Raw genomic sequence first — 72089 nt, 5'->3', positions numbered from 1 at the left:
TTGTGTTGCTGGGTCATTTTCTCTCATCTCTCTCTGAGGTTAATTAACAGCAAAATATGTCTTACATACACTAATGTGCCCACTGAGTCCCACAGTAAATGATTCTGTCTTCATCCATTAAATTACAGGGAAAGCTTGTGTTTCTCAGCCTTGAATTTTAACTGGAGCTGGTCAACCAGAAAAATGGTGCAACTTGGTGTACATGTGAGTCAAAAATATGATATTGTAGCACATGATTTTGACTGCAACTGCAAAATTCTTTATTTTAAATTCTTTAAAAGACCAAGTGTTGGATACCATAAAAAGTTGTTTCCCTGGCCCAGCCTGAAAGGGCAACAACATTTTAATTCCCAAATTCTGTAGCTTTTGTCTGTGTTATCTGCTCCATTTAATTTCCTTTGTAAATAAATTCTTGGGCTTATTCCAAGAAAATTATTTTTTTTCTGTTTTCAATTTAAGTTAAGGCATCAAGGAGGAGGCCATGGCTTTTAGTCTTAAAGAGATGTTTCTGCTGTTGACACATGTGTCAGTAAAAGCAACAGTTGTGTTGCTGCTAGATGAGCTGCTGTGCTTTGACTAGCAGATTACAAATAGTATTGGCAGAGTCAGTAAATGTGACAGCAAGAGATTCTAGCTGCAGTAGAGTACAGTTTGATAGGATGTACTGCTAAATGCCTGAGGGATGAATGAACATGTATTCAAGTTTCCCACTGAGACTGGATATTATCTAGCACACAGTCTGTAGTAGGACAAGCACTGGAAAGGAGCACTGTCTTGAATGCGGTACATAGAGTCTGGTCTCCTCTCTCTCTCCCCCCGCCCCCCAAAAGGCAGATCTTGCAGTGCTTTCTGAAAGAAGCAAATCTAATATCATTGCCATAAGTCTACCTGTACTTTGTCTCTATAAAAGAGATTCTGACTTCAGGGACTATTCGCTAGTTCGTGTTGAGAACAGTGATGGCTGTATTTGTACTCTGTCTCTTAATTCATTAAATGCTCTGGTACGTATTTGGAACAAAAGACTTTACATTAAACTTTAGTCTGTAGTTACCTGTTAACCTCGTTACTGTTTTAGTCCATTCTCGATTATATGCATGTACAGGCATATATGCGTGCTATTACCTGGGCATGTGTTTTCTGTATTTCTGGTTACCATTTGGTTTTTGATACTGAAAGAGTGCTCGTTCCTTACTCATCAACACAAGACTCACGTTAACTTTCTTCCCAGCCTCTACTTCAGCAGTAACTGGCCTTTTGAATGTAAATGTTAGGCTGTGTAAAGCAACATATTTTATCTTCATCTCTGACTGCTGCCTGCAGAATTGGGCTCTTGTTTGGTTGTATTTTGTGGCTGTGGTGTTACCTCCAGGTAATCATTCTAACCAAGGTCTGACCTGACTGACTTAGCTGTCAAAAACCACTCAATTTTCTGAAGTATTTTGTTTCTTAATAAGAAGTAAACTGCTGAATTTCAGTCTCTCAGATACTGAGAATCTGTGTTTAGAAAACAGTTTTATTCTGTTTAACATGTGACCAAATAGTGGAGAAGGCTTTCTCGCCACTCGTCTGGTGCAGAACTGTTAAGTGCAGAACTCATGCAGAACTGTTAAGGACTGGCTCATCACCTGATCCTAAAATAACCAGTCCAAAGTGTTCTTAGGATAGCTAGATATTTTCAGAAAGTGATTATTTGCCAGCACTTGCTCTATGCACTTTCCATCTCAGTGGCTGAAACAAGCAGAGATGGATAGAGAGAACTTGGTCAAGTCGATGGCACTGTGGGGCAGCGGGGAAGTCTTTGCTGTGCCATAGACTCCCTGTGTCAGGAGAAAGGTACAGCAGCAAAAGTTATAAATCTAGACTGTTGTCATATTGGAAAAGGGGGAGAAAGCCAGACAGGTTTAAATCCTGGTCACAGATCATGATTATCTTACCTTTTCAGCTGCCCATATTAATACTAACATATGACAGGCTCAGCATTGTTGCTGCTGTGCTTTTGGAGTGTAATCTATCAAAAGCTGTATCAAGGTCCCCCATATCACTTGATTTAAGCATAATGAATACCAAAGGCAGATCTTGGGTTTGTCTGACTGATTTATCTCCTAATGATGTGGCTGGGTAAAATGCAGACTAAAAGCTAGTTTTACTCTGTGCATCTGATGATTGGATTGATGTAAATTAAACAAAACTTTCCACTGGCACAGCTATTGCAATCAGGCCTACGTGCAGGGGTGATATCCTCATTTCAGTCTATCAAAGTCTCCACCCAGGTTTATTGTGCCATTATGCTTCTTATGTATTTGTGGCAACTTGAGTGTTGTCAAAGGCAAACTCTGGTATATAACAGCATTCCTTGCCTTCCCAAGGAAATCAACTCAGATAGTCCAGAGCTCTAGAAATCCTCGTGGATATTGCGTCATTCTGTGTGGGTTTGTCTCCTCTTTTATAACCAACGTGTGTTGGTAGCTGTATGATGTTGTGGTTTTAAGACTATTCCTGTATTAACTACCTATACTACAAGGAATGTTTCCCTTGGACTGCTGAATGACACCAGGTACTCAGTGGTCAGTGGACAGTGGGACATAAATCCTGCCTTACTGGTCTGGACAATTGAGCCAGAGAAGTGCCTCTGCTCCTCATACACATGTGGTGCCTTGTGGACTAATAGGCTCAACTCTGCTAATTTGAGTGTCTCTGAACTGTAACCCTTTGCAGAGTAACAAATATACTGATAGAGCTAATAGCTTCCAAACATCTCAGAAGAACTGGGCCTTAATTGCCATTCTCTAATGAGGGCAGATCTCTGGCAATGGTATATAAGTGTTCATAAAACAAGTAAATGAAAAAAAAAAAACCTGACGACCTCCCACTTCATTTGGAACTAGCTTCATTAAAGCTGGTGGACTTGAACTGGAATAAGGCTGATTCTTCTCTTGCCTGCACTTTGTCTGAAATGAATATTTTTGCTGTTCTCAGACAAAATTTCAGGTAATGTTCTTCTTTCAATGCTACTGGCTCTGAACACTTCACTTACATGTGTTCTTGTACTTCTCAGCAGCCACAAAGTGGAGAACAACATGCATGCAATGACCTCAATATAATTCTTTTGCCAAAAAAAAAAATATACTTTTTTTTTCTGATTTTCCCTTGAGTTTGGGCATACAATCAAGCAACAGGATTTCTGTCCAGTAGAGCAATTTTGCTGTTTTCTGATTTGTTCAGCAGATAGAATTGAGTGACACTGAACGGTTCTTCCTATTATAAATGTAGGTATGCTTTTTATTTTTTCTACTGAAATTGTTTAACAAGTAATAGAATGGCAGATTGAAACAACAAAACAAAACAAAAACAAAAAAATCCTCTTTAAAACAAAACCCTCTTTTACTTTAAAGGTATGAGTATGCATATCCAAACTTACAGACAATTGACCTCTAAAAGGAAATAGAAGAGGTGGGGAAAGGTTCTTTAGAGAAGAGACATTTAAGTTCTGTTTTACCTTCACATCAGGATATATTTGTTTTACATTTTGGGGGACTGTCAATAGAAATGTTTCTCTTTGCTGCAGAATTGTCTCCATCTTTGTAAATAATTTAATTGAGCTGTGAATATTCAGTGATTGAAAACTAATTACTTTGTGGCTTAATTTGAGTACTGCCTGACTGCTCCAGAGTTGCGGGCAATTTAACAATGTAGATAGTATGTGAACATGGAATGTTAAACAGTGACTGGGCAGAGTTAAAAATTAAAAAATAACTCTCCTACTGTCTAAAAATACACCACTGACTGGGCTGTTTGTTCCATCCAAGGGCTTTGTGCAGACAGCTTTATGTGCAGTGCTTTCTGAACTATCTATGGGAATATTTTTATACATCATTAAGTAATTGCTTTCCCCTCCCCACAGAATTTTGTAATCATTTTGCTCATAAAGATTAATGACGTAGCACAATGAATCACATTCACTCCTGTGAGCTTCAGCTTTCACTTTTAATAGCAGGTTAGGTATCATGCAGTTATTTTTCCTATGAGTTTCTTCAAACATTTCCACCAACAATCTCATTGTTTCTGGAGGCAATGTGAAGTCTGTGCTTCTCCTGAAGAGGCATTTCAATCATGTTAAATTGCATGGCATGTAGTGCTTCTCCAGTGTGTTGTAAAATGCAGCCATCATTGAATATTCTTCTTATAGAACTTTAATCCCTATATTCTGGGGTCATGACAAATCAAAACTGTTATTCCTCTTATATATGATTTTATGCTTCCAGTTTTCATCTGGCTTGTAATAGACTCCTAATATGAATGCCTACTGTTAAATTATATATAGAATTAATATTTAGCTGCCCATAAAATAGTATACTTCTGAAGAAGTCTGCATTTTAAATTGCATTCTCATTTTTTAGATGTGATTAGACAAAGTTCAGGAAGTGTGTGGGTGGAATTCATTTGCAAAAGAAGTCTGTACCATGTATTCTCTAGTGGAAAAAAAGGGAAATGAGAATAATAGCAAAACGGAAGTACATGAATAAAGATAATGCACAATGCTTGTACTGTTCATCTATTATTCTGTGAACCAATCATCAATAGCAATGTGGCCAACAGCTTACTAGCTCTTTACTAAGATGAATAAATTAAGTTGTTGCATTAATTTATCAGTTTATTATCTAAGTGTCTCTTCTATGTTCATATATCTCAAGGAAGACGTGTAAGAATTGTCAGAAGAATGGGTTTAAGAGCTGTCTGGGTTTCATGACAATGAGCTGAAAGGATTTCAAGGCTCTTCTCAATTAAGGGCTACCATGACAAAAATATTTCTTGAGTTTGGTTTTCTTTTCCTAAGTCCAAGTTTATATGAATAAAATGACAACTTTTCACAAGAAGTTCTCTTATTCAGTAAAATATCTAAGGGCACAAGGGGAAGCACCCTGCAGTTCAGGCAGACCTTCAAAGTCAATATACATTATATCTTGCAGTTTTTTCTGTTGTGATTTAGATACTGTGTAATGATAATGTCCAGGGGCTGAGGGTGGTTTGGTTTGGTTTGGTTTGGTTTGGTTTGGTTTGGTTTGGTTTGGTTTGGTTTGGTTTGGTTTGGTTTGGTTTGGTTTGGTTTGGTTTGGTTTAGCCAGCCTGCTATGCCACTACTAAGATAGGGGAAAGGCCATATTTTCGCCTCTACTGCAGCTTGATAGATGGAATCGATGCTTAAACTTACCTGATGCAACAAAATCTATATGATTATAGATTTGCAGGTGATGGGATCTAGCCCTGTCTAGTAGCTACTACAGGCTGTGTCCACAGAGCAAGACCTCAAAACCTCCTTCTACTGTAGATCCCTAGAGGCTTGTAATAGCTTGTGGAATGTATTTTTACCAGGAAGTTTTCCAAGGAGCCTACACAGTTCTCAGCCCACATAAGCGCTGTACTTAGACTGCCCAGCATGGAGGACAGTTGGGTGTTTGGCACCACCTCACAAGGAGTACAAAGCCCAGAGAAAGGGTCTAAACTGGGATAAAATTTCAATCGTGACTACCTTTGCTGCTGCTGAGAGGGCACATTCATAACGTGTGTCATCTTAAGCATCTAGCCTCCATGTATGGAGAGTGAAACTTGTCATACTGATTCACAACAGTCATTACATTGGACAATAGGAAATACAGAAGAGCCAGGTATTTGAAACCTATCCTCCATGGAGTTTCTGCAGCCTGTGTCTTCCAGCAAAGCTTTTTAGACTGGGGCTATTCTGTGCATAGTAAAATGCAGACAGAGCATTCAACTCACTCATAAGCAGAGAAGATAATAATTCATATCCTGAACAGTCCCCTGAGGACTAGTGTGTAAGCTCCCCAAGGAATGGTGATATTTCACTATCTTATTCAATAAAAAGTGTGTTAACTGTACCTGGATCAAGGATCTAGCAACTAATTTTGTGATATTTTCTTACTGCTCTATCTTATCAACCTTTCCAGTATGTTAGAGTACATAGTACAAAAACCTCAGACCCCTTGAATCCTAAACATAAACGTTTTCTGTCCCCTGGAAAAGTTCTCTGCACTTCAGAGGATGTGAATAGCATCTTTTTTTTTTTATTCTTCCCTCCTTCCTTCCCCCACAAAGCTCACTGTGGTGGTGTTCATAAGAAAAGTCTTTGGCACAAGGGTATCTGAACCTTTTTAGGGTGCGCTTGCAAATGTTTTAATCACTTTGTGACGTAGTTTTCAACTTCAAAGAGAACTTGAGAAGTGCCTTTAATACATTTTGTGCTTACAGTAGTGCCTCCCAGGATTGTCTTCAACACTGAGGAGATTTTTCAGACGTTGCGTATATCTAGAGGGTGGGCCCTTCAAACTCTCTAGATGCCACAAAATGCAATCGCTTGACTCTTGAAAACTCAATAAAACAACCTGCTGGCCCAGCTGGTTTTTTCCTAAAAGCACTTTCCAGTCTTTGAGGTACACAGAGACAAGATTAAATGCTTGTTTGCACTGTAAGTCTACATAGGAGCACAATAACTTTCTAAAGTCCATCAGTATAATGAACATTCTCTGGGTTTGTTTTTTAAATCTATAAATGCTCTTACAATGGATACCAGTAAAGAAGTACTCCAGAAATTCTACTTTTCTGAAAGTATTTCTTCAAGTAACCAGTAAATCCCATCCAGATGAGGTGCTATAAGTCAGCTGTAAAATTCTATTGAAAAGTAGAACATGGCCAAGGGTTTTATTCTCCCATGTCTGAGAATGTGGAAGAGGATAGCCATGAAAAAATATCACATATTTCAACTGCTTTTTGAGACAAGACATGATTAGCTTCTAGTGCTGTTATTGCTGTAATTTAACTCCACCAGCAGCAGTGGGACAGAAGCTGCAGAACAGGGAAGCACAGAGAATCCTTCGCATTCTGTGTCAGGTGGGTAAATGAGGGATGAATGTATGCCGGTGTGCTCCAAGTGATATGCCTTTTCAATTATGCAGAAAAATGCAGTTTTTCAGTGACTTAAGAAATTTCTATATTCCGAATGAAGTAAAAGCTGACAAGCAGGATTATTGTTCACTGTAGCTTGCTCTATGAAGAGCAAAGACTTAAAGTCCTAGTGGTAAATGGGAGTACCACAGTGGTTTTGCAGCTGTTGAAACACTTGTGTCCACCAAAACAGGTTCAGTGACTCACCACAGTTTGAGTCTGTATGCTGATTCTAGTGAGTAAATGAAGTGCAGGAGACTTCAGACTTTCTGCTCTTTAGCACTTGCCTCCACACAGTACTTTGTTCTTTAATTAAGCCAATGTTTTTAAATGTAGTGTTAGTAATGGTATATTTTCAAATGGAGCATATGGTGAGAAGTCCAGATGGCCATTATTTAATGGGAGCAAAACCTGTGAAAGTGACGGTGCCACAGGATTCAGTGTTAATAGTATGTGCTGAGAAGTGTCCTGAAATACGGATCTAACACTTTTACCGAGTCACAGAAAAATTAGGTTGGAAGGAACCTTGAGCCTAAGCAAGGGTAACTTTTAAGTTACATCAGACTGCTCATTCCGAACACAATTCAAAGTACATCCTGGCAAGACAGTGAAGAATATTCACATAAGGATATATTTTTTTCTCTCCCATGGTCCAGAGGATTCAGTCCATTGCATTCACAAGGTCCTTGAGGGTTTCGATCAACTGCTGCTTTAAAATACAGGACTGAAATGCAGGACAGAGCTCCAAAATGTTACATGCTGTGTTTCTGCTCTCACTCTCCCCTGGCACTTCCTTCCTTGATGTGCTTCTGCATAACACAGGGTAGGTCACCAGAAAAGGTAGCAGTATTTACATAAAGAAACTACAGGTATCTGAAGTTAACCTGAGCTATTATGTTTTCCATGAAGAGAGAAGCTTATGCAGGGTGCCAGAGTTGAAATCCTGGCCTGAGTTGTCCTCCGGAACTGTCTGCCTCTACGGAGTAGAAGACTAATTTCCAAATCTAGGCCACTGTCAAAGGTGTGAATGCCTCCCAGGGTACAAGCTCGTGTCGAATCAGAATCCCAAAAAGCCCAGGTGGCCTTACCATCTAGGAGGTCATATATTCATAGCCAACTTTTTGCATGCTGTCAGTGTCTATTTGCTTGTGTCTTACCTGGGTAATGAAAAAATTATTCAGGTGAATATAAGCAATCTGGCCTAGCGATACAAAACCTATACAATCCCTTTACATAGAGTGACTGTTGACTTGAATTTAGTGGAAGGAATGTTTTTTCTCCCACAAAATCACCATTACTTTCTTCATTATTTTTTTCTGATGCTTCTAATTGTTAAAATATTTAGTCATTCTAACATGCTTCCCTCCTCTATGCACTTCTCAGCACCTGAGTAAGTGATAAGTGGAAATATCCAATTAACAAATCCTTTTTAGCTGTATTTTCCTCATTTTAGGAAAACATTCTTTTAGTCAATTTTGAAAGAAATACTGCAGCTCCTAATATGAATTGGTTCTTGTACATACTTGTCCCTCATGCAAGAAGTTAAGCCCAAACTGGCTGCAAACTGAGAGCTTCACATCTAGGGGGAACAGCAAACGCTTCTTTGGAAAGATCAAGACCTTATTGTGTGATCCCCTCTGTGATTGTACTTAATACTCACTTTGTGCATTGTATTTCACCCAACGCTCCTCAAAGCTTTTGTTAATGCTTGAATGGAACAACAGAATGTGCTCTTCAGTTTTGCACTGGCAGGTTTGCCAGAGCCAGGGCAGTCCAGGCTGCCTTGAAAGTCCACTGAAGTTGATGGGCCTTGGTTGGTCAGTCTCTATCTCCAACAGAAATCCAAGTTTCAGATTATAACATTGATTCAGTTCATTATGTTCACTGTTTATTAATAATCCACAAACGTATGCCAAAGGATATTTTAATAAAAAACCTATTTTTCCTTATCACTGCTTTAGCATTACAACTAAATTTAAACTCTTGATATAACTTTTACCAATGGATAATAGAGGATAATAGCTGGCATTTATAGTCACATTTATGCAACGGTAAATGCAATAATATTGCTTGATTAGTCCAAACTTTGTGAAGTAACTGAAAAAAGCTTATTAACATACAGCTTGGTTTAAGGTAAAATCACTTAAGGAATCTTAAAGTATAAATGGTTTTCTTCATATTAGCTCTTTTAATAGCATTCAATGCTAAAACACAGTTTTAGAACATTAGGCAAATTCAGAAACAAGGAATGTTATTTATAGTGTTCTTCAGTGCAGCTATTTCTGTTCTCAGGGTGTTGGTTTTTTTCTTTTCTCATTTGCCAGTCTGCAGTTAATCTATAAAACACTGCTGTATTATAGTCGTTTTCTCTCTTTCAAGACATAGATACAATCGTTTAGGTTCTGCTCACAATGCCAGGGGAAAGAAATTTGATACTTTATCCTTCTGAGTGCCATAAATAAATAGCGACAGATAGTGAAAAAGAGGACACCAATACTTTCAGGCATAGAAAAGAATTGAGAAAGCACATGCTATTCCTTTCATTTTTAATGTGTTCCCTGGTCTTTCCTTTTAACCCGATTATGCCTGGGATTGTTACAGGAAGCTAAGCATCTCACTGTTTGGCTCTTGCCAGTAGTCTCTGTAAAGGCCTGCAAACAGTAACAGTACTCTGAAGCACTGCAGTGATTCTGAAGCTGGAATTTCTCTTTCTACCTTCATACATATTCCAAAGGACTGTGCAGAGCCTCTTCGCAAGGTTTTTCAGGACATATCTGCAAAGACCTTTGTGTCAGCTTTCCAGAACAGTCAACACAGCCAGCAAAAGAATGCTATACAGCATTAACAGCAGAGTGTACTACTCTGACATACTATTTGACAATACATAAGTTTAACATTTTTTTGCTTAACTCCTTTGAGATTGAATCTAGTATTTCTTACCAACCAGGACAGGAAGCAGTCAGAAACATTTATATTTAGGTAAGAGCTTTTTTAAAAGGAAAGGCACACATGCAATTTTCTACTCGATTATTTAGCAAGTATGTTTGGGTGGTTTTACAATGCTTTATAAGTAAACATTCTTATAGTACAGTGAGCCCTCTAACCAAGTATAGTGGAAATGTTTTTACAGAACCAGTATGACTGGCCAGCCTATTCAAATGATGTTTGATAGGAACATAGATTTTATTTGAAGGTAAGTGTTGGATATGTCACTGAAGACCTCAGATAGATAGACTCCTATTAGGAATCTTGGTCACAAGAACATGTAGAGAAAGCTTGTAATTATTTTTTTCCCCTCAGTGGTCATTATGAGGATGTCAATAAGTCAAAAATGTAGTATGGCTGCTTTTGAGAAATTATTGAACTTTTTTTCAGAGATGTCTTACAAATGTCATATTTCTCTTTATTTATAGCTATGCCTTTGGTACCTTAAGTCGCAAGTACCTCAGAAGAGGTAATGATGCAGAGTTCAGATATTTCTGTTTTTTCCAACTTCTAGTCTGTAGAGTTGTCAAAACAGCTTATTTTTAACAAAGACAAGCCTGCAGTAGCAATTTTATCAGTTCCACCTTGTTTGTATTAGGTTGCTGGTGAAAACATATTTATTGAAACAAATTTTATAATTGCAGAATAATTAGGTTGGAAGGGATCTCTGAAGGCCATCTGTTCCAGCCCCTGCTCAAAGCCAGTCAGATCAGGTCAGGTTGCTTAGGTTGGTGTCCAGTTGCACTTTAAATATCTCTAGGATTCCCAGACTCTCTGGGCACCCTCATGTTTGACCACCCTTATGAGTTGGGTGGGGTTTGTATGTTTTTAATAATTACAATAAAAAATAGTATTACCCGTTTTCCAAGTTGTGTCCATTGCATCTTGTTTTATCACTGTGCACCTCCAATAAAAGTCTGAAGGTATCTTCTCTGTATCCTCTGATGAGGTAATTATAATATCTTTTCTTAGAACTCCATGAAGAAAGGCAGCCATGAAAATTGCCAATGATAATAAGAACACGTACTGCTCATTGTTGATCAATTTTTAAATGAATTGATCATTCCTGAAAACAATACTGTTTAGGCAAAGATATATAGGCTTCTTAAGTTCCAATTATTTCATCACTTGATTTATTCACTCTCTACTTTGCAAAAAAATATTAAAAAGTAAGAAATCAGCTAGAATTCATAAAGCTTTCAAAGCTTCATGAAATATAAATTCATCAGATGATTTATTCCTAGGAAATAATTTAGCCATGTTGACTTATAATGGAGCTTGAAGTGAGGAAAACAAAAATCAGACAGATTGGTTCCTAATTACAATGTTATATGTTCCAGAGCCGTGTAGTCTTTTGGGTTTTGTCTGTATTTTTCTCTGAGAAGAGACATCCATATAAAACAGCTGCAGCTCCAAAAGGACTTTCAGTGGTAAATTGATTTGATTGATTCAAATTTGATTACATACTGGAAACACATTTAGTTCAAGTTAAGCACATTATCACACATCAGCTAGAATAAAATTCCAATTGCTTTTTTGTTATTCATTAATGGAACTTAATGACTCCAACAAAACATTAATGAAGAAAAAATATTGGCTTGCATAATTCATTTCGAAAAATTAATTAATTGTTGTATTAAGGGCAGCGTACTTCATATCGTAATTACTGAAGCTTTGGTGGGGAATTACTTCATGATATTTATTTTGCAAGCTGTTGTTTACTGTTTTCATTTCACATTGATTTCGTTATGCAGATAGTATATTTTTCTTGCAGAAGGAAATTAAACATGCTTTGAAATGATGATTGTAACTAAGTATTTACAATTGATAGGGTGACCGCATTTTTACACTCAGGCTGTTAACATGATGTTTACTACATTCAACATCTATTGGAAAGAGGAGAAAATGTGTCTAGACATAATACATGAAGTCAGGAACGACATTTGCAAGATCTAATTTACCAGTTCCACTGGATGACAGAAATAGTCACTTTTGCTCAGTTGTACCTTTCTAATGAGTAGAGAATAACTTCTGGGCCTGTATTTTCTTCTTGCTAAGTTCCATTCAGAAATATGGGAGAATTTCCCATAAAATCCTAACATTAAAACAATGAAGGTGTCTTCTAGAAACCAAAGCTTGACCTAAACCCCAGAAGAGGGAAGTGTGATATTCTCATCCATCCGTCCGCCCACGGGTGGGTCCAGCATCCATCTCAACCATTGTGGTATGTAAAAGAAATACCCCATAAGGAGGTCCAAAAATGCAAGCTAGAGCAAGCCACCAAGAAAAATGCTGTACAGAATTTTTTTCTCTCCTTTTTGCTCCAGGTTCATGTTTAGGCATGCAGCTGCTTTTACTTTATGTTCATGGCACTTTCAGTGAAAGGAAAGTACAAGCCAAGAAACCATTCAGTAGGGCAGCAGGAGATGTGGACAGAACCAATGAGGGCACTCCTGTTCCCCAGGTGAGCATTCTGTACTGTTTCTTCATGCAACAGCTAGGTTTCTGGAAAAGACACTTACGCAGGGAGCATAAGTGCTCATCTCAGGATCTTGGCCTTATTCTGTAAATAAGGCTAAGAGATGCTTAGTATATAATTCCTATTTTTCAAGGAGTCTTAGTTCTTTACTGGACCTAACACTTGGCTGATAAAATTAATTTTAACTGAAACCTGACATGAAAGTGGTTTTAGGTTAAATAGCAGCCAGTATCATTCAGTGATTTTGTCAAAAGCAGAAACAAAGTTTGCCTGGAGCAATACAGTTGACTGGAGACAAGTGTCATTTACCTAGTAATGGGCAGCCAAGAAGACAAAAAAAATTTAAAAAAACCCAACAGAACACTTCCTTTAAGTGTTTCCCCAAGGGCAGTAGGATTTTTAGTTGGGGTTGGGTTTTCTCCTTCCCTGGAAAAGAAATGTTCTTTTATCAGTGTTAGGTGAAAGGGAAATGTGTGAGTGAAAATTTTACAGACTTCTAACCAGACTCCCAAAAGAGCTAGTTCTCTGAGCACTTGGAAGACCCTGCAGGCTCTAGATGTAAAGTGGAACCATATGCCATCATATTGATAAAACTATACAAAATAAATCAGAATTTTGTTTTGTAGTTGGCTTCTCATTGCTGATTAGGAATGTGGGGGTTTTAGTGAACAGTGCTTAGCTATTTATTTTTGCTTTAAGAGAAAAGCAAAAGCCGCTTATATGACTTTTGGCATTTTGATCACAGCCCATGCACCATGTATGGTTTGGGTTTTCTTTTTTTTTCCACTTAAAAAATTAATTATAACACCTCCTGTTATCTAACCAGCAAGGAAACTGCCTGGCCACAGGAGATATGATCCAAATCTTACTGTAATTTATCTGATCTTCTCACTGCATTTAGTAGGATTTGCATTAAATTTTGTACTTAGCAATATGCATGGAGTATAGTGGGATAGAAAACATACTGGAGATGCATTAGTTTAGGTGGTCACAGTTGGAATTTATTGTTAAAATCCTCTAGAAACTATTTTCTTAGGTGGCTGTTTTTCTACAGATATGAGGTCCTCCCATTTTACTACTGAGGCATGAGACAAAACAATGTAGACAATTCTCTTTTGTGGTTTTTGGGGGGAGCATCAAAAGAGAAATTTTTTCCTATTTCTTGTCATTTCTTCTGTGATAACAGTGTAAAGGACATATTGTTTATATAAACTGAGGTAGAAAGTGAAACTCAACTACCAAATAAAGACAGAAGTTTCCTTCATCATAGGTGAAAAAGAGATTATTAGTAGAAGACTTAAACTTTCTTTTCATTACCTTCTGGCCCCTAGTATGTAAGACTTTGCAGCGAAGCTGAGAATGACCCACAATATTAAAGGCTTGGCAACTTCTGTGACTTTTATCGGTTAGCAAGCACTGTCCTGCATGGCAAGCTAGATTTTCTGTTGCTTTTGCAAGCGAAGGAGAAAACCAGGAAAGAATCTGAGAAAAACTCCAAGGCACTACAGGGGAGTCAAGTCTTCAGTCTCTCTCCTGACAATGCCAGGGCAGCAGCAAATGGAATGGGAGGAAAGAAATGGCGGAAAACAAACGTGTGGGGTTTGTTGTTTTTTTCATTTTCAATGAATGAACACCTAACGTGCCACATGATGGCAGCACAGGCTGCAAAATGCGAAGGAGCCGCTGCACACACAACCCCGAGGAACAAAGACAAATGAATGTTGCATCTCCTGTCTTGCAAATGTTTCTGAGGGGTAGGGTATCACTGATTGCAACCGGCTGCTAAGTGCAGACCTGAGCAATTCTGTACACCACTCATGTCTACGGAGAGCACTTTTCTAGTAAAGACCCTGTTCTTGAGATTGTACAGGTATTTCTGCTCAGAAGTATAAGGAGTTACCATCTCTAGTGACCTTCTTTCACTTTCCCGCTGCCCCAGATTTTCTGTGCTTTCTTTAAACAGAAATACCTTCAGCTCAAGCTGTGCTTGCTGCACTCTGGAACTGCTCAAGCCTAAGGTTACAGCTTAGCAAGGCAGGGCATGCTTGAAGGCAGAGACTGGTTCTGACAGAAATCTTTGCTTTCCACATACAGCTGCCTCTGGTACCATTTCAGAAATGTCAGGTTTCAAAAGGAAAGGTAAAATGAACCACAGGAAGGAAAACAGGCTGTAATTATCTTGCCTGATTGAAGGTGGGCTTGGGAGCTGTGATAAATGACTTTGAAAGCTGAGCAAGATGCCCTTCTCTGCTGCCTTTTTAACCTCCGTTTTGGTTTTTTGGCTTCTTTTTCGTCCAAACTTAATCCTGACCATCTCACTTTGTGCTCCTTTTTCATTTATCGACGATTAAGAAGTATATAGTAGACAAACATGCAGTAAATGAAAAGATAAAAACCATAATGCTTACATACTGAAATAGCAGTCTAGAAACAAAAATGGATAAATTGTTTTATCTGGATGTGGGATAGTGGTGCCATCTAATTCCATGTCAACCTAAAATGATTTGTGCAAGATTTTTGCAGTTAAAGTGTTACTGCAGTGTTTAGTCTGCATTTCGCTTGTTTGCAGTAGCCAAGGATGCAGGTTTGGGTTGGAACAGGTATTTGAAACTCTCGCTTTACTGCCATCGTATGCTGCCATCCTGAGGCCAATTTCTGCAGCGCTTGTTAACTGTGCGAACTGTGGAGTTAGTTAACTCTCGCGAACTGTGGACCGGCTGTGCCGGACTGCGCAAACGCTGCGTTTCACTCTTAGTGAACTCCAGATCACCATTTGCGTCTTTTTAAAATCATTGCAATTTCAGAGGTAGCTCAAGATAATTTTTTTTTTTCGTTCCAACAACTTAAATTAAATTTCATTTTTAATAAGCACACAAGTGTACTTTCAGTTTGCGTTTTTGGTTTGAAATCTTGCTACTTACTGTTTTTACAACTGAAGCCTAATTTGATGTACTCCCTCACTAGATGTGTATAATTCTGCTTGATACAATTACCCTTTGCCTTTTGTGGAGCATAGCTTATGTGTCTGTAAGAGGTGTATAACCTATAACCTGTTTTCTTTGAGTCCTAAATGCTGTCCTAGAATTTGAGGGATAAGTATGTTATCTTCATAGCCGCACACTATTTCTAATGTATGTTTTGGTCATAAGAAAAAACTCTGAAATTAAATTTATCATTAAAGCTAAGCAAGGAAATATGGAGGGAGGGAAACTGGGAGGTATATTTTATGATTACTCAAAAAGCTTAAAACCTGAACTAGTAAGAACTTTTGTAGGTTCTTTCCTTTGTGAACCCACATGCAGTATCTTCCTCATTTTCTTTCATTAACTGAATTATGAAGTGTCGAAGCTATTTTATCACATCCTTTTCATGAAAATGTTCATCTAGGTACTTGTTTTTAAACCTGCTCTTCTTTCTTTTTTTAACCCACTTTTTTCTGAAAGGAGGCAATTAGGAATTTCCCTGGGCAGAAACAGAGTTCCACGAGTTTCTGTTACAACTCACCATGGCAGAACAGGTGAAAGATTGGATGTAAAGTGAGATTTCCTCCTCTGTTCAACTGTGGATTCCTGTATGCCAGGGAGATCTTCTGCTTTGGCCCGATAGGCAGAATGGGATTCAAAATGTCAACAGAGTCATATTATAGACTGGACTAGTAGTTAATGTAGTCATGTATTGTGTTTCTAAAATTGACTGCAAACATTTTAAATTATGAAGCATAAACCCCCTCATTATTAGCAGTGAAACTGCTTGTTTTCGACTAGCCTTGGTTTTATAATCTGAAACATGATAGCTTTAGCTGTTGTCGCTGCCATCCTCCCTAACGTAACTAGTGTTTTATTCTTTGTGTACAACATTAAATGCTTTAGAAATAACTGTGTAAGAAATAACCTGTCTTCATGTGGCCTACTGCAATATTTAATATGAGTAGATATGTTCAGGATGGATGTCTACTGACAAGAAGCACAGGATGGAGCTTCGGGACGTGCACTTTCTGCAGGAGTATCCAAGTTTCTCAGGTTCTCTTTCAATCATTTTGAAATAGCTGCTACTGGATCTTCAAGAAAGACTGAAAAAGCTCAGCTAAACTTCTTGCCAGGAGTTTGACAGCTGGAGAGAGGGAAATATAGGACTAGAAAGGTGTGGGACAGGAGAAAAATAACTTCCAAGCTCTCTGTACTTACTGTTGTGGACTACATTGAGAAGTAAAATTCATTCAGTATCTTTATGCTGTGATTTTAAGTTAAACCAAGAATATATACAGCCTGTAGCTAGATGCCTTTTTCAGTGCTTTCACAAACACAAATACATTAAATATGAAATTCTAATGGTTTTCTGCAGGTGTTTCTTGGGAAAACTTCAAGGGCTAGATCCAGTGGAAGTCAGTTCTGGAAATGCTACATCCTCTTTAAGCATGAATTCGTATAAAACTTTTTTTACCTCTGTAAGTACATGCAGATAGATTTGCATTAATACCTTTTTTATTTTTTTTTTAAAACGAATTTGTGATTTGATCCAATTCTTGCCTATAGAAGATTTCTGAGGTAAGCAATTGAGAAATGAGCTTGGAGAAAAATAGCTTGTAATAGATTTGTAAGAAAATTATTAAAATTAAAATATTAACGGCTTGTTGAAACTTGTATAATTATGAAAATCAATGCAGTAAAGACACTCGGTTATCATATATGACTATTAGGAAAACAGAAGTACAGATTAACTCAACCAAAATACAGAAAAACTCCATCTCTTTACAGTAACATGAAATAAAGAAACATTAAGTTTGTGAATAAGTGTTTTACAAAAACTCTATCATTTTGACCAAAAAAAAGTCATGTTTTCCATTGTAAGACGAATACATGTATTTATACTTCTATAAGCACACAAGAGAAACAGTGTAAAAAATAACACCATATGATAAGTCAGGCGGAATACTGCCGTGCTGCTACATCTGTTGACTGGAGACACAGTCAACTGTGTTAGGCAGCGTTGTACATCTGATAATGCTGTCCTTCATCTTTCAATCAAACGCTTCTTTCATTCACTTCTGTCATGGTTTAACCCCAGCAGGCAACTAACCCAGCCTCTTGCTTAATCCCCCCTGGATGGGCTGGGGGAGAGAATCAGAAGAGTAAAAGTGAGAAAACTCGAGTATTGGTATAAGGACAATTTAATAGGGAAAGCAAAAGCTGCACACACAAGCAAAGCAAACAAGGAGAATTCATTCACCCTTACCCATTGGCAGGCGGTTGTTCAGCCACCTCCAGGAAAGCAGGGCTCCATCATGCGTAACGTTTACTTGGGAAGACAGACTCCATAACTCCAAATGTCCCTCCTTCCTCTTTCTGCTGGCTTTATATGTTGAGCATGAAGTCATATGGTATTGAATAACCCTTTGATCAGTTGGGATCAGCTGTCCTGGCTGTGTCCCCTCCCAACTTCTGGTGGACCTCCAGCCAACCTGCTGGCAGGGTGGTGTGACAAGGAGAAAAGACCTTGACTCTGTAAGCACTGCTCAGTAATAACTAAAACATTCCTACCTTATCAACAATGTTTTTGTCACAAATCCTAACCATAGCACCATACAAGCTGCTACGTTCCAGCCAAAACCAGTACAGCTCCTTTAGAATACATAGTCTGTAGTGTAGGCTCTTCTTGTTTGCTGTCTGCTTGTATAGATCAGGCACAGTGAACATCTGACCTGTGAGTCTTACTATTAACTGGAGTAACTTAAGACACTGAAGCCTTTGGCTATAAGGATGGTACTGGGCCTCTTACAGGAATAAAGGATTGAGGTAAAGAAAAATATCTGCTGCAATCTAAAGAGCATAAACACTGTTTCTCCAGCATGTAGCACCATTATAATTTTTTACTCCCAACCTTCATTTCATTGGTGGGAGTTCCTATCCTAATGTTTTTCATGCCACTGGAATAGTTTAGACTAATACCTTGGCAAAAAAGGTTGTCTCAGCCAGAAAAAAATAAATAATCCAGTTATTGAGTAGACTGTAGAAATGATACACTATGTTAAAATGGGGAATTGGACAAAGGCTTCCTTCTGTCTGTCTTTAAAGTACTTTACTGTGTTATCAGCCACATATTTAGCTAAAGATGAGCAACTTAGGTGGCTGAAGGAATATAGAACTAAATCAGCATTTGTTGCCAGCTAACAGGCATTTGCTTAGCAAATAGGTTTAAAAGTAAGGAGCAGAATATAAGAGCTACCCAAATTATTATAAGAAATCAACTCCAAAATCCCAAACCATCCAAGGAGAACAATCTGCCCAGAGGTACTACTGACTGATTATACCAAGATGACCATGATAGTGTTTCTCCACTGTGAGTCCCTGAGTTTCTCCCCATGTAAGTTCTCTCTCTGGGCAGAAAAGCTACCAACTGGTTCATCCCTGACAGTGAAATGAGAATTTGAATATTGAGGGTGTCAATGGAGATAGACAACCTGATATGTCAGGTTCTCCTGTTTACAACATTAATTCTGTTTCCTATAGAGTCAGTGCACTGGGCTGAAATGACACCAAATACAAAGCTGTCTTTAGCTTTAGCTAAAATCTCACTCCCTTTCCACAATGTAGATGTTTTTTTGTGCCTTTGCAAAGTGTTTCCATTTCTTCCTTTCAGAAGATTTAACTGTTCATATCCCAGTAAAAAATCTGCTCCTGAGACAGATTTTTCATGTGTTCATACCACAAAGCCACAAGTGGGTTTTCTGTTTAAGATGGGCATGTATCTCTGTAAAGGTGACTGGCTGTTGTAAAACTGAACATCACTTACCATTAAATCCATGAAGCAGGTGACATTCCAGCAATTTCAGGGCAAAGCAGCCCATGACATTTTGTCCCTGCAAAAAGGTCTTCGCTCACAGCCAAGAGCAGAACTGATACCTGCTTAGTCTGTGACAGGGTGTGTACTCTGCACTTGGTGAAGTAGCTCCTGGTGCTTTACCCTACTGTTCTTACTGATGCAGATTCACAAGGAATCAGCCCTTTGGCAGATGAATACTGCACTGATATAAAACTGTCCAAATATATAAACTGATATATTAACTGTCCAAATATATATAACTGATATAAAAGTGTCCAAAAACAGGACAATGAAAAAGAAGATACAAAGGAAGAACAAGGAACATTCACAAGCAAGAAGTAATGATTTGCAGATGAATACTGCAAGTCTGAAAGGGCACAACACTTAAAGAAGTAGTGCCAGCTTGCCCTTCCCTGCGTTTGTGTCTTAGCAGTGAAGTCTACGCACTCCATCCTGGTTCACTTACCCTGTGAATCTCAAGAGTTACTACTTATCCCCAAGATGCATTTTTGCCACTGTTCCTTTTGCTTCTAGTCTACATTTCCTCTGATAGCTACTACAATATGATACTATTATTTTACATATGAGCATCATAAAGCATTTAGGAATGCATTTGATATGAATAGCAATGGATAAAAAGTAATATAGCAATTCCATCTACACAGCACAGCACAGACGAATAGGAACAGATCCGTAGAGCAAACCAACTGATGCTGAGTTGCACAGTGTGCAAAATTTATTAAAAAATAAATTTTAGGGGAGTTTATACTCAACTATGGCTATTCTGATCCCATGGGCTGTGTGTTTTACTCTTCAAGGTGAGGGCCAAAAACAGGACAATGAAAAAGAAGATACAAAGGAAGAACAAGGAACATTCACAAGCAAGAAGTAACGATTATGTTGGTGATGTGTACCTAAGCAAGTTAAAATAAAGATCCACCCTTCCAGCTTCTGAACTCCTGCTTCCAGGCATTCACTGATCGCATTTGTAGTTTGGTGTTCTGTAATAGGTTATTCACTTTGAAGAGTTTAATATTCCTTATAGTTTAATCTTCCTTTCACATATGATTTTCTGATGATTGTGTTGTCCCAGTTGCCTCATAGGGCATTCTATTTTAATGTTACTTTCCAGGAGAGTAAACTAAAGAGTCTTGTGTCTTTTGGCAAAATTAGCGTTACTGGGTGTCTCATGTGGCAGGAGTCAGCTTTAGTTGCTCAACAGCTCTCTTCTTCTATTGCATTTATGTTTGATCTTGTCCATGACTGAGTCATTGTTGCAGGGAATTTTGTAATCTTTGTTCTTTGAGAATTTTTATTATCATAGTAATTTTGTTGAGAGCCAATTAAATCATGTTGGTAAGACATGTTTGGACAGCAAGAAGACACTGCCTTGTAGCAGCAGAACAATACTGGCTAACAATGTCAAATCAAGTAGCAAACCTCATGAACAGATATATGAATTTCAGCTTGCTTTTTAAAGCAGGTTGCATGACCAAAATAGAGACTAAGAAGCAAGTTGATGTCAATGGGATATTTGTACATCTGCTGATGAATGCATATATGGAAGCAATACTTTTAAATATTTTTCTTTCCTCTCTCTCTTATCTTTTTGCTCTTCTTTCTTCCCTTCAGAAATTTTATTCATTGAACAACTAGGAATTTTATCATTTAAAGGGATTGCTGGAATACATATTGTCTCTGCTTATTTCCTCTCATAGACTTTCTCTATCCTTTGTTTGCCTGGAAGGGAAAGGAGTATTTGATGTAATTCTCAAAGACAAATAAATCAGAAATACCATTTTTAGAAATGGAAAATGTTCATTTCAGAACACCAGAAGATGAAGATGGTATTCCTTCTGTAAATGTATGTGAAGAATTACTTTCTCAGTGCATTGAAATTGTAACAATTTTTTATATAAGCTCAAAGATGTAGTTGGTGCAATAGTTCAACGTTGTTTTTTTTTAACTTGGCTTGAAAATTGTTTTGAACTCATATACACACAGCCATTATCTACATTTAAGCTAACTAGTTTTGATATGTGCCTTGTGCCTTGATCTTAACTACTTTTAATATTCTCTTCATTCTTAGTATGATGCTATCTGTTTTCCCAGATTCTGCACCTACTATGTCATCAAAAGTTTTCAGTGCTTCACTGGCAAGATGTTCACCAGTTCCTGCACAGCTACAGGCATACAAGTTGATCCAGACAAACAAATCCTGTTTTCCTTGTGCATTTGAGTTTCACAGCCTGCGGTGCATATGACCTTGACTTAGATGATATCAACAAATTTGTCACTTGATGTTTTTATAGTATTAAACCTGTCTCATTTCTGCTTTTATTGCAATGAACCTGTCTTTCCATGTAAAGTGCCACAGATAAATATGGTAGCTATTACTGAAGGCAACTAGAAAAGTATTATATCCCCATGTATTTCTGAATTTAGTGAAATTTAATAAGAAGTCAGTGAAGAACCTCATGTAATATTAATGTAGGGATGGCTTCTTACTGTGTCACGCAGAAAAGAGATTTATGTTAGGTCCCAGATCTCACATTCCTTTGACTGCCTGCTGGGTCATAAAGTCCCTGCATTGAGCAAGAGTGCCCCAGTCATCAGAGCAGTGTCTATGCTGACATTTTGCTCTAGAGCATTTTGAAGTTAATGTTCCAGTCATCCCTACTTACTGCATGCCACTGCAGTTCTCAGACCAGTTTTGGTACCAGCAAACTGGATTTGTTTAGGAGGAATCTGAATCAAAAACTCTGCTATGTGTGTTCATCAAACACACTCATCACCCCTAACTAAGATGTAAAGCTTCAGCCAGTGAACAGCCCTTTAAACTGCCTCTAATCACAGGAAGGGGACACTCAGGTCAGGGAACCAGGCTAAATCTTGACTGAGGCCACCTGAAATTGCCCTAACCATCTTCAGTGCATAAGCAGAGGTCTCGACACTAGGCACTTTAACCTCCTGAGGCACTGTTGGTGTGCCGGATTGTTTGCTAATGTAAAAGTAGCCAGAGACTCATATAGCCCCTGCTGGATTAGCCTTTGGGGTTCTGGTTACCTTGTCATGGAGTGTGCAGGGACATTCTGGAAAACGCATCTATGGTAGCAATTTCCAGCACTATCTTGCAATGGCCTAGCTGCTGGATTTTAAATGCTATTTAAAAAGGGAGTGATTGCTCTCTTGTAACCAAACAGATCTATGCAGATGACAAATCATTGCCAAACTCCGTTTTTACTCCAGTTTTGTCTTGCAGTAATTGACTTATTCCACATTTACTCTCAGTAAAAGAGTAAACCATGGTTTCAGAGTTAGGTCTGTTATCATGATACTTATTGATCAATGTTCTAACTCCTTCTGGCTAAAACAGATTGCATGTAGGTGTTTATTAATGCATAAATGTTGGATGATTTGCCTATTTTTTGTTGCAACATCCATCGCAGTGCAGGCCACAGAGAGGAAATACATACTCTGCATAGCCTGGGATGGATGTGCTAACTATTGGTCTGTCATACTAATGTTGTAGAGTCAGTTAATACTCCCACTTTTTATCTGAATTTACATGCATCACAGTACATTAATGTTCTATCATACCAATAGCTAAAAAATGTTCTTTTCCCATTCTTATTGACTGCCTTTTGCTGTTTCTGACCCTACCCTACTCATGTTCCTATCAATGAAACCAACTTTCAGTCATAGCTGTGGTCCTTGTTCACAGTGACAGTGCAGTAGTAGCAGCTTCATGCACAAATAGCAGGGAAGGGAGTATTTTCTCTGTTAGGTCTGTCAGTCTCTGTACTCACAGATCTGTATGTACATAAATGTGTGTGAAACTGATAGCCACTGTCCAACACCTTGCTACAAGTCTGCAGTCAAAAATATAACTGCTGCTTCCAGGACCAGCTGATTACACAGGCTATCTCCTGTTTAAATCAGTGCTTTTCAGCTGCGATAATAACTAATCAAACTGTAGTTTATTTTACTACAATACCTACCTGGCTTTGACCAATTAAACCATCTCTTATCATTCAAGCAGAAGTAACTGCCTTGGAAGTGCTTAACTGTCCAACAGCTTGCAAGGTTCATCATCCCTGTTAGAATCATGTCAAACAGATCTTCATCTTGTCTACGTATTTTTCTCTTCTTTTACATATATATGATTGCATGCATGCGTATCTCCCAAAAAATTATAGAAAGCATGTAAAGGTTTAGAAAATGAGTTCCAAAATTTGTAATTGTCAGAAAAGCGGCAGTGCAGTTTACTCCAGCAGACTCTTACAGGAGACATCAGGGTCAAATGCTATTCAGAAGTGAGTTCCAGCCTTTCTGTAACTGTACCAAATTTCAGAGAATTTATAGCGGTGTATATCTGGGAGGCACATATTGCATTGCTGGCTGGACTCTGCTCTTCCCTGCAAACCCATTTCCAGAAACAAGATGCAGAGCAAAGCAGGCCTGGCATGTCCTCTCAGGACTGGCACCTCTCAACACCTGCCCGTGGCTCAGCAGCAAGGGCTGCCTCACCAGGACACAGAGCTGGGAATGATGTAGAGACGTGCACCCTAGCTACAGGGAAGGATGCAAGAAATGAGGCAGATATTGCTGTCAGAAACCCTAATTCCTACCAACAAGTCATATTTAAGTAAGAGTTTCTGTTGGCCTGTCCTCTCACACGCTTTCTATTTGAACACTTCCTACCACAGAAGGAGTACTGAGAGCACAGGTCACTTTTTTTAAGCGCTCTGTAAGACAATTAGAAAGAAATCCATAATCCTCCAAAAGCAGTTGCTCAAAGATCTTTCACTTTGTGTATTACACCTTACTCTAGTACATGAAAATGCAGAACCAAAAGAGGTTGTCAATGCAAACATCTAACAGAAATCAGAACAGACTTTGACAAAATGAAAAAAATCTTCTAATTATCGTGAGGGAGATGACAGACTTTCATCAGTTAGTATCTACACCTGACTTGACTGAAAGATAACTGAGCCTTACGGTGAACAAAGAGGACACAACTATTTCTAACGTCTTCCTGTCACCATTTTTTTGGTAAGAATGAAGCAGGTTATGTTTTTTCCTGATGATCACATTACAGACATCAATCACAGTGTGATCCATGCTATACCATCATCAGTACAGAAACAAATGAGACAGTTATCCTAGGAAACAATCTCATTATATAAAAAATCACTAATGAGTGAAAAAGTTTTGTGGTTCTTTTCCTGAATCTATACTGCACGCTAGGCTTAATATTTTATCAAATCTTTTTTTTTTTCTCCCATGTAAGTCAGATAAAATCTAATAAAGCTAACACTGCAGAAGCTATAAATCTCTGTAGTGCTACCTCACATAATAGTATGACCTTGGAATTTTCATTTTGATATTGTTATTTCCTTCATCATTTTTAAGTGTAAAAGATTTTATGCTTTATTTATGTCATTTATTTATGTAAATGCTTGCTGGCTGTTAAAAGCACCCTGGACTTCTAGCTATCATCTGGTTAATTCAAGTTGCAAAGAAACAACTAAAATTTTACTTTCAGTTACATATATAGCCATTGATCATCAGCAAAGGCTCTTTGTGTTACTACAGAATTCACCAGTAGCATTAGAAAATCATGTATCCTTCGATTATTATCTAAAGGCTTCCTGTATTTGCTTTTTGTTAGTGTTACCTGTTGAACTTCTTCCTTTTAGTTTTGCTATTTATGCAGTGACTGCTTGAGCTGTGTACAAAACAAAACCCAAGTTACAATGTAATCTTAAAGCTGTGTGTCAAGGTGGCAAGGAAAATGTGCCAGCTCCTTTTGTGTTCTGGAGCACAGGTGGAGCACAAAACTTCATCATATACTCTTTGATCTGGTCAAATTATAGCCTCCTTAAAGTGGGAGGAAAGAGATGGGTCTTTATGGTCCTATTTGATCTGTTTAAACATTTATGTGATAAGTTTGTAGTGGTTTGGTTGTAGTTATAGAATGGCTTAATTATAGGTTAATCCAGCAAAGCTACCTGTATTTAAAGAGTTGCATAACACTTCCTTGTTTGCCCAAGACTACTTTCAGTCACTCGTAATGATTTTCCACCGATAAAGATCATTTGCATTGAAAATCTAAGTTGTTCAGGATCAGGTGGAAGCTGCCCTTTTTTTTTTTTTTTTTTCTCCCTCAACAGCGTATTTAGCTCAAAAATATAATTCTTTCTTAAAAGTTAAAAGCACCAAAACAAAAATCCATTACATACACACACACTTCCTACTTGTTCAAAATTTTCGGTGTCTCTAGCTTTTGAAAAAAAAGCTTGATGATTATTTCCCAGGAATTACTCTACTGTCATGTACACGTGTATTGGTATCACACCTGTCACACGACCAAATTGTGAGTCTGATTTGCACTTTGCAGATAACTCATTAGTGTCTGTTGGCTCATATGTAAAGAGTGACTTTTCTACAGCATGTTTTATCTAAGAATTTTTTAGGTTGACCAAGGCTTTCCTTTCAGTTGTCACTATAACTGTAGGCCTCGGAACTGAAATTAGACACACGGGTGATATTTGACCAAGCAGAGACCTTTATCTTCAGATTAAATGAATCATGATCCAAAACTACATTGTCTCAATCTTTGGTAACTACAAATTCACTGCAGGATGATTACCTCATTTGTAGATGTTGACGTTTTTGGATGTTTATGCTAAGTTATTTGCTTTTTCTTCACATACCCTGCAGTGCCTCTCCTGGTGCATAGACAGCCCACTCAGATTCAGATGACACAGGAGCTGAACTGGAAGAAGAGACAGGGGAAAGAAAAGAGGGAGAAAAAAAAAAAGTTCTTTTAGGAGGTAAGAGATAATACTAGCATTTACATGGAGACCTCCTGAGACCAGGGCTGAGAACAAAGAATGCAAAGGGGAAGAGAATGCTAGGGTAAGAGAGGAATCTGGAGGCTACAGCTAAAGATGACAAGTCCTAAAATAGAAAGAGGAAGTTGGTCTCAGAGAACAGAACAAATTGCTTTCAGAGTTGCTTGAACATAAACAATGTTGGTTCTCCAAAGCATATGAAGCTAGTACTTTGGGGTTGCTGATTTCTTCAAGGTACTTGCTGATGGGAAGCATTGCAATGTACTCCAGCCAAAACAAGACTCAATATTTGAAAACGGTGCAAAACAACGTATTGCTTCTGTAGACCTCCTTGCTTAGGTTTGCTGATCATCAGTATTACCTGGGCAACTTTTAATCTAGCAAATCTGATTTTCATATATTACCTTTTTTTTTAATGTCACAGATTTATCTGAAGATATTACAGAGGTTTGAATGAATATTGTTCCACTTGAATATATGCTGAAGGATAATAATGAATATTTGGGCAGAAATCAACAATACTTCATGGGAACACACATACTGTCCTCTAAGAAAGATAAATCTACTGATGTTTTAAGGTCATATATTGGGTCTGGTTGAGCCCCACAGCAGCCCTCCTAGTGCTCTGCTTGTACCGGTAGCTAGAAAGGTGGTGATAACGCACCAGTGCTCTGGCCATGCGGAGGAGCAGCTCTGGCACAGCACCCGGGCTGTCTGCCCAGCCTCCCCCCTGCCCTCACCAGCAGGCTGGGGAAGGGCAAGATCTTGGGAGGGGACATCGCCAGGACAGCTGACCCAAACTGACCAAAGGGATATTCTATACCATGTGGCATCTGCTCAGATATAAAAGCTAAGAGAAAGGAGGAGGAAAGGGGGCCGTTCATTGATTACAGTGTTTGTCTTCTGGAGCAACCACTACGCATACTGAAGCCCTGCTTCCCAGGGAAGCAGCCAAACATCGCCTGCTGGTGGGAAGTAGAGAATCTTTCGTTTTCCTTCACTTCTGTGCAGGTGACTTTTGCTATTGCTTCATTAAACTGCCTGTATCTTGACCCGCAAGTGGATTATTTTTTTCCCCCCTGTTCTGCTGAGGAGGGGAGTGACAAAGCAGCTTGGTGGGCACCTGGCATCCAGTCAGGGTCAACTCAGCACAGGCCAAAACAAAATCCATGGCAAACAATAACAGGTTTCATGGCAGTCCATTTTCAGTGTAAGTTGCTTTATTAGACAAGTCAGTGCCCTTTTCATCTCAGGTACATTTCTCTTCCAATAACATGGTCCTTTTAATCTAAAACACTTGCCTTAGATGCATTCAGAAGGTTCTGAGGAGGATCAAAAGAGCAAGAGCAGCATCTTGTGTAATAGCCTTCCAATTAAACAATGCTTTGCCCCCTTAGCCTTAACCTGGGGAAACACTTAAAACCAGGGAAAAGGCAAGGTCAGTGGGAGACTTCGAATCCCATTTTCCACGTGGTGCTTAAGTATAGGCTCAGCTGAGGCTGACTGAGGTTGAGGTGACTCAGCTCAGTTTCAGGCCTTTTTTCCCCTCCTCTCCCCTCCCCTCCTGCCAGTTTCTTCCCAGCTCAGTTGCCCCAGCACTCAGCGCTGCTGGTGTAACAACCCTCCATCTCCTGAGTATGGCCAGCACACAAATTCTGCCCTCAGCCATCTGACGCCTGCGGCTCGATGAGGCAGCACGGAGCGCCAGGCACGTGGACCCCCGCCACGCTGCCTGTGTGCCCACACTCCCCCTCCCCTCACAGGCCCCACAGCATCAGGGCAGTGCCGAAAGGAGTGGCACCCTTTGTACCAGCTACAGCTGAAACACATCAACTGCCCGAATATTGACGGCAGGTGAATAATGAGGCAGGTTCACTGCCCTCAAAGCTGAGGAGGACCCAGGTGTGTTTCAAGAGAAGCATCTGGGCCGACCGCCCCTGAGCCATGCAGAAGCAGCAGGAGGAAGCAGCGAGTGACACAGCAGCGGCGACTCCTGCTGCCAGCAAGAGACGTACCCACCTGCCAGCCCAGCTGGTTGCCCAGAGAAGTTTGCTGCTTGCCTCTGAGAGATCGTGGGTAAGGATGAAAGAGCAGGCCAATATGGGTGACAGTTGTGAGTGTCTACTATGGGCCCCCTGGCCAGGAAGAACAAGTGGATGAGGCCTTCTAGGGGCAGCTAGAAGCAGCCTCCCTTTACAGGCCCTGGTCTTCATGGGGCATTTTAACACCCTGATATCTGCTGGAGGGGCAACAGAGAATGGCATAAGCAATCCAGGAGGTTTATGGAAAGCATCGATGACAATGTCCTGACACAAGTAATTGAAGAGCAAGGGAAGTGCTCTGCTGGATTCATACTCACCAACAAGGAGCGGGCTTATCAGGGATGTGAAGGTCAGAGGCAGCCTTGGCTGCACTGACCATAAAACAGATGAGCTCAGCATTCTGCGTGGATGGAGCAGGGCAAAAAGCAAGATCACATCCTGGGATTTCAGGAGAGCAGACTTTGGCCTCGTCAAATATCTGTTTGGTGGAGTCTCATGGGAGAAGGACCTGAAGGGAAGAGAATCCTAGAAACCTAAGTAATTGTTCAAAGGTCACCTCCTCCAAGCTCAAGAGAGCTTCATCCCAACAAATATGAAGTCAGGCAAAAATGCCAAGAGGCCTGCATGGATGAACAAGGACCTTCTGGAAAAAAATCAAACACAAAAGCATACCAAAGGTGGAAACAAGTACAGATAATGTGGAAGGAATAGAAAAACACTGTCTGAGCATCCAGGAGTGCAGTTTGGAAAACTAAAGCCCAAACGGAATTGAATCTGGCCAGGGATTTCAAAGACAACCAGAAGGGTTTCTATAAGTGTACAATTGACAAAAAGACGACTAGGGAAGATGCAGACCCATTGTCCAATGAGACAGAGGACCTGGGTGCACAGGACATGGAAGAAACTGCAGTACTGAATGCCATCTTTGCCTCAGTCTTTACCAGCAAGACCAGCCTTCAGGAATCCCAGAGACCAGAGGGAAAGGCTGCAGTAAGATGTAGCCTTGGTAGAAGATGATCAGGTCAGGGAATATTTAAGCAAACTGGACATAAGTTAAGTCCATGGGCCCTGATGGGATACACCACAAGTGCTGAGGGAGCTGGCAGATGTTGTAAGGCCATTCTTAACATCCTTTGATCAGTCATGGTAACTGGGAGAAGTGCCCCAGGACTGCTAGGGCAGTCATTTCTATCTTCAGGAAGGGCAAGAAGGAGAACTCGGGGAACTACAGCTGACAAGCCTCAACTTAATCCCTGGAAAGGTGATGGAGCAGCTAAACCAGGAAACCATTTCTCAGGCCCATGAACAACAAGAAAATCATCAAGAGTATACAGCATGTCTCCACCAAGAGGAAGTTATACTTGACCAACCTGATATATTTCTATGATGAAATGACTGGCCTCAGGTGAGGAGAGAGCATTAGACATTGACTGCCTGGACTTCAGTAAGACCTTTGACTTTGTCTTCCATAAGATACTTGTAGAGAAGCTGTTGATGTACAGGCTGGATGAGCTAACAGTGAGGTTGATCAAACACTGGCTGAAAGGCCAGGCCCAGAGGGTGGTGATCAGCAGCACAAAGTCTGGTTGGAGGCCACTGACTAGTAGTGTACTCCAAGGGTCAATATTGGTTCTAGTACTGTTTAACATAATTATCTGGATGATGAGGCAGAGTATACCCTCTGCAAGTCTGCTGATGGCACAAAACCTGGGTAAGTAGCTGATGTGCCAGAGGGCCATGCTACCATCCAGAAGGATCTCAATAGGCTGGAGAAATGGGCCAACAGGAGCCTCATGAAGCTCAGCAAGGGAAGTGCAAAGCCCTGCAGCTGCAGAAGAACCCCCCCATGCCAGGGGTTACCCACCTGAACAGCAGTTTGGCAGAAAAGGACATGGGGGTCCTGGTGGTGACCAGGTAGCAAATGAGTCAACAAACCCACCAAGGAGGCTAAGGGCATCCTGGGCTGCGTTTGAAGTACTGCCAGCAAGCCAAGGGAGGTGATCCTTCCCTTCTACTCAGCACCGGAGTGGCCACACCGGGTGTACCATGTCCAGTGTTGGTTATCAGTACAAGAGAGACATTGACATACGGGAGAGATTCCAATGAAGGGTAACAAAAACAATGAAGGGACTGGAGCATCTCTCCCATGAGGCAATGCTGAGGCACATGGGACTGTTCAGCCTGGAGAAGAAAAGGTTCAGGGGAGATCTTATTAGCATATATAAATATCTGAAGGAAGGGTGCATAGATGACAGAGCCAGACTCTTCAGTGGTACCCAGTGCCAGGACAAAATGCAATGGGCGCAAACCGAAACATGGGAGGCGCCACCTGAATACCAGGTAACACATTTTTACTGTGAAGGTGAGCGAGCACTGGAACAGGCTTCCCCAAGAGGTTGTAGAATCTCCATCCTTGGAGATACTTAAAAGTCATCTGGTCCTGGACAACCAGCCGTAGGTGATTTGGCTTGAGCAGGGAGGTCAGATCAATGACTTCCAAAGGTTCCTTCCAGTCTCAGCCATTCAGTAAATTTACCTCTTCCCTTGAAGCCAGACAACCAAAACTCATGTTCCACTGGTCCCTTGATCATTTAATCATAGGCATCATACAATCCCTACGATATTAATATCCAGCTGCTTTATGACTGCCAAACATGAAAGTTTGGGTTGTCTGCTGCCATGGGTTTTCTTTCAGAGGTTTTGAAAATAGGCACTTACTTATCAGTAAGATGACAGAGCAACACTTTGCACTTTTAAGATCCTGAATTCACCATGTGTTCCGTGATTGTGTTCGAAGCACTAAAAAAGCCTCCCAGACAACTGGCCAGCTTGCACTATAGAACTTCAGGTAGAACTCATCACATCTCATGCTGCAAGGACAAGTACTACTAGCATTATGGCAGTATAACATAACAAAACCACTTCAATTAAAATTTAAAAATCCAATTCACTCTAGGAATAGGCATGCTTACCTTCATAAATTACTTCACCTACAAGAAATGAACAGGTTTTGTCGAAGTTTTTTATTTTGCAAAAAATTTATTACTCACTGTTGTACAAAATATACCTAAAACATGATGTTAAGATAATGTTGACACAACTAGTTCACAAATTACCTAGCTGAAGAGAACAAATCTTCACAATTTTTAGGTGATTCAAGATGGTAACGACGAGTGAATTATACATTTTGAAATATTTCATTTGTAAGCTTTACACAGATGTTATTTGGTACTTACTATTTGTAAACCTTAATCATTAATACAAAGGTTTCATTCACATGATCAGAAGAGACAATGAAAATAATGTTTTGCAGTTCATTTTTTGAAGCACCTCAGTTACCTTTCTACTTTTGGTTTTACAGAAATTGCTGGTTCAGTTCAGAACAGAGACAAACAAGTAGAAGTGATTCCAAGTTTGTGCTTTGTTTAAAAAATGCAAGTAACTAATTATTTGTTTGTTGAAATGTAAAATAAATAAATGGTAACATTTTTAAGGCAAATTAGACTGAAAAATATGATTTCAATAAGTCATCATTTTAACTCCAGGGTGGTAAGTTGGCAACCATCTACTTAAAATAGCCAAGACCAACTCAATTAAAGCTCAAATAAATTCAGTCTATTATTTTAGAACAGTACTCCTATTTCATGAGGAAAGAAACTGTTATTTCCAGAGGTTTCACTAGACCACCCCCCAAGTAATCTTCAAAGAGTGCATTTTGTTATTTATCCTAGGTTCTGCTGAACTATAGGATTTTTATATAATTTAAAAAAACCCACAAAAATCCACAAACAACCAAATGGGGGGGTGGAAGACAGTAACATTACCTTAAAAAGCGTATAGTGAGTAACTAAAAGATGCAAGACAGCAAGACACAAAGCAGCAAGGGAATCACTAGGGGAGAGATCTTCACCTGGCATTAAGTCAGCATAGCTCCACGGGTGCCAGCCGAGTTAGCCTGACTTACATCAGCTACACGCCTATCCATGTACAGCAAAACTCATTTATGTTAGTAATAAAGAAGAGTAGTGTTCAGAAGAGCAGTGTTAGCATGCATTTTTAAAATAAAGTATGTCCGTAACACCTTGGTTCTCATCTAGTATTTTGCTACCGGTGACTGTTGCTCTTACCACTGGCAGTGGATCTAGTTCAGGATGAATTCACCACCACTTTCAAATGTTAAAATACATTTAACATTGGTCTATAGAGTTATTAACCACAGCTAGTTCTTACCAAGAAATATTCTGAAGCTCATTTACAGTGTGAAAAAGAAGGGTTTAAAAGTACTGTAACTTTGCTGAATTTTTATACTGTTACAGATTTTCACTGACCATAATTTGCGTGGGATGAACTGCAACCAGTGGAAGCCAGCAGCAACTGAAACTTAGAGCAGTGACCCTGTTGTTACCAGTAATTCCTTTTACTGATCATTAGCTATAGTAAATTTAAAAAGAAATCTCCCTAAAGCATATGTTTACAGAGCAAATCCTAAAAGCAGACTTATAGTAACAGAAATAAGTAATTGCACATATTTCTTATAGGCAGGAAGACTTTTTTAAGGCACAAGAAAATTCCCAGAAGACAGATTACTTAACCACTAGTGCAAATATCAAAAAAAGCATAAACAGGGGAAGCAGAGGCTGAAGTCCAGAAATAGGTTATGGCAGCATCCAGGTCTCACTACTGTCATCTGCCAAAGGTATTTCAGACTTTCAGATATACATATATATATATATACACACACATATATATATATAGTGTATATATGTATGCTTAATCTAGTAAAGTAACAAATAGGATTCAGATGATTTCTGCCAGAGATCTGTGTAAATGCTTACCTCTGCAACCACCACATAATACACTCAAAACAATTAGTTTATCCCAGTGTAATTTTGCATCTCAAATAAAGCTGTATTTAAAACACTTTACTAATGCAGTGTACGAACAATCCATTTGAGCTGTGCCTTCTGTCAAGTTCTACTTACAGAAAGAAACAGTTTAATGAAGTCCATAACGAGGCAAGTAAAAAAGAGTGATAGCTACACTGGACAAAACTCTTGGCAATGTTCATCATTTCTGCAATGATACTATGTTAAAACTCACAAGAAACTGAGGTACAAACTTATGTCAAGTAAACATGAGATTTGTCTTGCACTCATTTGGACTACGACAGTCACCTCTATTATCTGATTGTTATTTTTTTTCATCTTTTATTTCCTTAAAATAAAAACATATACTTGCATACAATGCTGATACCCTATGTGGTGATGCCATAAATCCCTTAGGATAGCAAGTTTGATGGGTGGTAACCCATGAGGAGAAAAATATATTTTTTGAATATTATTTTACATATATACAATATATATATTTAATTTTCAATCAAAATATAAAGTTTTCTAATGTATTCATAGTATTTTTATGTGAAAATGAAAAAGTATTTTGTATCTCAGTTCATATAAGTTAAAAATTAACAAGGTATTTGATATCCATCAGTAATCTTTTGTGATTTATTTCTACAGATTTAAAAGAAAACAAAGAAACAGTGAGTTAAAAACTTTCCTTCTCCAAAGCCAAATACATTAAAATTTTGAAGCTGAATTAATTAAAGGAAACACCAACTTCTGCATTTTAAGTAATCACAAGGAATAGGAAATAATCTAAGTAGAAACTAGCATTACTATATTAACACAGTCTAAAGAAAAAAAAAATTCTTATTTTTGATGGAATGTGTATAGCAGAGATAAAAGTTGTAAGTTTAAAGTAAGAGTTACACTCTCATCAGTCTATATTAATCTTGATAAAACTCTGCCCCCCTCATTTCCAAAATACTTAATATCACAGAAGTATGAAAGCCACTTATTTACAGGTTTTTTCAGCACTGTGAAAGGCACATTTATCTTTTTATGCATGTTTCTGCTAATGTCCTAAACTTGGGTTCCAGCTGATCTAAGAAGTCAAGTGCCTCTTCTTCATGCTGATCACTGCAGCAGCCTACAGAGCCAGCCAAGGATCCTTTTCCTTCATAGTTATACGAAAGAAGATAATCTTCAGAATGCTTCTGTTCTTCATCCTGTCTGCATAGGTGCACCTTCTGCATAGGAAGAGAACACATCTTATTACTTTCTTAAATTGTTATCCTAAACATATTGCATAAAAATATTTTTTTTTGATTTACCTTTCATTGATTAATTTTTAATCAGAGTGTGTCCTCTAATGGATTCCTATATACAAAAAATGCACATGATTGGTCTATATCATTAAGACTACAAAATATAAGTATTTAATAAATAAATCATTTCTACTAATCATGTATGTAACAATGAAAGAGGAAGAACCTGTTTAAATAACCTGTCAAGCAACTAAAATCCATTCAAAATGAAGAGACTGATTAACACATAACTAGTTAGGCAAGTAGTGAAGTTTTTGATCTCCAAAACATGGACCACTATGTTTCTAATGCTATACATTCATTCCTGCACCATTGCTAGGTTAAGTCTCAGGTTTAAATTAGTACAAAGCAAGCAGTTACAATGAAAGCAGACAGACAGACATTCTCAGAAGAATGCACAAAAGCTTGCTTAATTCTTCTGAGTGAGTAAATGTTCTCAGTTAAAAATAGCATACTGACTATTGTTTAAGCCAGGAACAGCAAGTCATTTACACTTACATCTAAAATATGTGAAGGATGACTTTTTGAAAGGGCAATACTCCTAAGGGGATGCAGGGGAGCAAAGGAGAGGAAAGATGAAAGAAAACCAAAATAAAACAAGCCACCTTTCTAGCACAAATACATGTCTTCCTTGACAAGTCTGTATATATTGACCACAACCTACACTCAAAAAAAGAAACAAACCACCCACAAAAAAACAGTTTCAGAATACTTACTTCACCTAAACGAGGATGTGTGAAATTATGCCATTCTGAGTAGGAGTATCTACACGTATCCACCATAGGCTGTCCTCCTCCTTCTTTGACTGATCCCAGAGTCTGATGTCCACCTCCCTTGACTGATTCCAAGGTATGTCCTCTTCCTTTTACCATTTCAAATGTTTGTTGATCTCCTGTTTTTATTCCATATCCTCCTTGATCACTTGTATTTTGTAGAGGAATTATATTGTGATCCTAAAAAAGATGCAGTAGTGGAGATAACTTTACTGTCGGTTTTTTTCCCCCCTCCCCCTTTTTTTTTTTTTTTAAATTCAGAAGATTAAACAACAATCAGGAACTGTCAATACTGAAAAATCTCCAGCTTTGCACTGTGATATTTTGAACAAAAAGCTATCCTTAGTACTTAGTATATAAAGATCAGGAAGTGGTCTTTGGAAAGGGAACTATGACAAGGGGGAAAAAAAATAAAACTGCATTTAAATATGATATGAGATCCAAAAGCTGATTCTTTATCCCAATGAAAGCTGTACTATAATCCATATGCTAGTTTCTTAAATTATCACATAAAAATGACGTTTAGTTTTCAAAGTCAACCTGTAACCCATTAAGCCAGATATACAGTCTTAAGCATAAGTTTCATTCTGTTTGTTCATACATTAAGTCTGTATACTGAGTAGAATATGGAAAAATAGTATAGGACCACAAATTAAAAACTACATTATCAGTTTATAATAGCACTAAATTATGTTTCATAGGCAACAAGAAATGTAACGCTTGTCACCATTAGGATTTCTTGGTTTTCAAGGTGAAGTAATGGTTCAATGTTTTTTAATTTAACTCAGTGGTTTGTAAATTAATCTCTTTCTTAGGGACAGCAAAGTCAGGGGGTGAGGGACAGAGGAGGAGGGGAAGATTCTGAAGAGCTAAATCCTCGTGCATGAACACAGTCCTGGAATGGACTATGTTCATGGTAGACTGAGTCTTTAAAAAGTTTAGATGCCAGAAACAAGAATATATTTCATAAACATGGACTGTTCAATTAAGTTTTTCCCACTGTCTCAAAAGTCAGCTGTATTTGGGGTCATTTTTCAGGGGAAGGGCAGAAATTGCACCTGCAATTTACAATGACTGCTAAGTTTAAAAACCGTTCTCCAAGGAAAAGCAATGTTTTGCCACACACACACATTGAACCTAGGCAAAATAGTAAATTTCCACCTAATCTTGTTGTTGAAAATGACTTAAGTGATTAAAATGTTCACCTGGAAGTTCCAATCAAACAGTTAAAAGTCTGGCAGCTTTAGAGGCAGTCAGGCTAACAACTACAAAATACATCTAAATATATATGGTACTACCAACTCTGCCTAAAGTAAGAATTTTAAAATTCTTTTTAAATAGCAAAGCACATCTAATGATCCCTGTGTTTATTACTTATTTCTTTTACTAAATCATTTACTTGCAGGTGGTCCTGTTCTCAAGCTGAAATGCTATGGATATCTTAATTGCAAGTTTTTACACTGAAGTAAACAGACAACTTACCATCACTTCTTCTCCTGGAGCTTCTGTATTTGAAATGATTAAATTGTGATTGGCGCAATCATCAGTCACATGCCTGTGCATTACCCCTGAGCCACAGCAGCCACAAATTGTGATCAGGATTACTATGGAAAGGAAATAAGTGAGGAAGATACTATGAACTTTACCTCATAACAGTATCTACTTCCGTTTGAGAATGAATTTTGTTGTATTAGCCTTTTTAAATGCCTTAAGCATCAAGTACAGTTTAGAAATAATAGTTTATTTACAAAAATGCCCATACTCAAAACTGTACATACACACTATAAGGAGTTTTCATTACATTGTTTAAATAGTTCATTCTTCTAAAAAACATCTAAAACACATGAAAACACTGGGACTGCAAAATTTTACAGTAGTAAGAAATTTAGACTAAATCCAACTGAAAAATCGTATCTTATGCCTACAACAAGCTTGTACATGACATTTTTCATGTATGAACACATGGATGTCAAATTATACCATAAGGAACTAAAATGCAAGCAAAGGTCCCAATACCAGAAACTTCCGTTTCACAGAAAAAGACAGTGAAACCCTGGAGGACTTCAAGCCTTATGTTACAGAACAGTCTTACTTAATTCCTTGTGTTCAGCTTATTCCTCCTATAATACTGCTTTGTGTTGTCACTGGAGACTCAGTCAGAAATGGCTTTGTACAAAAGAATCAGGAGCAATTAATACCTCTCCTAAACAAAGGACTAAACATTTCATTCAGAAAACCAACTCCTTCCTTCCTTCTCTTTTCAAGTTGACAGTTTAGAAGTACAGAAGCCCACAAGGAACAGAACAGTTCTGCCTAACTGGCCACTGAGCAATCTGGTCTCTGAACACACAAACTTCTGTAAAAATTGGCCAAGAGCTACCTTCAAGCTCATTTAGCTTCTGCAGCTATCAGCTGTCAGTGCGATCTGCATCAGTGGTTCCAGCAGGTTGCCTCCTGATGCTGACAGATGGAAAGACATTCATGACAGCACTGAGTAGAGGATACACAGGGTAAAATCTAGCCATAATAAAATAGTGGGTCTCTTCAGCATGCATTAAGTCAAAGGGTAGTGGCAAAAAGCTAGCTGACATTTCACACAGTCCCCCTACTGAGCATCCCCACATCTGAAAGTTCCACCTCTGGACTGTATCATGAATTTGGGTACCTGCTGCGTATAAACAAAGCATGGATCTATCTCATCTTCAAAACATGTGCACGTCCCAGTTTTCCATCTACCTGACTAAGGACAGCTAGCTGAGACTCAACAGGAGCAACACAGATTGATCGTTACCAGAAAAAAATGGAAAAGAAAGGAAATAAAACCCTAATTCTGAAGTATTTGTTACTGTAGTGTGTCGTCTGGTGATTTTTAAAGACATTCTTGGTCAGACTATGTCTTGATTCTGGTAAAAAAAATGACCTGGCTTTGCTATTACGTACCACTATCACCACCTCATTGGTTAACAGCAATATTAACCTGCTAAGAATCTCTTAAGGCTTTGGGCAACGCCAGTAACACATGTATTCAAGAGTTTGGTCTGTTGTGGAAGTATCCAACCTGTGCTTCAACATTATACTGGCTCTTATAATACCCCTTCTGAAATCCAGTATCTCTGATACTCCATGTTTTAATCCATGACACAAGAAAAGCCACAAAAAAGCTCTAGGAAACTGATTTCAGCATTCCCACACACTGAAATGTGCATCCCAAAGCCAGCACTAAACTCACAAACTTCACTATACTCACCTCAAGGCAAGATCTGATAAGCACTACAAATCCTCTTTCAGTTCAACAACTCAGTGCAGGTTTTTTGGCCTCGCTAACATGAACACACAGAGTATCTTACATAAAATGTACTTAAAAGAATAAACAAAAATCCATACACAGTAACTACAGGACAAGATGAGAATAAGAAACCTGTGATACTGATACAAATAGAGCAGGTATATTGAAGACAGTGACAAGGGCTGTATAACTGCCTAAATAAAAAAAGAAATGTTTGAATCTAGTTTGAATCAGGTTCTCTCAGCTAACTAAGTGGTTTGTACTTTGTCTTAAAAAAACAAGTGTACTTACACAGCAGTAATAGCGATCCTAAAATCATTGCAAGGATAGCCCATATGCCAAGGGTAACGCTCCCGCCAGAAAGACCACGGCCCTGGATATTGCATTCCGTTGGAGTGACGCAGTCGCAGAGGTTAACTCTCACTTGGTTCTCTCCTACCTTTCCTCCATTATCAATCACACTTACAGGAATATCATATGTTCCAAATGGAATATCACCCTTTGGTGAAAGATACACGGAATTATCTGTAAAAAAAGACAAAACCATATCCCACGTTAACAATACTTGAAACTCTATTGTCACGAACATGATCACAATCACAATCTTCCAATCTGTTACAGCTACACTGCTACCAGATCTGCATTAGCTAGTTTAAAGATATCCTAAATGTGCTGACACAAAACTACACTTTGGAAGGATTTCTACTTTCAGCACCTTTTAAATGTTAGGGTTGCTTTTTCAATTCTTATACAGCCTTCTGACAACATATGATTTGAAACTCTGAAGTGGATTCAGTTCATTACAGTAGATGACATTAGTTGGGCTTACTGGTAAAGATCATCAACCGAACTGACATTTATAATAAGGAGTTCTGGTAGTGTGACTGGAATAATTAATCCTAAACTTAATTTATACCTCTTCTACTCTTTGCTCTACTGCTATGTTCAGTGGGAATGGCTATATCCAGTGGGAAGAAAAATCCATTTAGTCTGCTGCCTTGCTTAGTGGCAATGATTAGCGACCATGGGTTTTAAAGGATGAAAGAAATAATTTGTAAAAAATACACACAAGATAGACACTGATGCATATAATGGCTGCTGAGGTATATGAAACTACAGGTACCATCTATTTTTTCAGTTTGACTAATATAAACCTTGAAACTCTTCAATGTCTTCACTTTCAGACTTTGCTGTCTTTTGCCTTTCATTAGTGAATGTTGGATAGAACATTTCAGAATCAGACTCTTTTCAGGCTAATTCATGACAACATAGTAGTAAATGTAAGTGCTGCTCTTGTTGCCATCATCTGGCACCCACCAGGAAACCACCGTTGGCGACAACTTTTTGTATCAGCAAATTTTAGGAAACAGTGATTCCTTTGGTAATAACTTCTCTCCTTCTATCAAAATTATAAAAAAATAACATAAATATATTAAGGGAGACAGTAATGTTTTCTTTCACCCAGCTCAGCTTTACCGAAAATGTGCTGGCTGACAGCAGTACTAAGAAAAAGAACTGCCAGGATATTTTTAGTCAGCTTCTAGTAATTTAGGTAGTTTCAGTTTTCCAGTTCTCCACCATAACAGCAGCCTAAAGAGAGTTGTATTTTTCTTTGATGTATTAGACATTTCACTCCTAAATTCCTTATGAATTATGAATGTATACTTCCTTTCCAGAGGTGCTGATGCAATGCATTACACTGGTTTTTGTTCTCCCACCTAATCTTCTTACATCATAATTTCAGACAGCAGCTGATTGCTGACCCAAGGATGCTGGGAACAGATTCTTGTTTATGCTTTAAGCAGCAGACTACAATATCCTTCCCTTGGCTTTCGTGATGCCAACAATGCCACCTTCTTAACTCCTGCAAACTGTTTCAAACGCAGGCCAGTTAAGATAAAGAATACTTCAGCTGTTCCCTTTTATTTCTGGCAGGCTCTTGATCCCCTGTACAGCACATGAAAGGAGCCACTGGAGATCATCAGGGCTACCCTGTTAGCCCCACCGGCTACACCAATTCCAAACATACATTCATCCAACCTTTTCTTACAGTCCACCCAAGGGAGAGCCAGCAAGACATCCCCTGGCAACCTGCAGGTAAGTGAGGAGGAGGAAGTCTTAACATACCATTGTGTCGAGTTATCTTCCACATGGAAGCCAAGCTACGGTCTGTTATGCGATATACAAAAGGTGTGCTGTAAGGAGACTCATCACCATCCTGTGCAGTAAGGCAGATCGGTTTTCTGTCTCTGCACATTATATAGTCAGTTTTAGTGATTCGTGGGTAATTCTTGTTCCCAGGCATGATGAAAACCTGAATTGTTCCAGTGCCTGTTTTGCCATCTATGAGACAAAAATAACTACTTTTAGCACTTACTTCTAACATTCACATATTTATTTCTAGTCCAAACTTTCATAATGAAATATCATCAACTGTAATATTCAAGTTTAGAAGTAAGGTGGAAAGCAGCTGCTGATCTGGCCAAAAAGAAAGAAGGATTTCTCATAGCTTTCTCTTAGCTGCTTCTCTTTGCTTGGCTGGTTGTAGAATGGATCAACAGCTGCCAAAGCTCCACATTCTGCAAGTGCAGACAATGTATTTTGTTAAGCATGTGTATCTGTGCAGGTACAGATACTGTTCCAACAGGAGGATGAGAGGAGCAAGAGCCCATAAATCAGGGGTAAAGGACACTGAATCACACAGAGTCAAAAGCAGAAAGTGAAGGTCTCCAGCCTTTTTACTTCTGGAAGGAGAAAATAAATTACACTTTCCCCACCCTCACTTCCCCTAGGAACAAAAACAACTCTCAGAAACAGTGGGCTGCTTTCTGTCCTTTTCCCACTGAGTCACCATGTGGCAGCAGGATTCATCAGAGACACATACTACATCACCAAAGTCTACATGCAAGGAGTGAATGGGCTCTGCCTCCTAATTATATTTTTTCCAATACAGGAATGGTCAATTCTTGTAATTCCAGTGAAATTACATCAAGGCTACTTTTTAAAACTTTCTCCAGAGATACCTGATTGCACATGTATACATCACGTTTATTTTACATGCAACAATTCTAAACACTTTAAATTCATATTATTTACATTTATTTTTAATACGCAAGCTTTGGACAGAGAATTTTTAGCTGCAAAGCAACTTCCAAAGCTCTGCTCTTTATTCCCACTGATGTTTAAGCACATAAGGGCTCAAACTAAATCCTGCTATTGGATTTATAAAGGCAGTCCGCTTTTCCTTTTTAAGGCAAGATACATATTTCAGAATAAAAAGTGTGATCTATAAGCTTAACATTCTTTGATAATCCATTTGCTACATTTAGTATTTGGGAAGTGAAAGGTGTATTTCATCTTATTGGCTAGACGATGTTGTTGAGGCAAAACTATGTCTTTTCCTACAATAAATGCATATACCCAAATTAATCAGAAAGAACAGATGATCACATTAACTCAGAACCAAAACCTGTTTTAGAATGAGAATCTGGATGTACAACTATTCCTTTACAATCAGAGTAATTTGTAAGAGCTCAACACCTGAGCAACACATTGTGTGAACACCATTACACAACTTCAGTGACTAAGAATAAGAGCGTAATAACATAACAGCAATCAATACATCTTTTCTTGGAGGTCCTTTTAAATTAAGGGTTTCCAAAAGCAAGACAACAAGAAGTCAAACAGAGGAGGAAATGGTAAGTGTTGCAAGGTCAATCAAGAAGTTCTCTCTGCTTTCTTTGTTGTGAACTTCACAGCTGCCAGGTGCTACCACTGTAGAGAAAAGAGTCAGGAAATAAAAGGAATACAATCCACAGGCAATCTCTCAATTTAAACTTACCAAGGGCTTTTAAATGGCAGCAGACAACTTTTGAAAGCATTGAGAATTTGCCCCAATTACTTAAATGCTTTCCCTGCTCCCTAAGTATTTGATATAATACTCCCAAATATTTTTGATATTTTGATCAATTTGATATAATACTCCCTAAGTATTTGATAGAACTATTGCAAAGACAAGACAATGGACTATGTGGGCCTCCGGTCTGAGCCAGTATAGCTGTCCCCACACTGAATTTGCACACAAACATCTGTTATAGACCTCAAAGAACACTGACAACTTTTAGTACTCACTTCTGTCTATCGCAAGGACTGTGATATTGCATTGGCCTCGTCTCATTTCTCCTACATCTCGGTCCAAGACTTTAATGGTTCTGACTTCACCCGAATTTTCATCTATGCTGATCCAATTGCATTGGCCAGGTGGTATCCGGTACCTGTCAAGAATAATTTGTTTAGATCTCACACATACACACACATTCATATACATACATGCACATACATAGATAACATGCATTCATACATGTGTGCACGCACGCACACACACACAAAGCATCAACAACTGATCCTCCTGAAACTAAATGAGTTTCTCCCTTCCAGTATGCCACCTATGCTGTGGTCCAAATAAAACTAGTAGATAACATTGTTTCATACCGTATGCCTTCACTATTTCCAGTTTCTGGATCTTCTGCTATGTATCTCCCAATATTTGTCCCAATATCCTCACATTCTTTAACATCTAGGCGTAAGTGACAGGGTTTAAACACTGGCCCCTCATCCACATCCAGGACATGCACTGTAACGGAGCTGGTGCTCTGGGAAAGTTGTTGTGAATGTGGTGCCAGCATGTAGGGTGCCTCATTGTTGACTGCAATCACAAGGATCCTTTGCTTGGCGCTTTCATAGTCCAATCCCTGTAACAAAGGTGAGGTGTTTTTCCTTCAAACCAATGCAAAACTTGGTATTGTTTTCACTGCCCAGTTGTTAAATAGATAAAACTGTACCACATTATTTATAAAAGAAGTCAGCTACCCTTGTGGAATATCCAGCTTGAGACACAGTAAAGGGACACAACTTAAAAAAATAATTATGTTAAGTTCTAAGTCAGTGGAAGAAAAGAACCTGAGGAACTACCCCAAATAAGGTGAGTAGCACCACTGTAAAATTTTAGATGAACAATTTGAACTGCGACAAGAATTAAATGCGGCGGTCAATTTTCTCCTCCCATATTTAGTTGGCCATTATTTTAGGTTACATAGATTTCCTTTCCAGCACAATTCAATCACACTTCTTGGTAGCGCCTATGTTTATTTCCTAGCAAGACTTCACCCATTGCAAACACATGCAAACTTGTGGGGTTGATCAGGAAGTATCTACCATTTACGCTTCAGACAACTTCTCCAAGATCATTGTATACCTTTAATAGAGGTATTTATATCATCAAGTCATAATAGTCTCTAGTCTACTACAGCATTACACTAAATACAAGAAATTTCAACTGGGGTCAGAGCTTTAGAAAAAGCTCTAATGATTACCAGCAACAAAGAACATAATAAATAAAAAAAATTTACTGGCATCTCTTCCCTTACAATTTGTATCTTCAAATTTTAATACTACTCTTTGCTCCTTACAAGTTACCTGTTATTGCACTTTCAACAGGTAACAAAGAAAGAGGGATGAAGAGGCAAAGGGACATGCTGGAGTACATGTACAGCGGTCCTTTAACTTCACTTCTGTGAAGTTCTGGGTACGACAAGTAACTAAACTAACACACAGTCTTATGTGTATGCAGACTCCCCCGCACCCCAGAAAAGCAAACCTGAAGTCACTATCCCGCAAAATAAAACCTGGAGAGTTTTATGCTGAGTTATTAAGTTTAATCAGCTCCCAGAGAGAACAAGACTGGAAGAGATGCTCACACACACTCCTCCTTTGCCATACTCCCATTTCCGTTAAAAACCCAGCCATGAAGGATTCCTCAGTTACATCCCTAAGTCTAAACAACTCCAACTGCAAAACCAGGCAAAAGCACAAAGCTCTTCTGGAATAACAAACCAAATGGAATTCCTTGAATTCTGCACACCCAAAACTGAGGAGTAGTCTGGAAGATGAGTTTTGTAGGTTATGTACCACACATGAGCCCCAATTGCAGTGCATTATGCAATCTGCTCTAGAAGAGAGTTCAGGTGGACAAGAAAGCATGATTTGCCTGGTATTTTTATTCAAAAAATATCTGAGTTGTAGATTATTGGGTTTAGAAGCAACACCTGAAGACAAGCAAATTTTCCTCTACCAGTTCCATTTTTACTTACCTTAACAACACACAGTATTCCTTCATTTGTGTTTTTGTCTGTTGTAATTTCAAAGGACCGATCATCATTTCCTCTTATAATTTCATACACTGCTCCTGAGCCAGGTGAACCAGGTTCATCAAGATCAACAACAGAGACTCTCAGTATTTCTACATTCACTCTGTTTTCTTCTACTCGCGTTTCATACTTGGAATATGAAAAAAAAAAAATCCATTTAAATCAGAGAGTACTATTCCATGATGCAGAAATGGAGAACACTATTTAAGTAAGTCTACTTAAGCCCAAGGGGTCAATTTACCAAGCTGCTGTAATGACTTATTTTGTTTTCATGAATTACCATATTTCCCCCACTCCTCCCTTACGTCCTAAGTGAAACAGTAAACCTTTCCCGCCAGCACAGTTGCAATCTCAGCTCCTTCATACACTAAAACTACCACTGACATAATTAAGCCTGGAATTCACCTTCCAGGGAAGATATATTAACAACAGTTTGCCTCTGTTACATCAGCTATAGATGCTAATTTCTGTATAACATGATCAAGCTGAGCATTTCAAAAGGCATTGGGGTAAATTAAACATATATATATATATATATATATATAAAAACAAACCACAAGAACGTGAAGAAAAGCCAAGAAGGGTGAAATACAACTCTACTTAGATGGCAAAGGATGAAAGGATTTTTTCTTATTTTACCATTTTAAACAGCTGCGTTATTCTGTACAAGCTCAAGAAGCACAGATAAGAGTGACTCTGAATTAGTATTAGTGATGATATTCTACAGCAGTGAGCAGAAAGGACACATATTCCTCATGGATAATGAATTACTTTTCATATATTTCACATCAAAAAATCTCCTGTGGTACTTGAGCTGTATAAGACAATCTGTCATGAATCATACAGATGGCTGCAATAAACAATGACCTTAGGCTAAGTTATAGCTATTGGTGAACAAGAAGTGGTTTAAATAATATTTTTGCAGAACAAAAACATTGGAAAAGCACAGAAAAATCTCAGTGAAAATCCCTGCATCTATTTCACTGATACTAACATTTTCATTTGCAACACAGAAGTATCAAAAGCTGGGCAAATGATAATAAGGTCACGACAATGCTTAGGAGTGAATCTGTCCCCTCCCTGAAAAATGGTTAAATCATTCTAACCATTTCTAAGACTATACACTGCAGCAGAAGTGAATGAATAAGTCAAGTCAACTTACATGCCCAGTGGACATAAGGCAAATGACTTAAAACAACTAATACACCAGGAAGTCTAATTACCAAACAGCAGAACAACCAACAGGGCATTTTCAAATGTCCGTACTGGCATTAACCATCTGAGGGCTTTAGGCTTCATATCTGAGGGACAGCCCATCAGGAAATTAGTAAGGGGGGCAAACATAATTACTATTTTTTTTAATGTTTTTACAGACATTTTATTTGTGAAGACTTACTTGTGTCTGTTTAAAGGATGGTGCGTTGTCATTTGTATCTTCAATTCTAATGACAGCTGTTCCTGTAGTGCACAAACCAAAAGGCTGACCTGCCATATCTCTCACTTCAACTAACAAAGTGTAACTGGGTACCAGCTGAAAAGATGAATAAAAGCATACAGAAGTTTGACATACTGACTTTTTTAATCCCATAGTTACACACAAGAACAGAACTAAATAAACTCCCCTACAAAATGAGGCAAAATACTTCTCAGTGGCTAAGCAGCACTGAGTTCAGCACCAGTTAGCAATGTGTACATTATACCCTGTATCAAATAAAGCTCCTCACAATGTCAGCATTATTTTCCAACATCTGAAGTTTTGTAAGATATAAATGATGCACCTTCATCTGCTATCTATGTTTCCCCTTTGGAGCGGCAGGGTATTCCCTTGGGTTTCCAGCTGATAAAGTGTTTCAGTGCATGCCTCTTATTTCAGTGAGGATGACCAGAAATGGTGCTGCAATCAGCCTTTGCCTGGGCTGTAAGTGAGAAGGCAGTGCCTGCCATTCCATACAGTCTGGCACCGAAGGAGTCAGTGCCCTTATCAGTTCCAAAGGGATCACGGCAGCCCATTTAAACCCCTGACTTGAGTTAAGCAGCAGAAGGCTTCTTTTAGCCTTATTAATACCTGAACAACCCAAGAGGTGGGGACCAGGGGTACCAGACAGAAAACAAGGGAGTTTGTCAATCAAGACAGTAACTCCAGTTCCGAATGCCTGGAAGTAGCATTTAGGTTTCACAGGTGGAGGAAAGAAATCTGATCCACTGCTTAAGTTTATCTTTAAAAGACAGGCGGTGGACTCGTTTTTCAGGCTTTCCTTCCTTCAATAGCCACTGTGATTCTTTCATTAGTAGTCATGGTAATTCTCACAGTTGCTGCATTCTTCTCTTGCTAAAAAAGTTGAGCAGCATACCTGTAAGTGCACAATTTTGCAACACACTGCTAATGTAGATTTTCAGCCATGAAGCAACAGAATATACGCCAAAATATAATTATTTTTATCTTCAAAAAAGATATGCCTGTAGCAGTGTTTTTTTTCTAGAACGACTGTCTTATGCTAGCAATATTATTTTGAATTACACATGCCAATCAGTTTTTTCTAGCATAAACAATCTCTCACATGACATTGTAACTAAAAAAGCCCTCCAAATAAAATAAAAACTAAAACCTCCTGTATCTGATTTACTTGAAAGCTAGATGATAAATGGTTTGCACTTTAACTTTACGAAATGTTATATTACTGTTTAGGTTTCAGATATTGAAGATATTTCTGTTGAGTACAGGATGACTGACTACTTCCAGAAAAGCTGGTTCTTCTTCCTTATAAAGAAGCAAGAAGCACCGCCAATGGATCTTGATTAGGAGAAAACAGTGGCTCATGGGATTCGTGAAAAAATAAAAATCCCTAGGATTTTCAATCCACAGGTTAAACAGGAGAGCAGTGGAAGGTCCCCTGCCAAGATTAGCTAGAATACGGTGGACCTATGCAGAAACTCTTTGGACCCATTACAGGCCTCTGGAAAGCTTCAGAAGCTCCTTAGAGAGGGGAAAAAAAAAAAGGGTAACAGAAATTATTTAACTGGTGATTCCTGTGCCAGCAATTCACAGTTAAGAAGCTATCTGTGTGCACTACATGACAGCTAAAGATGCTTCAGGAAACATCACCTCTCTGTCGAGCTGCGGCAGTAAAACAGCAATGACACCTGTGTCACCATGTAAAGAAAATGCTGGGGTTACAGGTGGATTTTGTGACACGATGCGGTATTTCAGTGTAGTATGCAGAGTATACGGCTCGTCTCTGTCCTCTGCAGTCAATTTTCCAACAACTACACCTGTTAACACAATACATCAATTTTTAGTTTCAGCAAAATCTGTAAATAATCAAAAGTTATTTGAACAGGTATTTCTATTTTAGATACATGATAATAGTTATTTGGTCATTTAGTTCTAAAAGAAAATAATATTAAAAACACAGTAAATATAGTAAAATATTTCTATAATTGCAAAAATACAGTAATAGCATAAAATTGTCTATTTTAATCCTCTGGCTATTTTTTCCCTTAGACAATGTTGTAATTATTGCAGCTGTCATAAAGCATAATAAAAATAAATACTAAAAGTTTAGTTTTCAGGTAGTGTTTTTGACAGTGACTTCTAATTGAGCATCCCAAACACACCTGAAAAGGAGCTGCAGTGGGATGGAGGGGGAGGTTCAGTGCTTCCTGACATGGTTCAAACTGCAGTACTGCCTTTGGGGAGGGCTGCTGTACCTCATGCCTATAGCCCCAGTGGTTTTGAAACTTCACTTTAAATCAGTAACTCACCTGGTAAGAAGCAGAGCAGCTCAGAGAATGAAATGCAACTAGTGTTTTGGGGTAGAAGGGAAGACATTTGGCTTCCCTTTTTGTGAAGCAAGTTAGACTTTCCCCACTTTATACCCCAGCCAAGGAGATGAGCGAGGAATGGCAAACCATGGCTTCTGCATTCCTTACTCTCTAGGGCCCACCTTTCTCCCTGCTTTTGTCCTCTTCTGCTACACAGACACAGGAAGTCAGTAACAGGCAAATCCATGCCTTTTACAGGTACGGACTTTCTACACACTCCCCCACCCTCTCTCAGAAAAAGTCCTACCTTAGCTCATCAGCTCAGACAAACACTGTAAGCTTAATCAAAGGCATTTTACACCACCACCAATTTAGTTGATTAGGAAACTAATCTGTTCAAAACTGCTTTTCTGTCAATCAATACATTTTATGGAAAGAGGCAATTTTGGGTAAAATGAAAACAATAATGTTTTGAAGCTCTTACACCGTTTTACGAACACTGAATCATCTCAGTATTTAAAAGCTTTTTAAACAATACTTTTCACTATGATGGAGATGGCATTTGGAAATTTCTAACCATTAAGAAATCTTGAGCTGCTCTGCTAACTCAGCCTTTGGCGTTAAGAAATACTGCTTAGGAAATCCCACCGAAACTGATTAAAGGGCAGGATTACACCTAGTCATACCGGTACATACTCTGAGCTGAGGAGCGGTAACTGTGTTCACTGACCTAAACCAATTCTTACCAGGTTTGGAATTTTCAGGGACAGAAAACTCAAAAAGGTCCTGTGTAAAATATGGTGCATTATCATTATCATCCTCTATCCTGATTGTATGAACAAGTGGTACCTCTGGTGAATAACCATCTGGAGTGGTTGCAAAGCAAATGATCTGTAAGACATAAATTCAGTAACTCACTTCATACCTAAGCAATACTCAGTATTATTACACTCCAAGTTCAATGGAGGAGTCAATAAAATGAAATACAGCTTGCAAAGCATGCCATTCTCAAGACCAGGCTCTTCAGCCACATGGAAGGGGAAGTGCCTGATAGCTTACAATGATGGCAACACAAAACTTTTAAATGCTTTCTAATCTTACCACTTTCCGTTCTGTGCACTACATGTATTTGAATCACTTTTTTTTTCCCCCCCAACATGACCAAACACTTTTTCCAAAGCTCTTAAACACATCTTTTCCAGGTGTCTATGAGGCAATCCCAGCCTTACCAAAAATTTAGGGGTAAATGTTGCCATTTAGAACAAAATCAAGAGCAGCAGCAAAACTATTTGTCCGTTACAACATGATCTAATGAAATGCAGTAATAGGTACTACAAATTACCTGTTTGTTTCTAACTGCCGCCTTATACTTCTCAGCCAGTAGAGAGAGCAGTGTACCTTGTTAACGAAATACCAAAACTGAACAGCTTAAGAGAGGCTCAAAAAGCCACAGCCTTCTAGAGTTTCTCATTATTTTGTTTTTACACAGACCCTTTCAGTTTTCCCCCAAAAAAAAATCTGGGATAACTTCAAACTCTGCCCAAAAGTGATGCAAATCAAATAGCTCACTACATTTATGCTGTAACTAGAATCAAAGCAGTGAAAAGCAAAACTACTCTCAAGATCTAAATGACCACCTATTTATTTATTTGTCATTGATTTCATCTCTACAACACCAAAAGTATTACTCAGACCACGTAGCTGATTCCAGATCTTGTCTGCTCCCAGTTACCCCTGTAACTCAGCTTTCAAATATATGCATAACAGGAAAAAAAAAAAAAAGGATTTAATTATATTTACACAATTTAGGCTTGTACCTGAAAGCTTGGATATTGTTCACGGTCTACTGCACGAGTAGCAAAGATATTTCCAGTTTCTCTTTCTATGTAAAACAAACCCTTTGGATCTTGATCAATTCCCGGTCCACTTGCAGAATAATAAATAGTGTAGTTCTGAGCTGTGTCTGACTGGACCTATAAAGAACATGTTTTTACACCCAAGGAAAAACAGCATCAGCATTTTAATATATTTCTCCCCTTTTCATGATCTTATTTAGCACAAGCAGGAACTCTTAAAAGCACAAGCAGGAACTCTTAAAAAAAACAAAACAAAACAAAACTTGATTTACTTCTACTTCTTTAACAGCTTAAACCTCACAGTAGAACTGCCTTCCTTTATACTGTGAGTACATGAGAAGGGTTAGTTAATTCAAACTCTGAAATGTTTAGGGCTATCGAACAACTAAAGAAATTATGGTGTGCAGAAAATAATTTATTTTGAAATCTAATCTCTCTGGAATAGTGCACATACGAGGCACATTCACGGTTTATTATTTCTGTCCCTGTTCAAGAGAATTTGTTTGTAGTGCACTCATCGAGAATGCGGTTTCCAACTAGAAAAGGAAAAGTAAAGCAAAGGAAGAAGGACAGAAAGTACAGAAAAAATACCACCTAGAGTATACTCCATAGACATGCCAATTCAGATAGCCTCTCTGCGTATCATTACAAGCACCAAGGAGGTAACATTAGCAGTTACCTATTTATAAACCCAAGTACTTTCTTTCCCTACTGAATGCCAGAAGTTAGGAAGGCAAGATTAGTAGAAGAATGATTGCTCTGCACAGACTCTGTTATTACACTTGTCTCTACACATGTGCCACCAGCCACCCTGTAATCTAGTGAAGGCTAGATGGATCTATGATAACTTTAGTTCTTGCATTTCTCTTTGACGCCTACTTGTTTTCTTACAATAAGTACTTTTCCTAGTAACATAGGCCACATTCAGTCCTCAATGCTACAAGTATACACCTTGAGCTCCAGAAAGGATGTAGACATGCAGGTAAGATTTCTCTCACTCTGTGTCTACAAAACCTCTTTCTAGACAATGTTCTGTGGGGAGTTTTTGGTTAGTTTTTTTAATTATGCACTTCACTGATTTCCGGGCCAAAGAGGTCTCTTCTCATAGTATGCCTCTCTCTTTTTTACAACTTTTGCACATTTCTAGTTCATCCCAACAACTACAATCACAATTTATTTCATCTACAAGATCACAAGACACAAAATGAACAGGACAGAACAAGACAGAGGAATAACAGCAGGAATGGCATCAGTAGGGAATACGAGAGAGATCATGTTTGTTCTTCTTTTATGATAAAAGACACACAAAATACCAGCTTGTGTCATAAAATTAGGATTCATATAAAATATACCTGCTGTATTTGTAATGGAAAAGGTCCCAGCGAGTTCTCTATCATAACGGATGGAATAGGGCCCCACCTTCTTTTGGTTCGCTTGAGGACTGTATCTCTAGCATGCCTGGTCTTCTGTGTCTGGGTCTAGGAGACAGAGAGACAGCTAAGAATATATGCATACATTCTTAACTGTGTATATTTTTCCTTAACTACTGTCCCACATTTCCACCTTTTTTTCCCTCCCTTCATTTTCCTACTGAGCATTTTGTTTTTTCCACAGTCTTAATTTCTGATTATACCTGTGATACTATTCCAAGAGTTTTTTCATTCATTGTAATACTTCACACAAATAAAATCTGCTTTAATTCCTCGAACATAGCTTTTAAGATTCTTGACATTCCTGGTGAAGCTCCTTGCTAGCATCTCCCATTTCAGAAAGGAATTCTGCTGACCTTAAGCAGCAGTAATCAACAACTGCTAAATAAAATTATATTCTACAGAGTGCTTTGCCCTATGACTTGAATTCCAAAATTCAACTACAGTTACCCAGCATGAAACTGTACTCTATGAAACAGTACCTTTAAGTAAGTAAGGTATCTTGAAATTACAAGCTCACCTTTTTATCTTCTTCCACCAAACTAACATGTATTTCTTTTTGTAGTTGTTCTTCAACGTCTTTAAGCAATATGGTAAAAGTCTTTTTCTCAGCAGACAAGGAAACAGCAGATGTTGTGTACACAGAACCATCCTCCAGAATTTTGAAGTTCCCATCACTGGAACTGACAAACTCTGCAGACTGAAGGCATTCTTTCAAATCAACTGTAAGAAAAAAAATATTCAGACAACAACTCACACAGCCTAACAGTAATAACCTTCACAAAACAAAACTAAAAAAACATTCCCTAAGTAAAAACTGTATTTACTGACTCATAGAGTCTTCAAAAATTTGGTCATTCAGTATTTAAGCATCACAAATATCAATTCTAGAAGCCATTTATGCACTGAGATTTAACTGGGTTTACACTAATTTCTGTTCTTCTGTTCATAAGCATTTCCCAAAGGACATGCATGCTTCATGGATATCTTTTATCAAGAAGCTTATTACACTGGTAAAAATACTGAAGCATCAGAGATGAACTAATACATTCAAATGCAAAAAACACTGCAGACACGGTCATTATTGTATCAGCAGCTATTACGTTTGCCTTGTGCTCTATGACCCACAAAATCAGTGAAGATGATTAAGTGTAAATGCCCAATGGAGATATTACATCTTGGAAGTTTTGCCCTCAGGAGGAAAGCACTGACTGGTAGTATGTGATTTAACAGTCTTGGGAGGACAAAGGCCTCTAAATTATGAGGCAGACAGATGGGACAGATAAAGACTAACTCTAGAACAAATAACAATTTTTTAGATGTACATGATAGAGTTCTGTGCAGTTCATAGGAAGTGCCAGGCAATTTCAGCATATTACTCAGGTATTTTTTAGTGCATTTGCTATCACTTATGGCTAAAATAAACTTCAATGCACTTCAATAAACTTGGTTCATCAGCAAGTAATTCAGCACTACAGCTGGAGAAAAAGCAAAATCAGGATACTCAGAATGAACTGCAGTAGGACCACAGCACTAAGTAAGAACGACTTGGCACTGGCATCCTAAAAAAAAGATGAAGGCCAGAGACCTAAACTGTAGACAAATGAACATTACAGAGTACAATAGGTGTCAGTGTCACATTCTCAAAATCAAAACTTTTCAATATTCCTTCGATGATGTCATAGTAGATGGGACCTTGATCTATAAAAGCTGATTGCAAAATTCCCAGAATAAATTCCAAATTTCACCCCATAAGTAGATGATATTTTCAATAAACTATATTTCATTTTGCTTTCAGGAATGCAAGATAGGAAGCATCATTTTGGATATGATGCGATTTCTTCCTTCTTAAGTCTTTAACTACTCAGTTAAACATTTCCTAGAATTTTTATAGTACTGCAGCAGTGATTCCTCTCCCTCGCCAATCTGTGCAACGAAAATTGAGTATTGAAGAGAGTATCACTGCCTCACTTAAAGGCATCTCATACTGATGCACATTACAGCACTGCATTTCCAAAAATACCAGACCAGACTAGAAACTTTGTTTCTGATGGCTATGTGAGTCAACATAATGTTCAGTTAGCCCTGTATTTGTGGGATCCTTTTTCTTTACAACCTCTTGTACACATTGCATGTCAGAAATACAGAAAATCTCAGAGCAAGCAGGAAAATCCCTACTCTACTTTATTGTCAAGGTAGGACCCGTGTATCAATGCAAAATATATTACACTTTCTCAATAAATGTTCAAGCAATGCCATTTGAGCTATAAAGGTTTTGTTAAATGTTTTGGGGGAAAAAAGTTTAAGTTCCATGTTATGCAATTTCTTTCATAGCACCGTAATAACATGAAGTTTTGTTTTTATATAAATCAAGTTTATTTACACAGACAAATGCTGAAGTCTCTGAGAACACGCTAAATACTTAAAACAGCTATAGCAACCTTTTTAATTTTAAAATTTAACATTAAGGTCAATGAACCTTTATTTTTAAAGCTAGATTTTCTAAGCACTTGTACTGTGATGAACTACCAATCCACTTTATTTATTCTTCCTAGGAACGTAGACTAGGATTGCAAATTTGGAGCATATTCCTCTGTTGTCCTAGGACTCACACAGGGCACCTCAGAATCCTCAAACTCAGTCTCAGGCAGCACCGAACCCTGTAGCAGCTCTTATGCCACACCTTTTAAAAGCTGCCTTTTAAAGACTGGTCTGGAGAAAAAGGAAAAAAAAACACGAAGAAATAAGAAAAAAAAAAAAAAAAAAAAAGGGGGGAGTGGGGTGTTTTCCAGTCTCCTCTATTCCTCTCAGTTACCTGGGCACTGCCCTAAAACAAGACCAATTGTCCAGCCAGACAGGAGCACTCTCTGAACCGAGTATGTATGCAGGACACCTTTGCAACACATCCCCTTGCATGCCCTGAATGCCCCAGCACTGCCGAACAGTCACATCCGAACAGTCACATCCGTGTTTCACAGAGCAGCAGCTTCTGGGTAGTTGGTTGTGTGGGTTTTGTCTTCTTTTTTTTCATTCCCATTATTCAAATGAGTTACTGCCTTCTTCATATGATTATGTGGGTTATGGGTGCACTTTGGAATATCAAGCCAATTACTTAAATACTAAGCCCTAGATTCCAAATTTTGAAAACACCAAACTCTGCCATTCTAGTTTTAAAATAATTACCACAACTTGACAACAGCTGCTTACACGTAAGTTAATTGTAAGCACAGAGTCAGTGCTCAAATCCGTAACAAACATAGGGCGTATCCTTCATAAAAAGGCTGATCCAGTTCTTTAACTGGCTATCTGGTCATCCATTCATTCCATTGGAGAAAAAAAAAAAAAAAAAAAGAAAAAAAGAAAATTCTCCTTCACTGTGAACAGCATCTCCAGCAAAGGTGCAATGTTGTATCATTAAGATAGGCATCTCACAGTTTCTCACCTCTGCCAACTAATGCGTCGGCCTCTAGTTCAGAAGGAACATGAAAAATTACTTTCTTGCAAGCTTCACAGCACAAACTCAGTACCTAGAAAACAAATTAAGAAATCAGGAAAAAAAATAATTACATAGTCCTTTGAATAATTACTACAGACAGTGAAGCTGCTTTTGGATTGTTTTTTTAAGACAAGCCAGTGAAAAGCACAGAAAGCACTCTTCAGCTAAAAATTCAGGTAGCATAGCATGTAAAGCTTCAAACTGGAAACCAGATCTGACTGCTGCTCCTGGATCTGCCCATAGCTTGTAGGGTTTTTTTTCCTAAAATCACGGCAGTACTGACATTAACAGCAGAAGTGTCCTTCAACTAGAAGATTTCACCTACGCTATTACTTTAGAAGTGGAAAGATAAAACGTAGGTTTGCCACACACTCCCTCCAGTAGCATTCTTGGACAATTTAGATCCAAGGTCTCCAAGTATTAAGGTTCAGTCCATCAACACTCAGATTGGCAGAACTGTAGTGATGCTTAACATTAAAGGGACAAGTGTCTTATTAAAACCACATGACGACACTTGTACTTACATATCACTTTGCATCTTCAAAGTACATTCTCAACAAACTAATTAAATCTAGCTTCAGCAATTAGATATGACATAAATAAAACATTGTGTATCACAGCAGTCCACTCCCATATAACTACTTTCAAAACGGGGTCCTCCTCAAAATTCAGATGAGTAGTAGATAACCAGACATTTTTATACAAAGAATCATATGGACCTACAAAGATTTTCCTCAGCACAGAACAATCCAGTCCTGACCTCAGATGATATATACGTGTGTGTTTATTTAACTATCTTGCCTAGTTTCTATCCAGGTGTTTAAAACTGTACCTCAAAAATCACACAACCAATTTAACAAAGAAATAGAGAAATGTAAATAAATGTATTCACCCTTTTAAGTACATTTATTCTTTCAGGATGAAAGTCTAGCAAAAATGAAAGTAATTTTTATTTTGCACATACCTTTAGTTCCAAAGGTATAAAGTAGTAAATAGTTAATGGGAACTCTGAAAATTACTTGTGATTCTTATTAAGAAAATATTTAAATAAAAATACTTTCAAATTTTTAAGACATTAGGAACCTTTAGAAAAACTGATCAGAGCAAAAAAAAAAAGTTGAAATCTAGAATTTTACCACTGCATTAATTTAAACACTCTGCATCGTAAAAGCTCTTCACACTGCTCCTTGCATGTACACATAGATATAAAAATATATATAAAAAAACAATTTAAACACCCCTCCTTATGAATTAGCAGACACTTTCCTTATTAACAGATACTTAATAAAACACTTTCCTGTTAGACACTGTATTAAAGTTATTAAAATCCCACCTTCTTATTACATTGTTCGAAGATATTTTAAGAATCAATGACATCTAATTTTGAAATAGTAATGCCAAGCAAGTCTGATGTCAGCACAAAGAACTACTGAGGAGCTAAACACATGTAAGTGGGAGTTATTATTGGATATCAAGATATAAGGAAACACCAGGAAAAAATAAGCTAAGATGTCCTTTCACTTTGTACAAAGAAGAGACTTCAGCAGCTTTCTGGCTGCTGGCAGGTTGTTAGTTTTTGGGGTTTTTTCTACTGGACAGGAGAATTCCTTTTACTTTTTTTTTTTTTTTTTTTTAAGTTAGATGTATGAATAAACTCGCTTGGGTTTCTTTGGCTTTTATTATTAATATCCTAGCAAAGGCAGACACGTATAGTGTCTGGAATAGTAACAACCTTCATCAAAACGTACACATATAATTAATACAAAAATAATAAATTCAGTGCTTCAACACTACCGAGTATTTTTCTTTGAGGCTCAAAGGATGATCTGCTCCCTTTTTGTAAACGCAATGGTAACAGGGAATACAAGGGGTAGAAAAAAGAAGTCAAATCACTTTCACTCATCCACTTGAAAAGAAACAGACAGAGAGAGAGCGAGCTCCCGAACGGCCTCTCCGCGGCCGATAGCCACGCACACGGTAAATCGAAGGTAAAGGAAACCGCTGGAGCTGGTCCACGCACAGCCAGCTCCTCCAGAGCCGCTCCACAGCACACGCACATCCCTTCCCCACGGAAAACGGACAGCCGTCGGGGGGCAGAGGGGCAGGATTTCAGCACAATGTACCGCGGCTTCACTTTTCCAATGGACAACCAGAACCGGCTTTACCGACCCGAGCTCGCCTCCACCGCGGCACCCCGCGGCCGCCAGCCCAGCCGCCGACCCCCCCTGCCCCCTGTCCCCCGGGATGCGCCCCGGGGCCGCGCAGCCACCGCGCTCCCCACGCGCGGTACGGGCTGCCGGCCGCTCCTGCGCCCGCCCCCGAGCGCGCTCCTCGCCGGGGGAAAGCCCACCGGGAACGGGGAGCCGGCGAGCGGCTCCCGCAAAGTTCCTCCTCCGCGCTCTGCGACCGCGGCAAAGCCAGCAACGGCGCTGCGGCACGGCCGGGTGCGTGAGCGGGCTGCGCGGCCGCGCACCGCCGCCCCCCCGGCGCCCCCCCACTCACTCCCCCCCGTCCCTCACTCACCAGGAGGCCGAGGACGAGGCGGGGGGCTGCGGGGGCCATGGCGCGCGGGGGTGCGCGGGAAGGGGGGAGCCGCCGCCGTCGGTGCTGCCACGGCGAGCGAGCGAGTGCGCGGCGGTGGCGTGTCTCCGCGGCAGGCCGTCTCCCTCTGTCCCCTCCTGTCTGCCAGAGCAGCCGGCCGGTGGGGAGGGTGGGACCGCGTGCAGCAGCGCGGCGACTTTAATTACTTTTTCTTTTTTTTTCCCCCCCTCGCTTTTGGGTAATGCCCGTCCCGGGCACGGCGCTGGGACAGCCCCCCGCCCTGCCTTGCCCGCCCACCTGCGCGGCGATGCGCTGCCCGCCCCCCCCGCCCCGCCCCGCCGCGGCGCCGGCCGTGCGAGGGGACCCGCCCGGGAGGCCCAGCCCAGCGCCGCCCGCGCCCGGCCTGCCCCGGCCTGCAGCTCCGGGCGCCGCCCCGCCGCCGCCTCCCGCGCTCCGCGGGGCAGGACGCGCGCAGCGGCCGCGCAGGGACCGCGCAGGGGGGGCCCGGGCCGGCGGGCGGTGGCGGCCCGGGGAGCGGGGAACGCGGCGGGCCGGCGGGGGGGGCGCGGGCGGCACTTGTGCCACTCGGCCGGGCCCGTGTCGCGGGAGGGTCGCGCGGGTTTGTTGCGGGCCGCACGTGCGCACCCGTCTCCGCTGGGTTTCGGAGCGCTGTCAGGTGAATGAGAGCAGAAATAATAAATCCGGAGACGAGGTTGCTTTCCAAGGAAATGCCCTGCACTGGAAGACCTTTCGGCCTCAGCAGGGAGCGGTGTTTCTGTCCCAAGGGATTTTTATTTCATGCTTTGGTTCAGAAACAATTATTACCGTCTTGTGACTTTTTCTATCTGCCATTCATAAAGACCAGAAAAGGGAGATCAAGTGGATTGGTAGATACGTTTCCAATATTTGTTTACATTCGAATGCAAGAATTCTTTTTCAGAAACCCTTCCAGTTTCTCACCAATTCAAACTAATCAGGGCATTTGATGACCTTGTTGCATCCAAAAGGGTAAGGCATTCACTTCTTGAGGTCACCGACAGATACCATAGGTGGCAAGCGGGTAGGGAGAGTTGTAACCATCGGGCAGTTGCAGTGGGACACTTGCACATTCGTCTGGGCTTAAGAAATGCTGGAATGGCTGCGACCACAGCCATGCCCGCCTCTAGTCGTGTGAGCAACCCATGGTGGTTTGTCCCCTATGGATTTATTACAAACAACTGCATCCCAGGCCCGGTGTGCTGGGACAGCAAGAGGTGGGTTGAAAGAGTTGCTTGGGCAAAGGGCACAGTGTGGTAACCTGTGATAGCCGGTGATAACGTTCTCAGCTGCGTGCTGCAGCGCCCCGTGGCACGTTGGTGTTGCAGGCTGGCTCAGCTGATAGTTGCACCACAAACACACGGCACTGCACCAAACTCCATCACACAGACTCGGTGGGGGCAGAGGGAAAATGGCTGCAGCGCTTCATTTTTTTGTTTGAACCGGTAAAGCCTGATTCGCCTTAAGAAACAGCCTCATATATATCCCTGGCCTTCAGTTAGCTTCACCTGGCGTGTCCCACCTCACGTGTTCACACGGGCGCACAGCAAGAGCCTGCAGCCCCTGCAGTCCCCAGCAGCTGTACCTAACCCTTCGCTTTGCCATAGTGGGTTTGCTGGCTAGGTGGGAAGCACGGGGCCTAATTTCTAAATATTTTAATTCATTATGCCCTATTCAAGTAATTACAGATGTAGAAAGGGAATGAATTTGTCTGGACCTGCAATATTTTCCAAACGTAATAACCCAGAATACTAACCTTGTGGTCAGAACTTCGTTTTTTGAGCTTTTTAATTCATTGTTCAGTGTCAGTGTGGGACAAACCCACATCTGTCAGAGTAAGTGCCTGGAGTTGGTTGACCCAGACTGTCTATTCCAAAGCACTAATTAACAGTCTTTACGCTCTAGCCTGGCTTCGTACCACTCGTGATTTCCTCCTCCTGCGTGCCATTCAGCACTTGCAGTAGCACACTGGACCCCTACACTGAATGTAAAGCTGCTTCTGTGGTTGCAAGAAGTCTACAGGAGTTCAAGGGGAGACTGGCCAAATACTGGCAGGAGAGATATTGGCAGGAATAACAACAAGATGGGGTCATGGTACCCTCAGCCCAAGGCTGTTGGAAGTATCATAGCTGGCAGCCGTGTTCTTACTTTTCCTGGCCATCGTCTTACGGTCACAGCTGGAGAAAGCACACTGAGCAGGACAGGCTGTTGGGTCTGACATAACATGGCTGGTTGCTCATGTGCTCCTGTGCTTCCATGAGGTTCTTCCAGAAAACCTGGAGCCTCCCTTAGTGTTAGTAGAGTCAAAGTTGCTCTGCTCTTCTAAAATCCAGTTGGAAATGCCACTTGAGTGAGTAATTGCCTTTTTGTTGCAGCACTTTTTAGAGTCATTCACGCCGCCTTCATCGCCAGGAAGCATTTGTGCAGCAGAGGGTTATTTGGAAATGGGCTAGCCTGCCCAGCGGAAGAGTTATGTTGTGTAACTGCATTAAATCCCTGCCCTATTTTCTATGTATCCGTGAGCTTATGGACACATTTCAAAGCTTTTGTTTGAACGTGAGGGATCTCTCATAGCTGGCGCTCTGAATTAACTTTCTTCCTTTGCAGTGCTTTTGACCATGGGTGTGCATGGGTGTGCTTATATTTGAAGTTACTGTGATTGCATTCTTAGGGCTAGAGTCAAGGAACGAGGATGGGAGGGGAAAAGCAGTCCTTTGTTTCATGCTACTTTGGGCACAGAGACCCTATAAATGTCCACAACAGAGTCACATTATTGCAGAATGAATCTTCCAACAGTATTAAGTCAAACTTTGATAGCATTATGCTTGATAGACTTGGGAGAGGGGGGGCGGGGAGGGGAAATTACAAAAGTTACTTGTAATTTGGGTATCATGGAGCCCTAAACTGTCGGCTCTGTGAGCCCAAGAATACATATGAATTATTGGAGAAGAATTAGCAAGACTTTTGTAGAAGGAAGTTACATGTCACAAATCAGCCGCAGTGTAATGCTGGACTCAATAAGCATATTGCTGAGTTTCACCTAATCAGTGCAGGAGAATTCAGAAAGTTTGACAAAGCCCATCACCAAAAAAAATCTTAGTGAAAACTGCAGTAGGAGGAGAGGCTTTGCTGTGATCATAGGTGTTTTTAAATGTGGAAAAGACTAATTATGTAATTTCTGCTGTAGGGGAGGTTGACAGCTGGAACCTGTCCACGTATTCATAAAAGATGTGGGAAAGGAGATTAACAGTAAAGAACTAGTCATATTCATGACAGCTAAATCTAAGGCTGACTATCCAAAGTTACACAAGAGTATTGCCATATTGAGTGAACAGGTGAGAAATTGATAACTGAAATTTTAAATTAATAAAATAACGGAAAGTTTAACTAAAGTGGTAAGAACAGAATGACAAGATCTAGCTTTGCAATTACCTCACTGAGAATAGGTTTGGGATAGTTCTCTGGGAATATCATGAGCTCAATGACCAATGTCAATCAAAGGGAAATAAAAAAGCAATAATTACTTGGAAAGAAACAACACAAACCTCTTTATGTTTAATTTTATATATGCTCTGTAACCACAGGTACCTTCCATATATTAAAACCAGTTTGCAATCGTATTAAGCCATTTCATAAAAGGAGTAGTAGGAGCAAAAACAGTACAAAAAAGTAACAAGAAAATATTGTGGTTATGAAGGCTAAGTGGAGCTGGATACTCAAGTTTGGAAAAAAGAAGTGGTATGGTAGAAGTCTACACAATTTTTAATGGTACAGAGATGAGATGGGAAGGACAGCTTACTGTTTCTCATAATCCAAGTACCAGAGTAATTAGACCAAGAATATTAAAAGCAGTGCCACCTTTGGTTCAGAAAGTTGTAAAATGCTTATTTTTGGAAGCTGACAGGATATACGACAGGAAGGAGCATTCAGTATTTTCTGATTTCTACTCTTTTTTTCTCTAAACATCAGCAGCTTTCCACGGCAGAGGGTAGCAGACTATTGAGCTAGAAGACCAAGCCAGTTCTTACTGCTTCCTTAGGTAGTTCAGGGTACTTTCCTGGCTGGCTGTGCTCAACTCCTCACAACATGTGGAGCAATGTAACACCAACAAAGGACTGGGAAAACATGAAGGCCACTTTTCCCTGTGCAGCAGGATGCAACTTTTGCTAGTCAAGTAACCAAGAACCTGCAGTTTATGGTGGAAGCATCCTTGGATGTGAAATTTGCTTGCTTGGTAGGCCACCTCAGAAGACAGAGGCCCAGCATATATTTTGGTCAGGGGGTTCTGTTACTGTGCATTGTTAATAAAATGTGCTAAATGTTCTTAATTTAGGTCAGGCATACTAATTACCTTAAGAATGCCTGAACAATAAACAACAATGACCCTAATGTAGAAACTAATTAGCTTTGAAAATCTGGCTTTCTTAATCATCAAAGAAGATGGGATAAAGCTCATCTTTAATTTAGAGGATAATTATTATCAGTGGTCTGAAGCTTTACACATTACTCATTCCCACATGAGGGCTGGATTGACCAAGACTCTGGAGCCTGTAGCCTCATGCTTTTGCGTTTTTTTCTCATAATAAAATGCAAACGTACTCTGAAATTTAAGATGAAATCTCTGATTTTGAAACTGATTTCATTTAAATGTTTGTCTATATTTTACATTACATCAGTTTAACATCAGTATAATAGAATACACCTTTTGTACTTAAGCTAGCTTTTCTTGTTTGTGCTTACTAATTCTCATTATTATTCTTATATGAAAACCACTATTTGCCTAGCAAAAGGTGCACTCTTCATGATTTGAGTGTACCTGTTGTCACAGCAGATCTTAATTTTCACATGCTTTTTTGGAACTGGGAAATAATCAGTTATTTCATTGTGCTATTTCAAACAAATGCTAGATAATTTGTTTTCCATTTAAGTATATACACCTCCAGATCTTTATATAAAAAGATCTTTTTAAAAATTGATACATTTTATTAAATAGTTTTAATTTTAATATAATCAGTTTAAGTACAGATAATGAATGTTTAAATTAAATTGAAATAATGTATTTAATATTTCACAGGCATATTTAACACTCGGATGAAAGATAAAAAGTCTTTTTAGGTGAAATGCCAGAAAAATAGTGGCTGCTGTGTCAGTTTATTTGGAAGTGAGGAACCAGAATATTCTACGTCTGTGTGACAATGAAGGAAATATTAAAGATTTTCTTGCCATGTTCAGGTCATAACCAGGAACAAAAGGAGGCAAAGAGCTCATGTTGCAAGTAGGTTCCTCAAAATCAGATCAAAATCTTGGTCCAAAACAAAAGAATTTAAAAGGAGGTGGTTGGTGATGAAGTGTCATAAACTAATACAAAAAATTCACCAGTAGGAGTCAAAATATGTCTTGCAAATTAGAAAATCAGCTTTTTTGTGTGTTTAGTAAGCTCCTTTAAATGCTGCTGCTTCCTCTTTCCTTTAGATATGAGAAATGGCAGAGAAAGATCTACCATAGGTGATATGATGTAGACAGTCAAGTGACAGCTGTGCTAAGAGCTAATGGTATTTACAACCAACTGATCTTCACTATTACCAAAGTACAAATATTTTGTTTTCTAGAAGTGTACAGACTCAGTCCTGAATTGCAGGAGAAAGCATAAACAGCTTTCAATGCAGAAACCCATCACAGCAAAGGTTACTGTTGTTTCTCAGAAAATCTTGAGTCATTACTCAGGGTCATTTGAAAAGCCAGGGGAATCATAAAAATTATTAGGAAAGGAAATGCTGATGCAAAATAGAAAACACAGTCATGCCGCTGTGTAAATCCACAGGTTTACACTTCAAATGCTGCATGCTGGTCCAGTCATTTCAGAAAACATCTACAGAGGTAGAGAAGCTGTCAAGAATGGAAATAAAAATGGGTGGTTTTATAATGAAACCAAATATAGTATCAGTAATGGCAGACAGTGGGAGGAAAGTCAGATGAAAATGACTATGGCAGAGATTTGCAATATAACAAGTGACATATAGAGTAAAATAGGGACTGCTTAGTCACAGTTTCTTGCAAGCTGAGAATTTAGAAGGTATCAAATAAAATAAACAGGTAATAAAGATAAAACAACTCAAAGCAGGCACTTTTATTTGTACAGTAAATAGCCAAATGGTGCCACTCAGTGCTGTCATATTAAGGAGGACGGAAGCATAAATATGCCAGAAAAAGAATAAGAAAAAAATAACACAGGGTGTGCTCATCAGTGGTGGCTAGAGATATGGGTCTAACCCTTTGACTTTCGATGTCCCTAAGTACTGATTGGCAGAGTAGGAGAGTGTACAGGGAAAAGACCATGCCTTGCTTCCTACGCTTCCCCCCTAAACACCATTTACTGCATGCTGTGAGGGACAGGATGAATATAATGGACCTTCAATAGGATGTGATAAATCAGTTTAATTTTATTCTTCTCTCATAAAGTCTGTCTGTTGACTTTTCCTAGAGATCTAGCAGAGGTGAGAATGTTAAGTGACATGAGACAAATGTGATTTCTTACTTTTTTAAAAGCTCGTGAAATCTGGGTTTAGTTCTGTATCACGCTTTCTTCTCTATTTTCCTAGTTACATATAAAGAAAATTATTTAACAAAGTAGTATATCTAAATGGAAATAAAAATTAAGTTAGAATGAAAATAGCTTGTAGAACATTTTTAAACAGGAAATATTTGTTTTGCGCAGCTTAATGTTGTGTTACGTCAAAGATGTATAATAAAATTGCATAGGAGGAGCTGACATGGGAGTTGCTTGAGTATTATTCATCAGAAATTTTCTTCAGGTACTATCTTTACTAATCTTATGACTCCTTTTTACTCATGTCAGGTATCAAAACCTAGATCTTCTATATCCATATTCCTTGCACATAAGAGAACAATTAGGTGGAAATCACTCAAAGAAGATGTTATTTCAAAAAAAACCAGGAACACTCCCCTAGCACATTGGAGAGCTTTTATAATCTGCAAAACAGAGTTGGGGACAGGTTAGAAAACTGTGAAACTACAAGAAAAATACATAGTAGTCTGAGTTTTGGGAAATTTTAGATTTCCTAGACAAGTTTTGACAGAAAAAATGTCAACAGGTTACAGCAACAATCAATCATACCATGAGAGCAGCTCAAGTATTCTTGGAGACAATACTGGACAGATTTCTTTACCAAGTAAAAGAATGTAACTACCATGTTACACTTACTTTAAAAGCCATGAATCTCAATTTAAGAGTGGGGACTGGGCAGTGAGAAAATTTGTTTGAGAAATTAATCTTGGAATGAGTGAGCATAGTAAGATTCAAGACTGCCCAGTAGGTTCAATGATCACACCCATGATGGATAGAAAAATGAGCATGTACTGTAGGAAACAGGAACAGCCTGGATGACAGCCAGTAACAGTGATTTTAAAAGAACCTCCAATTTTGGGAGTGATACTTTATTTATTCCTGTTAGAGAATAGTAAGTGTGATGGTTATATCTGAAAAGCTAAAGTGGAATATCCAAAAGAATTCTTCATTTATCCTTAATACAATATGCTATGACAGATTTTTAAAGCAAGAGTAACCAAGAATGTTTATTTTTAATAAGATAAATTCAATATGATTTTGGCAAAAGTAGATTGTGTCATGTTATAGTATTATCTTTTTTTGATATCCTTTAGATGGGATTAGCGCAGTCAAAAATCTAAATTTAAGTAAAGCATTGATTCAAATTAAAATTAATATCAAAGGAGGTGAAATTAAATTAAATGAAAGTGGGAATTAAAACAAGGACTATGCAATGATTAACATGATAGCTGAAAGGAAAACTACAATGAAATACATTGAAATGAGAGTTGTCCAGATGGATAGAGGCTAGAAATGATATTTTCCAAGAACCAGTCTTGGAACAACTTCTGCTTAATATTGTTAATCATGATACTGCTTTAAAAAATTTAGATTGATGTTTACATTAATAATCCATGGAATGGATGATGCAACACTTCAAAAATCCTGCCACTGTTGATAGGAGCAGTTGGGTCACACATTGTGAACTGGAATTACAGAAGTGGGATAAAAAAGCATAGTAGAAAGAAATGCACATAGGAACTAAATCCTTAATTTTTACTCAAAATTGAAGGCTTATTGACTGGAGTTGCCCCTTCAAGAGATGGAACTTGATTTATTGGCAGGTCACAGGAGAGTTATCCTGTCCAGATTCACAGGGAATCATTTTAAGATCACAAAAACAATTTTCAGTAAATGCTGAGGGATTTTAGCAGTACAGTGCATAGTATTAGCAAGACGTTCTTTAAAATATCACTTCAAGTTTTTAACATCCATGCTTATAAAATAAATTTGAACAGGGCTGGAGAAAGGGTAATATAATTATAGCAGAAGGTATTTTAGAAAGTTTAAAAGTCTATTTTAGCTATCAAAGTGGAAGCTTTAGAAGAGATATGATTGTTCTTTAAAATTGATCTGAATAATCATCAGAGCTGGAGAGATTTTTAGGCGTTATAAGCTTACAATAGGCATTGGATGTATAAGGTATGTAGCTATTAAAAGAATTAAACTCTGTAGGTGCTTTTCAAATGCAGTAAAATAGGCCAGAAACCTTCGTTGTTTAAATATGATGCTCATGCAGTTTGTGAAGTGTTTTACAGACTCATAACTTGCTTTTAATATGCTGGCAATATTTGTTGCAGTGTCTTTTATTGAATACAGTTTATCCCATGGATCATGGATCCACTTAATTTGTACATGAGACAGGAAGGAATTTTTACAAGTTTTAATGCACAGCTTAGACTCCAGGGGAATTTTTATTCCCTTACTTCGATGTTTAGAAGGTATCAAAGACTGGCAGCAGTCAGGAATAAAATATCAATCATTAGACTTAGGATCAGAAAGTAATTTCCCCTCAGATCCCAGTATCATAAGCCCTTGTTTTGGAATTTCTTCCTTATTTTTGCATCTTTTTCTAAAATGTCTGATGCTGTATTTCTTTGGATTGGATGATTTAAGAATATTTCATGCTCTGAATCTTTTTTGTATCAGAGGCCAAAGCAACATTTCTTCTCTCCAGGTAGAGAGAACAAGCCCTGAGACATAGCTTACTAGTAAAAACCTAAACTTTTTATAATAGATGTCGGGAAGTCTTTGTGATGTCCTTCAGTGGATGTGCAAGGAAGGGTAGACAAACTACAGTTTGTAATGGATTCTTCCGGAATGAACAGTGATTATAGATGGTAATACCATTCTCCACTCTGATGCCAGAGAGCTAGCTAGAGCTTACAACACAAATGAGTCTCTGCAATGCTATACTGCAACCTCCCCATGAATGCTGTTTTCAAAAGTCCTGTTAACTTTAGTGGAATTAATTTGGGATGCCCAGACACTTGCTAAGCAATTTTTGGCAGTGTATAAAAACATGTAGTCACATTTTCATTCATAATGAAAAAAATGCCAGATTTGGTAACCGAACAAAGATCAAAACAAATGTGCTGCAACTTTCAAATAAAGCCAAGCCAGAAAGAAGCCAACACATCTGGACAGAGAAAAAAACAGCAAACAGCAAATGTTGACCTTGCTGGTTTCTGTTACTGAGATTTTTGAGCATGTGAGAACGGTGATAGCAAGGAAAGCCCCCTTGCTAGTAAAATAAAGGACTTCAGTGACACCAGCTGCTTCTCTCAGTCATAAAGAAGCAAGTGAATAATGTCTGAAGGGTTGCACACAGAGAACAGAACAGCTTTGAAGAATATACAGCTTTGCTTTGGACACCAAAGATAGATTTTGCATAATTTTGATTACTTTCATATTGAGTTGACCAAGTATGTATTATGCTTGTCAGATAATCGTAACAATATTTTATCCATATAACATCTGATATTGATATTTTTCCACTTTATTGTGTAGGTACCTGTTTCTATTTATTGTTGAAGTTTCAGGGTCTTGGAACTGTCGTCATCCATATGGAGGAGTGGCTGATATGCCAGAGGGTCATGCTGCCATCCAGCAGGATCTTGACAGGCAGGAGAAATGCGTCAACAGGAACCTTATGAAGTTCAACCAGGGGAAGTGCAAGTCCTCCACCTGGGGAAGAACAACCCCATGCAACAGTACATGCTGTGGGCAACCCAGCTGGAAAACAGCTTGGCAGAAAAGCACCTGGGCGTCCTGGTGGACACCAGGTTGAACATTGGCCAGCAATGTGCCCTTGCTGCAAAGAAGATGAATGGTATCCTGGGCTGTATTAGAAGACACGTTGCCAGCAGGCTGAGAGAGGTGATCCTTCCCTTCTACTCAGCAGTGGTGAGGCCACACCTGGAGCACTGTGTCCATTTCTGGGCTCCTCAGTACAAGAGCAACATGGACATATTGGAAAGAGTTCAGTAAAGGGCCTAGAAGGATGAGGAAGGGACTGGAGCACCTCACACGCAAGAAAAGGCTGAGAGAGCCGGAACTTCTCAGCCTGGAGAAGAGAAGGCTCAGGGAAGGACCTTATCAATGTATAAATACCCCTAAAGGGAAAGTGCAAAGAGGATGGAGCCAGGCTCTTTTCAGTGGTACCCAGTGACAGAAGGCAAAGGGATGGTTCCCTAAGCTCTCTGCACTTTCAAGTCCAGCTGTGCAGGTCTCGGGCAAGGTTGAAAACATGTCCCTGCTGAAGTCATTGGCAAAAATCCCAAGATCCCACTCCTGGACTTTAACCGTAGCATTCATTTGGTAAAACACAGGGATATGATGGAGCAACTGAGAGTTTCCGTACCTCCCAAAGCCACAGAAAGTCAAGCTCTAACAGGACAGGTTTAGAACACACCTGAAACAGGGGACTGGAACATTGTGAATGTAATACTACTGCTGTGATGGAAGTGTTGCTATGCTATGCTGTGAAATAATACTGCTGATCGTCCTTAACAGTATTCTATACTGACTAAGTCTGACTCCTGCCTTCTGTTCTTTCTTTCCCTCTGATTCCCTTTCCTTCCCTTTTGCCTTCTACTCTAGCTGATTTTCTGATGATGCCTCATCAGGCCATGTATCCTCTCAACTCACTAATAAGCTATGATTTGTTATTTGTGTGGCATTCATGACACTGTATGTATTCTGGACTTTGCTTAAAACTTCATTAAATTCCCCAGCATAAAAAATAAGGACTGAATTCTTCTGTCATTTAGCCTGGTGTCATTTCCTAAACCTAATTTTTGCGCTGATGAAAACTCAGGAAATGTAAGAAAGGAATCTGACATAACCTTTTTGTAGTTCTCTGCTCTGCAAAAATAAAGTTGAGAATACTTTTCAGGAGTTAGTCTATATGCACACCTGCGTATGAACATTAGAATTTCCCTTTAAGCTTAGCAAATATTGGGCAAGTATTTAGACATAGAAAATATAATTAACAATGTGTTATTAAAGAATGCTTTTAGAATACATATTACCATATAATAATTTCCAATTGAACCATGACAGTGCATATTAGGGCATCATTTTTAACAGAAAATATTGATTACTAACAAAATTTTTTAATAATGCTTTTGCTATGATTATATTCTATGTAGCAATGTGGTAACCAGTGCAGGAGTGGTAAAGGATACTAGAATAGCAATATTGTGACATGGACAGGGTAGAACAAAGGGTAAGAGGATTTAATATCAAGGGCATAAATCTAAACATCTATTTTAATGATACAGAGTTCAAATCAGAATATGTGAGGCAATTATTACAAAAGTTATGAAAGAGCCTTGCTGGAACACAGCAAAGGCGAATGGCAGCCTGACACTGAAAGCTTGCCAGAACAACTATAGTCTAGCTGCAATTAATGAATCAAACACAATTTGTTCAGGCAAATGAGGGACTCTAGTTCTAAGTTGCAAGTTACTGTTTTTCTGGTAAAAGATTTGGCTGAGTTCCTAACACATTAAGGTATCATTCAGACTGGTTTCTGTTGAAGACAGAGCTATAATCTATGTGCACATCATCCAGCTGTAGACATGTCCCCCTGTTCAGTTTCCAGCATCAGATGAAAACTTTATGGAAGGGGAACTTCCCTGGAAGGGGAACTCTCTAAGAGAAATTTCATTATTTTTATACAAGTCAGTAATACTGTGGAAAACTCGGCAACTGCCAATGAGAATGAAAGCCAGAATGAAAATACCACACAACCATTTGGGATAAGATGTGCAAATGCACTATAGCCCAAGGAAGTTTTTCTCTCCTTTCTTTTTCTGTATAAGTCTATATACTTATACTATTTATATAAGTTTATATGATTTATATATTTATATAATTTATATAAATTCATATAATAATGTAAATTTTAAGTATGAAAAGATATGTGTAAATATTTAGGTCATCTGATTATTTAAACAAAATCACAGATTTAATTTAACAAACCCAAGTATGAATTTAACAAATGCAAGTATGTCTTCCAACCTGAATTTTCTTATAATCAAGAAGTAAAACTATTTGATGCTGTAGAGAAAACAGTCATTTGATGGCATTTACATACTGTACAGAAAATAGTCATTTGTCAGCATTTATATACTGTGGGATGTCAGAAAAATAAAACAGTATTAGACACAAAGAAAGTAGAATGACTGAACAGGTTTTGAAAATACTACTGCATCTGTTACTAGTTTTGTGGCTATACTGTTTTGTAATTCTGTATGCTGCATCTTGCATTGCTACATCTGGCACTGCTACATCTAGTCTGTTTCCTTACTCTGCTGGATACAAATATCCTAGGGAAGGGTATCTATAAGTGTGTTAGAGAGAGGTATGCAAATAGTATAAAGAAAATGGAAGATGTTTTACAGAACTGTAATGCTTCAGCTAATGAATGACATGCATTAAACTAGCTTTGGGAATATAAAAATAGTCATTTGCATTGGTAACCAGAAAAGGCCTTTCCTTTGGCAGCTGTGCATAGACATTTTCGTTCTATTTTCATTCTATTTATTTCATTCATTGTTGAGTCTTGCTTTCTCATGTATAGGTGAAGGTAGCAAATGGAGATGTTGATAGTGAGTTGTTTTACAGCTTTTCGTCTTGTGTTAGAAGAAAAGCAGTAAGTCCCCAGCTTTTCAAAGGTACTTGGAAATCTGTACAATTCTAACGTATTTCTTAATTTTCTTCTCACATAAATATTTGCATTTAAAACAATTTCCTAGGACATGTCTCCAACTGTTCTTGAAAATGCCCTGCTATTGGGAACAACATAAACCCCAAGAGTTTACTACTTCCCCCCCCCCCAAAAAAAAAAAAAAAAAAGAGTAGTGAAATATGCAGATAAGAAGGATTTCTGAGAAGTGCATCTGGAAAGGTCACTGTGCAGGGGATTGGGAATTGTGAAAGGGCAGTAGTATTTCTTGTGAGTGAGGAAACAGGTAACTATTGAGCTCAAGGAGAAGAAAAAGGAGGGAACAGAAAATTTTGAAACCCAAATTCCAATGTTGTGCTACTGAAATCTGAAAGTTGTAGATACAACTCTAGTTTCACAGATTAAATTTGACATATTACAAAATGTTCCTGCTTTCTAACCATTTTTTTGTTTAGATCCTATGAACTTCCATAAATGTGTCAGTGTTGTTATCATTAGGCCAATTCGGTTAGCATGAATAGGAATGCAGGTGAAATGCCAATAGCCAATTTTTTAATCAAATGGCAACTGCACCTTCTGTGAGTACAATTAAATGACACAATGGTACCTATGCAAGTGACAGCTTGAAATATTGCCAGTACTTTGGCTGTCTTACTATTACTATCCTGTATGCATCTAGAATTGCTACCAAAAACATAGGGGAAAAGTTTGCAAAAGAGCTGCTGTTTCAGTAGTATGGGATTAAATGATTAGGGCTTTCTTAGAGTATTGATTAGATGGTGACTGAGATGAGCACTCACTTATCTCCATTCAGAAGTATACATCTGTGATCAACCAAACTCTAATGTATCAGTATGACAAGTTTTAGAGGAAAGTGTTTCAGAAAGTTTTTATACCTTCTAGATTTAATTCCCTGAAATTTAAAAAATACTTTCTTTAATCTGTGCTATATAAAGTTTTGTTCTGTGCTCTGAAATTAACATTTTAAAAGAATGTCTATTCTCTGTGGTCTCACTAGGGCTAGTACACTATCCACAACATATGCAGAAATTGTATACCTGATCAGCTGATGGTTTTAAATGAAAGCTTCCTACTTAGATTGTTTACATTTGAATTCTTCTCAATTTTCTGTGGCCCGTAAAGCATAAAAGAAATTAAAATATTAAGAAGGATTATTTCATTTCAAAAGAAAGCAAGTGTTTGTATTGTTGATTTAAGGAAAGCAAGCAGATAATATACCCTCTTGGGGTTCTTAATCTTGACTCGAATGGTTTGATGTTGGGTATAACTAGTAA

General features: G+C 38.9%; 1 protein-coding gene across 1 annotated transcript; it reads right to left on the bottom strand.

Moving 5' to 3' along the window:
- Positions 1-31146: 31146 nt before the first annotated feature.
- DSC1 (desmocollin 1) lies at positions 31147-57902 on the bottom strand. Its single transcript, XM_056333558.1, has 16 exons — positions 57641-57902; positions 55064-55148; positions 52142-52344; positions 51544-51669; positions 50153-50308; positions 49082-49226; positions 47677-47843; positions 45970-46104; positions 44517-44702; positions 42859-43118; positions 42499-42641; positions 40495-40710; positions 38659-38892; positions 36564-36685; positions 35025-35261; positions 31147-34230 (listed from the first exon to the last, which is right to left on the bottom strand). The coding sequence occupies exons 1-16, from the start codon at positions 57677-57679 to the stop codon at positions 34033-34035; spliced, it is 2652 nt and encodes an 883-aa protein (XP_056189533.1). The 5' UTR covers positions 57680-57902; the 3' UTR covers positions 31147-34032.
- Positions 57903-72089: the final 14187 nt, after the last annotated feature.

This window comes from Falco biarmicus, chromosome 3 (assembly GCF_023638135.1).
Source record: "Falco biarmicus isolate bFalBia1 chromosome 3, bFalBia1.pri, whole genome shotgun sequence".
Lineage (NCBI taxonomy): Eukaryota > Metazoa > Chordata > Aves > Falconiformes > Falconidae > Falco > Falco biarmicus.
Note: the sequence above shows the minus strand (reverse complement) of the source record. Positions and strands in the feature narration are given on the sequence as shown.

Excerpts from the sequence above, each read along its gene's own strand:
- DSC1 (XM_056333558.1), bottom strand. The coding sequence starts at position 57,679 with ATGGCCCCCGCAGCCCCCCGCCTCGTCCTCGGCCTCCTG. Across the intron at positions 47,844-49,081 it reads CCCTGAAAATTCCAAACCTG|GTGTAGTTGTTGGAAAATTG; the intron begins GTAAGAATTGGT and ends TTGTGTTAACAG. Across the intron at positions 43,119-44,516 it reads GAATACTGTGTGTTGTTAAG|GGATTGGACTATGAAAGCGC; the intron begins GTAAGTAAAAAT and ends CCTTTGTTACAG.